The 60948-nt window shown below is 38.6% G+C and overlaps 1 protein-coding gene across 2 annotated transcripts; it reads left to right on the top strand.

Annotated features, from left to right (window-relative positions):
- Positions 1-7512: 7512 nt before the first annotated feature.
- On the top strand, positions 7513-28092 carry AMPD1 (adenosine monophosphate deaminase 1; the record flags this gene model as incomplete). 2 transcript variants are annotated; one of them, XM_079697234.1, is made up of 15 exons in its annotated part: positions 7513-7534; positions 12201-12381; positions 13708-13873; positions 17160-17325; positions 20089-20308; positions 20770-20899; positions 21929-22123; positions 22716-22847; positions 23608-23771; positions 25137-25263; positions 25447-25610; positions 26302-26422; positions 27085-27258; positions 27462-27572; positions 27934-28092. In XM_079697234.1, 15 exons carry the CDS (start codon positions 7513-7515, stop codon positions 28090-28092), a joined length of 2232 nt encoding a protein of 743 aa, XP_079553360.1. The 2 variants fall into 2 exon arrangements, with proteins under 2 accessions (XP_079553360.1, XP_079553359.1); XM_079697233.1 differs by having other exon boundaries at positions 7513-7540.
- Between the last annotated feature and the right edge of the window lie 32856 nt (positions 28093-60948).

Below are 60948 nucleotides of genomic sequence, written 5' to 3'. Positions count from 1 at the left end.
GGAAGCATCTGGGTAAGCTCCAACCAATGTAGTCCATAATTTGGATGAAATATTCACATTAACAATTTTTAAAAGACATAGAAAATAATGATTTTCTTTTGCTAAAAACTAAAGCAAAAATAGAATTAAATGAGACTAGTTTATATACCGATGCTTGAAGAAAAACCAAGTTTAATTACAGAAAAAGAATGAGTAGATAGACTTGTCCCATTTAAGGGAACTTCTGGACATTTTTCCTTTAGGGCTGTAGATGATAATAGGACCAGAATATGTTTTGTTTTGCTTTAAATTCAGTTTTTTAATGACAAAAATAATACTTGTTCATGGTAGAAAATGCAAATAAGACAAAAGAAAAAAGTAAAAAATTGCCATCATTCCACCGCCCAGACAGAACGCTGGTATAAGTTGTCCAGGCTGTTTTCAACGTCTATATTGATAGATAAATTAAATGCCTTTCTTTTTTTTTTTAATGAAAACAAGATTATACTATGTATACATCCTTGTAAAATGCTTTTTCACTTAATAAAAATCTTTGAATGTTTTCCAGGTTAATATATATTCATCTACTCATCATGTTAATGACTGAATGGTATTGTATATTATGGTTGTACTGTACTTTAATCAATCTTCTATTGCAGTTGTTCCTACTTTTTAAAAAATATTTATTTATTTATTTGGCTGCTTTGGGTCTTTGTTGCAGTGCGCGGGCTCTTCATTGTGGCACTCGGGCTTCTCTCTAGCTGTGGCGCGCAGGCTCCAGAGCTCGTGGGCTCAGTAGTTGCAGCGCTCAGGCTTAGTTGCCCCGCTACATGTGGGATCTTAGTTCCCCGACCAGGGATCAAACCCACGTCCCCTGCATTGGAAGGCGAATTCTTAACCACTGGACCACCAGGGAAGTCCCTGTTCCTACTTTTTGACTCATATAAGTTTGGCTACAATTAACGTTATTCAAACACATCTTTGAGCACTTGTATAATAATTTTCTTAAGATCAAGTCATAAATATTAAATTATTTTATCAATGGATAAGCATATTTTTAAAGGTTTTTGATAAATATATTGCCAAATTTCCTTCCAGAAAGGCTAAAATCTTACACTTTCACCAACCACATGAGTGTCTGTTTCCCCATATATTAAACATTGAGGATTATCAAGAGGCTGGTTCTTTTTTATAATCAAATTCACTTCAAATTGTGTAGGGAAACAAAAATAAACTGTAAATTTTTTAAAAAATGGAGTGTTACAATATATGCAGTTTTAGAAACTCTTCATAGTATAATCAATCATATTTTCTTACCTGCATCAGGTGGAATTCCCCAAAAGACAGCAGTTTCTTAAGATCTTTTCATTGTTAATTTGATGGTAAAGACTTGAAATTTGTCCTGCACTTTTCCCCACTACTTACACCTACCAACATTTGTCTGGACATTTCTACCTGCTAACAACTTTATAATCCTTAATTTACTTACTCGGTGAATCACGAATATTAAAAATTATACAGGCCTTGACTACCCCAAACACTACCCCCACATCTCAGAGTGTCTGTGTCTGCATTCTTCTCCCCTCCTCCACTCCAGAAGCGCCTCTCCTCTCTTCCAGGTTCTTCCTCCACCTGGGTGTTGCTTCCACCTCCTGGCATGTCCTCCAAGACTGGAAACTTGTTCTGACCTGTAGTTTCCACTCTCTTTATATGTTTACTTTCCTCCATCTACTTGTTTCTGCCCCTAGAATTCTATAAATCTGCTCTTTTTACCCTAGTTCCCTCTAGTTATCATTCTATTTTTTCTCCTTCCATTCTCTGCCAACATCATTAGGAAAGAAGAGTCTCCACCTTCCGCAGCTCCCATCCACTTTTCAACTCACAACCATCAAGCCTCCTCTACTCTCGTGGCTCCTCTAAAGCTTCTCAAACAGGGGCTTCCCTGGCAGTCCAGCGGTTAAGACTCCGTGCTTCCATTGCAGGGGGTGCGGGTTCAATCCCTGGTCAGGGAACTAAGATGCCACGTGGTGTGGCAAAAATAAATCAATAAATACAGAGGTGGGAGAAGAGGCCCTTGAACAGCTTCCAGTTTCCACACCTTTTCATCTGCAACCTTGAAACCATGCTCGGTACCCACCCTCACCATCCCACAGTCAGTGATTGACCATGATGAGGGTATAGAGTTGGACCAATTCTGCTCCGTCCTGAATTCCTATGATGGCAGTCTTTTGGGGGAGCTCCCTATTGGCCTGGCCAAGACTTTTTCAGACTACAATCTAAGGCTCTTCAGTCCCAACCATACTGAACTAATTGCAGTTCCACAGGTGGGTCATGAATTCTTGAAAAGAGTGCATTTATGAAAAAGGGTTTGGACTGTAAAATGGGTGGGTATATAAAAAATGTTTGAGGGGACATCAGTGGGATAAGACCATGAAGTAGCGAGGATGATCCCATAGGTTCGAGGAACTTTGTTTTCTTTTAGTGCTCCATAGTGATAGGGAAATTTATTCAAGAAGTTCGGCCATTTGTATGGATAAAGTCTTTCATGATCCAGTAGAGACTTGTGTGAGGTATCGAAATATCTATACTACTAATCTAAACAGTTCTGAGAAGTGATCTACTCCTGTCCTCCATTACAGGATTGGCTGAAAACCATCTCTCATCACTAGAAATAACCTTGTCTTGTTTTCTTCATAACACCCATTACTACCTGAAATTATTGTGTATTGCCCATTAGAATATAAGCAGAGGCCTTGTCTCTCTTGTTCACTAAATGGCATTGCTCAGGACAGTGTCTGGTTAGGTTTTCAAAAGTTGAGGCCACACAACTAGTAAGAGGAGGAAGCAGAATTAGAACCAAGGTCTAGTTCACCTTAACCACGTAAACTTGGTCTTCTTAAGTGCCCAAGAAATATTTGTTGAAACAATGAATGAAGAGTTAGTGAATGTTTTTGAACTGAGAATATAATGATCAAAGTTGTGTTTCAAGAAGATTTAGCCTGGCAGTATTTTGCAATATGGATTGGTGACAGGGAAAATAATTAGAATCTATTGCAATCATCTGAATTTGAAGTAACTCATGACTTATCAGTTAGAATTACATTGGTTGCTAGTAGCTAAAAAACCCAGACTAATCAGTGGATAAAACAAATTTATTTTCTCATATATTAAGAAGTCTGGAGGTGGGCAGTCCAGGGCTACTGCAGTGGCTTCAGGATACCATCAGGAACCCAGGCCCTTTCTTTCTGCTCAGGCATTCTTCACATGTGGCTTTTGTCCTGCTTGTCACTTGTGTTACAACAATTGTTGATTTGCACTCAACCTACCCAGATATTTTCTTATTCCAGGCAGGAATAAGAAGAAGGGTAAAAGGCAAAATATATGCCAGCTGAGTTGGCCTCTTTTAAAAGAGCTTTTCCAGACATCCCGCCCAGCAGTTCTGCTTCTATCCCATTGGCCAGACTGTGTCACGTGGCCACTCTCACTGCAAAGAGGTCTAGCAAATATAGTTTTTTTGGCTGAGCACATCAGTTAACATTTTTCAACATTAGTTAACTTTTGTTAATAAGAAAAAAGAGAAAATGATTTTTGAATAGACAACTAGGGTATCTGTCACACATAGAATGGGAAAACTGGAGGGTAACATATAAAGGTTAATAAGTCATTTGAAGGAGAAGCTGATTTGCGGGGGGAAATGTTTGGTTTGTATATATCAATTTGTAGATACCATTGGGAAATCCAGATGGAAATGTCACAAAAAAAGAGTTCAAAAGGAACAAAAAATATTTTGGTTGAGTAACAACTTTGTAATGTGTTCTAATATTGTTGATTGAAAGGAGAGGATGGCCATAAAGCTAAGCCGTAAAACGTTCTCTTTTTGCAGACAAAGAGGCTTGTCCCAACTTTCAGTAGAAAATAGTAGTTAAAAGATCGTTCAGTCCATGCCCACAGTTCTGTTCCAAATCTGAAGTTCCACACTGATGCTACTATCTTTAATATACGATTTTACAGTTCATAAATTCTGCTGAGTCTAGCTAAGTACTTTATTTACCTAACAGTAATTATCACAGACAGGTGTACCTTGGAGATATTGCAGGTTTGGTTCCAGACCACCACAAGATAGTATCACATAAAGCAAGTCACACAACCTTTTTTGTTTCCCAGTGCATATAAAAGTTATGTTTACATTATCCTGTGGTCTATTAAGTGTGCAGTAGCATTATATCTAAATAACAATGTACATATCTTAATTTTTAAATACTTTATTGTTAAAAAATGCTAACCATCATCTGAGCCTTCAGAGAGTCTTAATCTTCTTGCTGGTGGAAGGACTTGCCTCGATGTTGATGGCTGCTGACGGATCAGGGTGGTGGCTGCTGAAAGCTGGGATGGCTGTGGCAATTTCTTAAAATAAGACAACAGTGAAGTTTGCTGCATCAATTGACTCTTCTTTTCTTGAACGATTTCTCTGTAGCATGCACTGCTGTTTGATAGCATTTTACCCACAGTAGGACTTCTTTGAGAATTGGAGTCAATCCTCTCAAACCCTGCCACTGATTTATCAACTAATTTTATGTAATATTCTAAGTCCTTTGCTGTCATTTCAACAATCTTCACAAAATTTTCACCAGCAGTAGATTCCAGCTCAAGAAATCACCTTCTGGGAATTCCCTGGTGGTCCAGTGGTTAGGACTCAGCACTTTCACTGCCAGGGCCCAGGTTTGATCCCTGGTCGGGAAACTAAGATTCCGCAAGCTGTGTGGAGTGGCCAAAAAAAGAAAGAAAGAAAAAAAGAAACCACCTTCTTTGCTCATCCATAAGAAGAAACTCATCCATTCAAGTTTTATCCTGAGATTATTCAGTCACATCTTTAGGCTGCACTTCTAATTCTAGTTCTCTTGCTATTTCCACCACATCTGCAGTTACTTCCTCCACTGAAGTCTTGAACCCCTCAAAGTCATCCATGAGAGTTGGAATCAACTTCTTCCAACTCCTGTTAATGTTGATATTTTGACCTCTTCCCATGAATCATGAATGTTCTTAATGGCATCTAGAATGGTGAATACTTTCCAGAAGGTTTTCAATTTACTTCACCCAGATCCATCAGAGGAATCACTATCTATGGCAACTGTAGCCTTAAGAAATTTATTTCTTAAAGAATAAGACTTGAAAGTCAAAATTACTCCTTGATCCTTGGGCTGCAGAATGGATATTGTATTCGCAGGCATGAAAATGACATAAATCTTGTTGTACATCTCTATCAGACCTCTTGGGTGACCAGGTGCTTTGTCAATTGAGCAATAATATTTTGAAAAGAATTTTTTTTTCTGAGTGGTAGGTCTCAATAGAGGGTTTAAAATATTCAGTAAATCATGTTGAAACAGATGTGCTGTCATCCAGGCTTTGTTTTTCCATTTATAGAGCACAGGCAGAGTAGATTTAGCTTAATTCTTAAGGGCCTTAGGATTTTTAGAATGCTAAATGAGCATTGGCTTCAACTTCAAGTCACCAGCTGAATTAACCCCTAACAAGAGAGTCAGCCTGTCCTTTGAATCTTTAAAGCCAGGCATTGACTTCTCCTGTCTAGCTATGAAACTCCTAGATGGCACCTTCTTCCAATGTAAGGATGCTTCTTCTACCTTGAAAGTCCATTGTTTAGTGGAGCCACCTTCATTCATTACTTACATACATCGTCTGGATAACTTGCTGCAACTTCTTCATCAGCACTTGCTGCTTCACCTTGCACCTTTACATTATGGAGATGGCTTCTTTCCTTAACCCTCATGAACCAGCCTCTGCTAGCTTCAAACTTTTCTTCTGCAGCTTCCTCATCAATCTCAGCCTCTGTTGAATTGAAGAGAGTTAGGGCCTTGCTCTGGATTAGGCTTTGGCTTAAGGGAATGTTGTGGCTGGTTTGATCTTCTCTCCAAACCACTGAAACTTTCTCCATTGCATCAATGAAACTGATTTTCTTTCTTATCAATCATTCGTGTGTTCACTGGAGAAGCACCTTTAATTTCCTTCAAGAACTTTTCCTTTGTATTCACAGCTTGGCTGTTTGGTGCAAGAGGCCTGGCTTTTGGCCTGTCTTGGCTTTCAACATGCCTTCCTCATGATGCTTAATCATTTCTAGTTTTTGACTTAAAGTGAAAGACATGAGACTCTTCTTTTCACTTAGACACTTTGAGGCCATTGTAGGGTTATTCAATGGCCTAATTTCAATATAACTTGTGTCTCAGAGAATAGGGTGGCCCAAGGAGAAGCAGGGAGACAGGAACCAGTCAGTGGAGCAGTCAGAACACTTATACAACATTTATCGATTAAGTTCACTGTTTTATATGGGCATGGGTTCGTGGTGCCCCAAAACAATTATAATGGTAACATCAAAGATCACAGATCACAAATCACCATAACAAATATAATAATAATGAAAAAGTTTGAAATATTGTGAGAATTACCAAAATGTGACAGAGACACAGTGTAAGCAAATGCTCTTGGAAAAATGGTGACAGTAGACTTGCTCCTTGCAGAGTTGCCACGAACCTTCAATTTGTAAAAAACACAATATCTGCAAAGTGTGTTAAAGTTAAGCACAATAAAATTGAGGACTTCCTGTATTTTGCTGTAACCAGGACTCTGTGTTATTGTGGAAGGAGCATGAGATTTTGGTCCAGAGAGACTTGGCTTTGCGTTAACAATCAGAATGACTTTGGGCAAGGCACGTCACTCCCCAGAGCCCCAGTTTTCTAATTTGGGAAGCAAGGGTAAGCTACTCCTTGCCTTATAGCATTGTAAGCAGGATCAAATAGATAATATTTGGAAAGTGCTCTGTGTACTATAAAATGTTATGCATGAGAAATATATTCTTTTTGTAACAATATATAGAGTAAGGGTCCCTGAGCACTCTAGATGGCAGTTGTGCTTCCACAAGATTTGAAGTAAATTTATGACTTAATTCATTAAATAAATTCTGTCAGGTGAATTTCTGCCAAGTCAGGAATATTTCTTAAGGGGTGTGTGTGTGTGTGTGTGTGTGTGTGTGTGTGTGTGTGTGTGTGCTGAGAGTTTGATGAATGTACCAGCATATTCCCCTACCACAGAAAGCTGTTCTCAGGACTGAAATCCTGAGGACCTTGACTTTCCAGAAGCCTGGATGATTTCATTGTGTTTCGCTAGGGTGGAAAATAGTCATCAGTGGTCCAGTCATATAAGAAAACTACACGTGAAGAGAATCCAATCCATAGGAAGATTTAGAGCGTATTGAAATGCAATTTCTGGCCTACCACAGATATCTTGTCTAAAATCCCAGGGTAAACACTGAAGGCTTCACCTGTTTTTCACAGTCAATGCCTAAAGCTATAAATAGGTCTAAAGCTCATCTGTCTACTTTTAGCAGAGAAGGGTCAAATTACAGGGGCAAAGCAAAATAATAAAATGAATGTCAGCGTGTTTTATAGTGTCAGTCAGTCATCCCCACAGTCTCCTGTCTCTTGCTTTCTACTGTGCTATCCTGGAATCAAGGATCCCAGCACAATGCCTCTGTTGAAACTTCCAGGTAGGTGTGCAAAAGTGTTTGGAGAGTTCACTTCTTTTAATATGCAATCAATCCTTTAACTATCATGTCAGCTCGGGAATCCTTTATTTAAGGTTCATAGTATTTTTAACTAATACATTTCAGGAAAAGACAAGACAAGGTTTTCAAGGGGATTTTGGTTTTTAGTTTTAGGAGGGAGGTAATCTTCTAAAACTGTATCATGTAGTAGCATCCTTGATGATCCCAGTAGAAAACTGTGTAAGATATTTATTATCTACTCTGCTAGTCTAAACAAAACCTGTGCTGCCACACTTGGGAGAAGGGTCCTATACAATGTCTTTAGCTATACCATTAGCTGAAAATCATGAGAATAATGGCAATATTAATATTAATCTGTGTATTCTGATGGTTCACAATCCAGGTTTGTACACAGAGTAATTTTCAAAATAATAATTTTATAAGTCTTTTTCATTATAAAAGTAATACATTTCATGTGAAATAAAAAGAGAAATTTCACTGAAAAATAAGAGTAATAAACACTCATTTAGAGAAACTGAGAAATTTAGAAAAGTAGTTATAAAAAAAAAACCCACAATCCTCATCATCCAAAGATAACTTTTAACATGTTAGTGTTTTTCTTTCCAACTATTTTCTTTGAAAATTTAAAGAATTTTTTTTAAAAACCACAGTTGAGATTATATTATACATGTGACTTTGTATCCTGCCCTTTTTTTGGCTTCACATTATAACTTAATCAGTTACCATGGCACTCCAAACTCTTCCTAAACATCATTTTAAATGGCTGTATAATATTCCAATTTTTTTAACCAATCCCTTAAGTTCTTTATGATTTTTTTAAGTATAAATGTGCTCTGACAATAATATTTGTACCTAAAGCTTTTTCCATGTTTAAGGATTATTTCAGTAGAATAGATTCTTAGAAATGGCTGTTTGGTAGGTGTTAATTGTTTACCAAATAATCTGTTTTCATTTACCTGCAATCCGCATTGTATGAGAGTTTCCATCCCTCTTGATCAGGTTTTTAAATATCATATTTTATAAAGAGTACCTTTTTAAAATTATAAACATAAATTTAAAGAGACAAATTAGAAAGGAAAAGAAAACGAAGAGCTATACAATAACTATATTCCCAGGGTTTTCTATTGGCAGCAAATTGTAGAAAAATGGAAGAATGAGCTTTAATAACACATCCCACCACACCCCTTTCTTATATAAACCTACCTATTTCTATTCCAAAGCATTGATTAGTAGCCACAATGATTTTTGAAAGTTGTTCATGTATTTTATCTTGTTCTATTTTATTTCATACAGCTGAAGAAAAATGTGAGTATTTTGGGCTATTTTTTCCTGCCATTTGCCAAAGTATCAATTTCTAAAAGATACTATTCTTTAATTCAGAAGCATGTGTATTTTTCAGCAGTGTTTATTAATGATACCATTAAAAGCCAACAAAGATTTGTAATGATCATAGATCTCCCATAGCATAGCAAATGAACTCATGAATTTTCCTGCCTCCAAAAAAAAAAAAATCCCTTTTTTAAAGAGAACCTCAGAGGACATTCATTTGATATTCTGAAATAAAATAATCTTCTCCTTTAGACATTAGTTAAGGGGATCTACTGAGTCCTGCCGTAGTAAACCCTCCTCCAATGCAAAAAATTCCATGGTGAAATTTTGTGACCAGATAAAGTGAAACCCATTTTTGATAAAATTGTAAATTTTTATGTATGTTCCCCTCCATCTCAAATCAGACTTGTCCTTTGATGGACTGATAGTACTCATGGTGCCTCTGAGTTCCTCTATGAGATTCCATGTGGCAGATGAAAGATCTACAACCTGTCTTTCCTACACATTAATAAAGCACTGCTGAGAAATAAGCAGGTTTTTCTGGGTCTGTTGGGTGAAGAAGCAAGCATGATATTTCTATTCTCAAGAGTCTTGCACTTCCCATGTTAATAATAATAATCCCCAACTTCTGGATAGTACTGTGTAGTTTTTAAAGTATTTCTTGTTCAATCTTTACAACAATTCTCTGAAGTTGACATTATTATTATTAATATTCCTCTTTTATGATGATGAACACTGAGGCTTCTTGTGATTATATGGTTTTCCCAAGGCCACCCAGCTGTCACAGACACTTTTTCTCACTCCTAGTCCAGTGTTCTTTCTGCTTCACCACTCTGCTTGTTTCTATTCTCTTATCTATTCTCTGTCTAAATGTGGATGTCCTAACCTCAAGACATTGCCACTCAGATGCTCCATTATCTCAAACATGCTCGAAAAAGAACTCGGCAATTATCTATACAAACCTCAGGGAGTCATCTGTACTTTACTCCATGAATTAGGTTGTCACCAAATCTTATCTACTCACCTTTTGAAATGTCAGTTTCACTCTTTCCTCTCCCTAATCACCACCACTCCCTGAAGTATTTTTGAAAGGCAAAGCTCTTGAATTAGGAATCAAATTTCAGCTGTGGTTACATGAAGCCAAAACAACTGGTTGATTCAGTGGAAGGAAATATCAACCATATAATTTTTGGTGATAATGTAAGCTACTTCTTGAGAGTAGAGTTTCTACTTTTCAACTGTCTATAGTGACTTAGGGAGGTACAACCTAGTAAAAACAATGTTTAAAAACATGAAACAAATAGATATGTGCAGTCCCACATAATGGATGCTTGTTTTGGAAGAGCCAGATCTCAAGCAAGTAGGATTTGGTTCCTGGGACTCCATTTCCATACTTTCCTTCCTGAGACCTCCAACAGCATTGCCACAGACCCGTCATGACAAGCCAGTTGCATAGTCATCTTCCTTCTCCTCCTCCTCATCATCAGAGCCGACTGGCCTATTTCCATTTGCTCCCCATGGTACATGAAGCCTCTTCTAATTTCTGCTTGTCATTCATCCTTCAGGTGCATGTGCTTGCCTGTGATGCTCAGGGAGGAATGATACTATTTCTGGGGAACAGTTGGCTGTGGGGTGGGGAGGCATTCTCAGGTCATCAAATGTATCTACTTAGTGTTTTATTTGTTCCTTCATGGATCTTGGTGCTTGCCAAAAAACTAAGGATAGCATCCAAAGATGCTTGTCAGTTTCAGGAAGTGCTTGAGCTCAATGAGACAAATAGATGCATGAAGTTCAGCCAACATATTGGGCTTCTCTGTTACTCTGCTGTGACAAGCCAAGTTTGAAAACTGGCTGACATGACTGTTAGCGTTGGTGAAGTTATGAGTCAATTACTCTCATTTCCAATGTATGCTTCAGCCTATACTAAGCCATACCATTTATCATTTCCTTAATAACCCAAACCTAACCCCAAATACCAAATATCAGTCTGAGCAATGCTACCAAATTATGTCATTCAGTTTAATCTGGTGTTTTATTTTCCTTTAAAAAATTGCTCTAAAAAAGCATTTTCACATATATTATCTCACTTGATGTCACAACAGCCTTGTGAGTGAGGTTGGTAGGTATTAGTATTCCCACTTTATACATAAGGAAACTGAAACAGGAGAAGGTGAAGGAGTTGGTAAGTACAGAACAGTACTTGAATACAGTACACTTACCTAAATTGTAATTGAAAATGTGTCATTTTGGAGACTTGTATAGACATCGGAGGGGCAGGAGTGGGGGGATCTATCTTTCTGCATGCAGTTTGCTTTGTCATCACATGAAGAATGTTTCTGTCTTCTGCTGTTGCTCCAAATATCCAGCTGTTTGCCATTCTCATTATTTGCTACCTGCTCTTTTCTGGAAATACCAAGAGACTTTTAGAAGTATTGGAGGTTATAACTACTCAGATGGAAACAGCTGGGTGTCTGGAAAACACAATAGAACTTAACAGAAAAGCAGATACTTGATGGCCATCACCACCCTATATGATAAAACTGGTTGTCTTGTATCCTAAGGATCTTGGGGTTGTTCATTGCTAGGCTAAAGGTCATCCTTCCACCCATTTTAAGAATGGGAAAATTAAGGCAAGTAAAAGTAAAATGGGCTGTCCAAAGGTCACTCATTATGGGAGGCCACATATCCACAAGAAATGGGACTCCCAACACTAGGCAGTAAATATTAGAGATTCCCCTCCCCCGCCACACCAGCACATCACCAAGTCATCAGGATTTGAAAAAAATGAGGTTGTGATGTGTGACAGAAACACAATATCTGTCTTATAAGGAAGAAAGGCCCTAAAGTACACATTTATTTTTCAGAACTATTTAGATCACTTATTCTGTTCAGGAAGAAGAACGCCAAGGACCAACAACCCTATCCACATCTTTAAAACCGTCAGAAAAATTCCACCAACCTGATAGGAAGGACTATGCTGCATAGTTACTATGAAATCAAACTTAGCCCCGCCAGAAACAGGTGATCTTGGGTTAAGTGCTAGTCCTGCAAGAGCCCAATACCATCTTTAGGACCCTCCTAAAGTGTGCTGTAAGAATCTGACCCGTGATTCTGAGAATGGATGTCCAAGCTACCCACACAGAAACCCACTAAAGAGAGAATAGGCATGAAGCTCCATCATGTTTCTGGCACACTGGGCGGAGAGGAGGGGAGCCATGTACCCAGGGCAGTCCTTAGCACTGTGCCTTATGTGTAGCAGAAACTCTTGGATGACTCCTGAGAAAGTGCTTGAACACTAACACGTGAAAACCCCTTTTAGCTATTGATGATGCAACGCGGAGCTTTGCTGAAAAAGTGTTTGCCTCTGAAGTCAAAGATGAGGGAGGCCATCATGAGATCTCCCCTTTTGATGTGGATGAGGTCTGTCCAATTTTGCACCGTGAGACGCGCGAACACCTCTTCCAGCTGGAGGCTCTGTCCACCTCCACAGCAGGCAGGAGGTAAGTGGTGTAAGTAGAATGTTTTGTACGTTGGGACACAAGGAAGGGGCAATGTCAGGGCAGATGGTTCACTCTGAATGGGGATTCAACGTGGAGGAAAAACTCTGTCAGAGTTAAACCCACACCACCCCCCAAACACACACACTGAATACACTAGGGTGAAGCGACGAGGACCAAAAAAGAAGGAAACAGTGGCCTTCCTACCTTCATCCAATCTGCCTTTAGTTGAAGCATTCCTGTTCACCCAAGCAAGAGGACATGATCTACCACGTGATTGTTCCAAACCAAAGTGGTCTGATGGCTGCTGTGCACACACTCAATTTCCACACTATGTAGAAACTGGAACTCAAGAGCCTCATCTTTGGACTCTGTCCTTAGTCAACCTTAGTGTCGTGTTACCTGATAGGAATCCTGCCCTCCAGCCAGTCTGACCTCCTCCAGGCCTCAGGGATACAGCCCTCCGTTTCTGCCCTCAGGCACTGCCCATCCTATGCCTGTGATGCGTAACTACTGCCTTCCCTGAACAGATCCCTCTCCACAAAGTCTGTTTATTTTCCCTTCTTTGAACTACTCTAGTACTCACTACCTGTCACTATGTGCCACAGTTTAGTCCTCAAACCTGTTATTGACCACTTACTTGGACCCCCCTCCTCAAAACACTCCCCACCCCCCCCCCGCAACCAGCTTCATGGGGAGAAGGTCATTCTGCAGTCCTTCCCTTGGTTTTATTTCTTTAAGGAAATAACAACAATCTACCTTCTTTGGCATCCCCCATAGGACCTAACATAGGGCATGGGTCAGAGTAGAAACTGAATAAATACATGTTGATTTGAGGAAGTAATGTTGATTAAGCAACTTACAAGTTCCAGGTAGTGTGCTAAGCATTTTATAAACATTAAATCTCACAGAAATCCTGAATGGTAGACATTATTACACCACTTTTTTAGAGAGAGAGACAGAAGCTCACAGAATTTAAGGGACATGCACCAAATGACACAGGTACTAACTGACATAGCCTGTGCTTACTGCAGCACCCAGACCTCCTGTTCTGCTGGGAGTGGGCCTCCTGTGCAGGACAGTGTCATGCTGAGAGTCTTCTAGTACATTCCCTAAGGCCCACTGTTCCAAGGTATACGAGGACGAAGGGAACACTGTAACATGATACCCCTTTCCATAAGGTTGGATCCTGTTTCTGACACCCAGCCCACATTTAATTTTCGCTGTTTTTCCTCAAAATGAAATTGTATAGTGGAACATCAACTTATCACAATGAAACTTGCAATGAAGATAAAGTTAACTCTTTTTATTTTTCAATTTCAAACCGAGAAAAAAGCGTTTCTTTGGACAGAAGACCATTAGTTTGTCTGTTCCACAAAGTGAAACATCTTCCACCAAATTGTCCCCCATTGATGAATACATTTCTTCGTCTCCCACCTACCAGACCGTGCCTGATTTTCAGAGAGTGCAGATCACAGGCGATTATTCCTCTGGGGTGAGTTTCTTCTTGCCCCTCACATGTAGCTGCTAGAAAGATACTCAGCTTGATTGTTTCAGCTTCTTTCCTTCCTCCCCTTGCTTTTGAGGAAGGTGTTAGCTCACCTGTCCTTTGCTATACTTCATTATCACATTTCAATACCAATATGCTATGACTTTTTAAAAATTTTTATTGAAGTATGATTCATAAACAATGTTGTGTTAACTTCTACTGTACAGCAAAGTGATTCAGTTTTACATATATATATATATATATTCTTTTTTATATTTTCCATTATGGTTTATCACAGGATGCTGAATATAGTTCCCTGTGCTATACAGTAGGACCTTGTTGTTTACGATATGCTATGACATATTTCTGTTTTGCTTTTATCATCTTACATAATTTCTCCTCCTTTATCTCATTTGCTTGCACATGCGAATACGCAGTAGAATGTGATGTGTGTGTTACAGAATACAGCGGACAGATTTTGGCAAAAGAACCAAAGAGAGTAGCAGCTGAACTAGTCTCACTGAGGGCATCATAAAGCAGGAAAGGGAGCCTCAGGGAGGCCCGGGGGGCAGGGTGGGGAGGGGCTCTTGGGGAAAGATGGACCCAGAGCAGACCTAGAATGGAGAGAAGGGCTGCAGGTAGCATTAACCAGTCAAAGAAAACAGATCAGGAGAAAGAGAGAGAAAAGAGGAAAGAAGAGTGGAGGGACCAGAGAAAAGAAGACGCGAGAGGACTTCGCCGACAGTGCAGTGATTAAGAATCCGCCTGCCAATGCAGGGGACATGGGTTCGATCCCTGGTCCGGGAAGATCCCACATGCCGTGGAGCAACTAAGCCCGTGCGCCACAACTACTGAGCCTGCGCTCTAGAGCCTGCAAGCCACAACTACTGAGCCCATGTGCCACAACAACTGAAGCTCGCCTGCCTAGAGCCTGTGCTCTGCAACAAAGAGAAGCTACTGCAATGAGAAACCCGTGCACCGCAATGAAGAGTAGCCCCTGCTTGCCACAACTAGAGAAAGCCCACGTGTAGCAACGAAGACCCAACACAGCTAAAAATAAATAAATTTATTTTTTAAAAAAAGAAGAAGAAGAAGATGAGAGAGGTCAGAACATTCTAATGCAGCTATTGTTTTTCTACCAACTGTCCTGTCCAATTTCATCACAGATGCTTACACAGTAGATTATTGCTTGGAACAGATTCTGGTATGCCACAGGGATAGTAAACTCAGGTTGCAAACAACTTGACCTGCTTGTCCTATCCAGAACAGTTGGTCAATAAATAAATCTCTGCCACATGGACTTGCAAAATCAGCATCATATTGGTGAAATTGCTGTTTAGCCATTGGTCTATGCTCCAAATATAGTTTTAATGACCAGTCCTAAACCCTCTTCTCAAGTAACTGACCCACTTAGGGTCAGTCCCAAGATATTTAAAAATGACAGAGCAATGAAATGGACACTATTCTTGTTTATTCGTTTTCTGCATGATAACATGTGTGCTCTATAAATGGCAGGGATTTTAGATGCTAAATAACTGAAATGAAATGTTTAATAGCAACGTGGAAAACAAAGTTTGGAGAAGGCCAGAGTTCAAAAAAACCACAAATATTAAGAGACAAACTTGATCCCTATGTGCTTGGTGGAAATGAAAACAGGAATAAAAAGAAAGAAGATGAGAGGAACAAGGCTCACAGAAGTCAGGGATTAGCTTCTCCTCCTATAAAAGCTGGAGGGCACCTGAAATCTCGGCCTGGAGTCTTTTTTTTTTTTTTTTTTTTTGTGGTACGCGGGCCTCTCACTGTTGTGGTCTCTCCCGTTGCGGAGCACAGGCTCCGGACGGGCAGGCTCGATGGCCATGGCTCACAGGCCCAGCCGCTCCGCGGCATGTGGGATCTTCCCAGACCGGGGCACGAACCCATGTCCCCTGCATCGGCAGGCGGACTCTCAACCACTGCGCCACCAGGGAAGCCCTGGAGTCTTTTCTTTCTTTCTTTCTTTCTTTCTTTCTTTCTTTCTTTCTTTCTTTCTTTCTTTCTTTCTTTCTTTCTTTCTTTTTTCTTTTTTCTTTTTTTAACATCTTTATTGGAGTATAATTGCTCTGAAGAACCAAGTATGTGGCTACACCTGTTGGCTGGAGGTGGTTGAGCTGCTGAGCTACACTCCACCTAGTTGTAGCCTGTACCTGAATCAGTCTTTGCCTTTATAACTGAACAGAGAGGTAAAGGGGGAATTAGGGCGAAGTTCCCAAGGCCATTCATCCCAGAAAAACAACAAATTCATTGTAATCAGTCCTTATTGAGCACATACTCTGTGCCAGGCACTCTGTGCTAAGTGCTGAGGACAAGAAGGTGGATAGATCCAGCTCTTGTCCTCAAGGAGCTTTTAGATGTGTGGCCCATTAGGTAGCAAAGGAACAAGCATGCTATTGGAAGCAGACCCCCAGACCTAGCACCTGTGCCAGATTCTCTTGGCCAAGGTCAGCAAGTCATTAAAAAGAGTTCAACTGTTTAGGATTAATATCTGGACTTCAAACCATTGGGAACAAGCTTACATTGGTCCCAGAAAGTCTTTGCATTCTGATGATGAGCATGCAATGATTTAGAGTTATAACTGTTTGGGCATGTCAAGCCCAGCCAGGAGTTGGGGATGGGGCCAGGGAAATAGACCAGTTTTAGGAAATTTCCAGCAGTTCTAAGAAAATTTTACTCTAGAATCTCTGTTTTTAGTCCCAGATAAAATTCTGTTCAAAACCGTCCCAAAGAATGACTTCTCACAGGATGATGTTCTGATCCGTCTCTAGCTACAGAAGGCAGTGCATGGGTGACAGGATTTGAGGGAAGTGTGACACCTTATTCCTCCCCCAATTTTTCCCACACTGACCAGCAGGTGATCTGAGTTCTCAAATTACACCAACATTGTCTTTCAGTTGAGATATTGTCTTCAGAAGCCCATACTTAAAATGTTCTTTTGTTACCTGGAGAAAGTATTGTCCATGTTAGAATGGGTTCTTTTAATCGTGTTTGTTAGATAATCACTGCTATCTAGCAAAAACCAAAAACAAATACGGGACTGTAAGGAAAGACTCATAGGACAGACACGTTTTGGCAGAAATGGAAGAGCGATTAAAACTTCAGGGCCTGCTCCTTGAGGGAGACCCAGGGCCCAAGTTGAGTGAGAAGTAGGAGCGGCTCAGCAGGGGCTGTGACACCCAGGAGAGCTGGGAGGTGCCAATGACAAGCTTTACCCACTTCTCCAGTTTTCACGGGAGCTACTCTGAAATTTTCTTGGTAGGTTACGGTTGAAGATTTCGAAATGGTTTGCAAAGGTCTTTATCGGGCATTGTGTATACGGGAGAAGAATATGCAGAAGTCGTTTCAGAGGTTTCCAAAAACCCCTTCCCGGTACTTGAGGAACATTGAGGGTGAGGCTTGGGTAGCAAATGAGAGCTTCTATCCAGGTAAGTGATTTTCTTATATAATGTCTGGAATATAGCTTTAGGTTTAACTACTAACTGTTAAATGTGCCCCATGATTATAAGTAACCCAGTTTTAAGATATCATAGTCATCTTTGGCTCCGTTCTCTCTCCCGCCCAAGTGCCCAGTCACTTGATTCAGTCTGTACAATATCTCTCAGAACCTCCTCTCTTCACCATTCCTCAAGCCCTAAATTAGGTGCATATTTCTCTTTGTCCAGATCATTGCAATAGCTTCCTAACTACTCTGTTAAATTCTAATCTCACTTCCTTTCAGTTCATCCTCACTTTGGTACCAGTAATTATAAAACAGATCTGAGCACATCCTTCTCCTGACAAAAACCTTTAACTAGTCCCCCTACAAACTTAAGTCCAGTCTTGAGACTGACATTCAAGGCCTACTACCATCTAACTATGTTTTTTTTGTGGGTTTTTTTTTTTTTTTTTTTTTTTTTTTTGCGGTACGCAGGCCTCTCACTGTTGTGGCCTCTCCCGTTGCGGAGCACAGGCTCCGGACGCGCAGGCTCAGCGGCCATGGCTCATGGGCCCAGCCGCTCCGCGGCTTGTGGGATCTTCCCGGACTGGGGCATGAACCTGCGTCCCCTGCATCGGCAGGCGGACTCTCAACCACTGCGCCACCAGGGAAGCCCCTAACTGTGTTTTATTTACCTGTTATTTATTTATTTTTGGACTTGCACACTCAATCTATTTATAAACTTACCTCCTTTACTCCACCTTTGAACTCTTTGTCCTGGTTGGAAGCATACCCTGTTGTCCATTTAGTTCAGCACATTCCTGCCCCTGTACTGTTGCCATGCCATTCCCTGTGCTGCATTGCCCTTCCTTTCACTTTTTTACTATATGTCCAAATGTCCAGATCCGGTCTCATCCTTCAAGGTGCAGCCCAACCATTATCATTTCCTTCCTTCCTCTGACCTCTGGATAAAAGTAAACTACAGGTTTTGACTTTCCATAGCACTTTATTTACATATCTCATTTTTACTTTCTTTCTTATACAGTACATATTTTAAAACAATCAGATTTTAATAATTTCTATTGTATAACTGTATCATAATTTATTTAACCAATTCCTATATTTAGGCGTTTACATTTCTGACTTTTAAAAGTTTATTTCCAACAAGGTTACAATAAACATCTTTATTAAGACATCTTTGTACAATTGCTCTATATCTTTAGGGTTAGACTTCTAGAATTGAAATTCAGGGGAGACAGCTATTTAAGGTTTTTGAACTATCAAATTGTTATGTTGTTAAAGATTTCCAGTTCTACAGCTTCTTCTCTTTAATTCTTTTTAATATTAAAATCATATTAAACATGTTCCAGTTTGGTAACTCATAACATTGGTTTGTTCATCTTCTATAGTATTGACATTTAGGATGTCTTGCCTTTGTTTCTCCTAAATTATACTTTATCTCTCTAGTATATTTAAGAGTAGGGACTCGAAAGTTTATATTTGACATAGCAATGTACTGTCTCACTTCTTTCGTGTTCCTTATCTCAGTTTTGGATAGAAAATGTGCCAACTTTTTCTTTTTCTTTTCTTTTGATCATCAAAATTTATAGAGCAGGTTCTTTTTTTTTAATATATATATGTTTTTTAGTAAATTTATTTATTTATTTTTGGCTGCGTTGGGTCTTCGCTGCCGCACGTGGGCTTTCTCTAGTTGTGGTGAGCGGAGGCTCCTCTTCGTTGCGGTGCGCGGGCTTCTCACTGTGGTGGCTTCACTTTGTTGCAGAGCACGGGCTCTAGGCACACGGGCTTCAGTAGTTGTGGTACTCGGGCTCAGTAGTTGTGGCTCGCAGGCTCAGCAGTTGCAGCGCACGGGCTTAGTTGCTCCATGGCATGTGGGATCCTCCTGGACCAGGGCTCGAACCCGTGTCCCCTGCATTGGCAGGTAGATTCTTAACCACTGCGCACCAGGGAAACACGATACAGCAGGTTCTTATTAGTTATCCATTTAATACATATTAGTGTATATATGTCAATCCCAATCTCCCAATTCATCACACCACGCCCCTAAAACCTAAAACTGCTCCAAAAAATTAAGTCTATTAAAAAATAACCACTCTAGGGCTTCCCTGGTGGCACAGTGGTTGAGAGTCTGCCTGCCGATGCAGGGGACACGGGTTCGTGCCCCGGTCTGGGAGGATTCCACATGCCGCGGAGCGGCTGCGCCAGTGAGCCATGGCCGCTGAGCCTGCGCGTCCGGAGCCTGTGCTCCGCAACGAGAGAGGCCACAACAGTGAGAGGCCCGCATACCGCCAAAAAAAAAAAAAAAAAAAACAACACTCTAAATTAAGACTGATAGAGAAGCTTGGTTTAAATAAGGAAAAGGCCCAAACTCTACGTTTTAACGGTAGTTTTACTTTTATTTCTACACAGTCATCTCAAATGTTAATAAAATGCTCTTAACAAGAAGACTTTAACAACTTTAATAAATAACGAAAATGGTTTGTAAGTAGTATTGCAATTATATAAACAGCAATTCTGAAGAACTTGAAAATCATTCTTACACTAGATAAAATGTTATAGTTATTTTATACTACTAATTTAGTCACCTTTGGGAAATAATGTAAAAATAAACTTTAGCTTAGCTCTGAATAATTACAACTTATGACATACAGAATTCCATACAAATGAGATCTTACAGTATTTAACTTTGGTTATTTTTATGTGGTCATTCATCCTATGTGCTGATATACTATTGTGTGTTTTATTGAAAAAGTCTCTACCCCTCCTGTGAAGAAGAGAGAAGACCCCTTCCGAACAGATAACCTCCCAGAAAACCTCGGTTATCACCTCAAAATGAAGGACGGTGTGGTTTACATCTATCCTAATGAAGAAGCAGCCAGCAAAGAGGAGCCTAAGCCACTTCCTTACCCAAATCTGGACACCTTCTTAGATGATATGAATTTTTTACTTGCTTTAATTGCCCGAGGACCCGTGTAAGTGTTAAGACCTAAACTACTGCTGCTATTACTACTACTGACAGTAAGGCTATGTATTAATTAATTGCTTATAAGGTTCAAACACTATGTTAAAACCTTCATGTGCATTGTTTCTTTTTCTCCTCACAATCGTTCTATGAGGTGGGTATTTTTATAACTCCCGATTTACACGCTGAGACTTTGACGAGTTAAGTGATTTGTCCAAAGTCACACAGGTGGCTGAGACAGGCTTTGAGCCCCAATCCTCCCTCATTATTATTTATGTACTATTTTGATGAAAAGATTAAGTCCTTGGAGCCCAATACTTTTCAAGTTAGATTAATGAGGAGTAAGCCAGTTCCATTTGGAAACAAACATAATAGTTTTCTACAGGTTATAAGGGTCCTGATAGTTTTGAAATTGTGACTGTTTTCCTTAAATGTCTGGAATTTTTTACAATCATGATTTAATTTTCACAGTAAGACCTATACCCACCGGCGCCTGAAGTTCCTCTCCTCCAAGTTCCAGGTCCATCAGATGCTCAACGAGATGGACGAGTTGAAGGAGCTGAAGAGCAACCCCCACCGGGATTTTTACAACTGCAGGAAGGTAAACATATTTGGTGCTCAGGGGTCATTCCTGGACAAAAACATTAATCCACTTATTTCTTGAACAGGACAAGAAAGATACTGTTTTTCTGATTCATGTAAGATTTCTGCAGGTTCGGTAGAACTTCATGAAAGCAGATAGATGATGTCTAAAAGATTAAAATGCCTTTTCTACTGTTTTCTGCATAGAAAGGTTTATCACATATTGCCATAAAAAGTATAGTTATCATCAACAACAAAAATAATAAAAACGAATAGAACCTCAAAAACCGCTATTCTAGTATTTGAAAGGTCTTCATTCTAGTCCTCTTTCTTCTACTTCCTGACTGTAAGACATTGGGGGGGAAGTGATTAAATATTTCTGAGTTTCAGTTTCCTCATTTATAAAACTGGGAAATATATCTGCTCAGTCTAGTTCACAAGAGGATTGTGAACAATAAATGGAAAACTAATCAACTAGAAACACTTCCAAGATGTGTTCTGACCACTTAAATGATTGCAAGGAAGTGGGAGTAGGAAATATATGAGCAGAGCTTTGGGACCAAACCCTGGCTCAGCCACCTGTATAACCCTGTGCAAATTACTTAATCTATCAAAACTTCTGCTTATAAAACTGTACTCATAAAAATACCTAACTCATAAGTGCCATCGCTGTGCCATCGCTTCATCATTTCAACCTTTCTCCCCTTGGGGCTGAAAGCTGTAGCAGCTGCTTCACTTCCAGCTGTGTCTCATGGGTGGAGAATTGTCCCCAAGACTTTTGCGTGGATCAAATATAGGAAGTAAATTTGATGCACAGATATCCAAGAGAAGCAGGCAATATTATTATAATCCAGCCTAATCTTTCACATCCTCACAAGGGCACAAAAAGGTGCTATGGGTTCATTTTTTGCTCGGCCACCTCCACCAGCTGCCAGGTCACACCCCTATCATATACTCTTTTCTCCCATCACAGTGGGATTGGCAGGCACCACAGAGAAGCATAACTCAAGCTGATTGTTGGTTTTTCTTTGTCTGAATATACACACAGGTGGATACCCATATCCATGCAGCCGCTTGCATGAACCAGAAACATCTACTGCGCTTTATTCAGAAATCTTACCAAGTTGATGCTGACAGAGTGGTCTGTAGCAGCAAGGAGAAAAATCTGACCCTCAAGGAAATTTTTGCTAAATTAAAAATGCATCCCTACGATCTGACTGTTGATTCTCTGGATGTTCATGCTGTAGGTTGAAAAGATAATGTCAGTTTCATCTAATACTCAGAACCCCACATGCCTTTCTCCTACAAACTCTCCCTTCTCAGAGCCCACTAAACTACGTGGGCTTACCATGCTGACTGAAAGAACCCATGGACAATTTTGAGGTTCTCTCATTGTCAACTGTATTGGATTCCATTCTTGGAGCCCAAGCCCTTCTCCTGTTTTGTTTTGTTTTGTTTTGTTTTTTAAATAAATTTATTTTATTTATTTTATTTTTGGCTGTGTTGGGTCTTCGTTGCTGTGCACGGGCTTTCTCTAGCTGTGGTGAGCTAGGGCTACTCTTCATTGCGGTGCGCATGCTTCTCATTGTGGTGGCTTCTCTTGTTGTGGAGACGGGCTCTAGGCACGGGCTTTAGTAGTTGCAGCACACAGGCTCAGTAGTTGTGGCTCGTGGGCTCTAGAGCACAGGCTCAGTAGTTGTGGCACACTGGCTTAGTTGCTCCACCCCAAACCCTTCTCCTGTTACCAGACCCCTGTTCCTTGTGGCCATTCCCTAACTCTCTGTGTTCAGGCAGCTCTGATAAAGATACACTTGTGCTCCTGTTTCCTGATGCAGGGACGTCAGACTTTCCAGCGTTTTGATAAGTTCAATGACAAATACAATCCTGTAGGAGCAAGTGAGCTACGGGACATCTACCTGAAGACAGACAATTACATTAATGGGGAATATTTTGCCACTATCATCAAGGTGAGGAGAAATCAACCAGATCTATGGTACCTGGCCTGGTTCTTGAGGAGGGGGAAGAAGAGAGGGAGGGAAGGAAGGAGAAAAGAGGGAAGGAAGGAAGGAGGGAAGAAGAAAGGGAGGGAGGGAAGAAGGAGAGAGGGAAAAAAGGAAAGAGAAAAGAGGGAAGGAAGGAAGGAAAGAAGGGAGGGAGGGAGGAAGGGTGCTATCCCTGGGGTCAGGCAATACACAAATGAATGTGATGATTTCTTCTGAAACATTCACTGTAATGATTTTCAAAGACCTTGATTCCTAGGACAGAGACCCTAAGGGTGTGGATTTGGGATTAAGGACCCGGCTCTTCCAGGCTTTTGGAGTTGTAAGTTCAGGAAGAATTAGGATCAGAATCCATCCTGATCTTCATGACACCTGAACATTAGGAGGCGGGAATGACAGGTGCAGTTGGGAGATGTGTGTTTTGGGAGATAGGGAGCATATGAAAAGCTGAATTTCTTTTGCAGCAGTGCCTTGGGATTTCATCATCTTTAGTCTGACTCTTTTTCTCTCTAGACTCTATTACATCCTATCAGTCTCTTAGCCCGACTAGCTCCCCCCTCACCTCTCAGGCTCCTTACATCTTAAGCTTGATAGTTTTCCTCCGACTTCCTTTCATATTTCCTCTGTTCTTCTTAGTACCCGTCTCCTCTCCCTAGACCTCACAGGTTTAGACCCCTGAGGGACCCGTGGGAATTCCTGGCTTTGGACTCCTCTCTTGGCTTTGCAGGAGGTAGGTGCAGACCTGGTGGATGCCAAGTACCAGCACACTGAGCCCCGCCTGTCTATCTACGGCCGCAGTCCTGATGAGTGGAGCAAACTCTCCACCTGGTTCGTCCGAAACCGCATCTACTGCCCCAACATGACATGGATGATCCAGGTCCCCAGGATCTAGTATGTACCCACCCACTGGAAACCCTAAAGTCTGCCTTCATCCCACCTGCCTCACCTCCTCCACACCAACAAGGAATGTGCAGCACATCTGGACAGAAATAAGCTTCGTTAAACAGCACTCAGTACTGGGGCCCGGGTGCCTGGCTTTGTCCCCTCTGGGTTTAGCACTCTTGATGACAGACAGGAGTTAGGACGGTCATTTCAGTTCAGTTTTCTAACCAGCTTTTTAGTTTTGTTTTTTAAAACAGGGGATTTTATGCAGATCACAAAATAACTTATTGAGAATGATTAAGACTTGGATAAGAACTATATACATTTTACTATACATTTTCTTTCTCTTGGTCTTCCTCTCTGTGTCCGGTTCACTCTTTCCCATGCACATCTGTACTGGGGTGTACCTTTCTTGTATCAGAGCCTCTACCACTGTCTGCCGATTGTCTCATCTACAAGTGCTCAAGTTCTCCATAATTAATGAGTATTTATTAATGGTATTATCACCTGCTAATTACTCATTGCCCTCAGGGATGTTCATATCATTGATCTTTTATCTAAGTTAAGTGTTTATATATTGTCTGGCCACCTACCTCCATGCTGTGTGTGCCCTGTGACAACACAAGAGTTTTATCCTGTCTCTTTAGCCAAAAAAAAAAGTAGCTTTTTGACTGGAGTAAAACATCCTGTCTAATATCATTAAGGAAGAGATATTAAGGCATTAGAGTGTGGTGGTTAGAAGCATGGGCCCTGGCTCTGGACTGGCTATGCTTGAATCCTGGCTCTACCACTTACTAGCTGTGTGACCTTGGCAAGTTGCATGACCTCTCTGTGCCTTAGTTTCATCATCTTTAAAATGGGGTCATAATGGTACCTAATTTATTGTGTTTTATGAGGATTAAATTAGCTAATACTTCTGGCCACTTAAAAGAGTGGATGGCATATATTGAGTGCTATATAAGAATTTGTTAGAATGCCCCCTGGCCACAGCATATCAGAGGTGTTCATGATAACTGTTTCATGCCCACAATGCCACACACGTAAAAATCACTGAACCTTTCATGACAGAGTTCCCATACTCTTCATTTTCTATCTGGACTTAGCTGTGAACGTTTAGTTTTCTTACCACAGAGGATTTTTAGAAGATATAGGGGCATGTGTTCCAGCAGGAAATTTATACCTCCTATGCCAAACCCAAACTGAATCCTTCTTTATGGGTAACCAAGAAGAATGTACCAGAGTGGACCTAGGATGGAGACACTAGGTCTTCTCCTGAACATGGCGTTTAGTCCTTTGCTTGCCTTTGGTCCTTTGCTTTGAACTATCAGTTCAAAAAAGCTTTTCCTCCTAAATTCTCTTCATTCCTGCCTCTAGTGATGTGTTCCGATCTAAGAATTTCCTTCCACACTTCGGAAAGATGCTGGAGAATATTTTCATGCCAGTGTTTGAGGCCACCATCAATCCCCAGGCTCACCCAGACCTCAGTGTCTTCCTCAAGCATGTAAGCATGGTCCTGAAGGCTTTCCTACGACTGCACATGAACCAGCCCGCCTACCTAGCCATGATTAATTCTTGATGCTTATCTCTGACATTTGGTCCTTGCCTTTGGAAGCTGAAAGTTTGTCTGAGGGCTGGGACCCTGCGTTCAGACTGAACCCATTACGTGGCTCACTCTTCCTGACAGATTACTGGCTTCGACAGTGTGGATGATGAGTCCAAACACAGTGGCCACATGTTCTCCTCCAAGAGCCCTAAGCCCCAGGAGTGGACCATGGAAAAGAATCCATCTTACACTTACTATGCCTACTATATGTACGCAAACATCACGGTGCTCAACAGCCTGAGAAAGTAAGTAGATGAGAACTGGAGCTAGAAGGAGAATCTATTTAACACACCCCTTTCCTCATACATTGGCACCCTAGGTGGTTGAGGGCCTATACTGCTGGGATGCTGCCAGCTGGCCCAGAGCAGAAATTTCTTTCCCTTGTCTTTTTCTTCGGTTTCTTTATTTATTTAGGGGCAGGAATGGACAGTTTGGAGCCTTCAGTAACTTTCACAGTTCCTTTTCTTTGGAAGTTTAGGAATTTACACTAATCACTGTGCAATTTATTATAAAATTCCATACATTTTACCCTTCTTGATATATCTGGGTAAGGAATAAATAGAGGACTATCATAATGGGGTTTTCTGGAAATGTTTCCCCGCTAAAGTGTGAGTAGGAGAAACAACAACATGGTGATATTGGTAAACTTTGGGTGGAAACTGAAGATGTTTCTGTTCAGGTAATCAAAACTTTCCTCCATACCCTCATATCCTATGTTGTCTCCTTTTTCAAAAAGCCTGTGTTTGGGAAGAATTAAGTTTATGATTTGGAATTGTCAGTTTTGCTGAATACATTGGATACCCCACTCCCTTTCACTCCCTTTCAGAGTGTTCTGGTGTTTCCTACCAGATTTTCTTATAAATCACTCTATGCCCAGAATTGTTGCCAGGTCCCAGTCAGTCACCTGTGATTGCTATAGTAGCTCCGTTTCCCTAGGGAACGAGGCATGAATACGTTTCTGTTCCGACCTCATTGTGGGGAAGCTGGAGCTCTCACCCATCTCATGACAGCATTCATGACAGCAGATAATATCTCTCATGGCCTGAATTTAAAAAAGGTGAGTTGGAAGCTCTCTTCTCAATATTAACTTTTATATTGGAGCTAGAGGAGCAGCATTTTTCCCTTATCATTCTGTCACAAGTCATTATCAACACTGGAATCAAATTAAAGTAGAGCAAAAAAAGATTTTTGAGATTATTTAGTGCATCTCATTTTACAGAGGCCCGGAGAGGTAAAGGAACTTGCTCAAGATTACCTAGATAGTTGGTGGCAGGGAGGAGTTAATGCAGATCGCCTGACTTGCATTTTAGAACTCTGACAAGGGATAAATCAGAGGCAGCTTGGCTTACCTGAAACTGGTTTTCACCAGATTTCATGTTATAGCATGTTTTAAAATGCCTCTGTTGTGAGTCAGAACTTTCTTGTAGAGAAAAAAAATGTTTCAAGGTGAAGTCTTTTGCCTAAGATGGGCCATCTAACTTAGACAATTAAAACACAAACAATTGGATTTGACTCAATGCTTCTGAAAATTGATCCCAAATAAATTTCTTCTAAATAGTATTTACATTTAAAAACTATTATTGTTCTTTACAAGGGGATTTAAAGAATAGGTGATAATTTTGTTGAAAGGTAAAACTTGAGGTAACCAGGAGGTTTTAACTTTTCTAGTTTGTATCCCTTTTTCAACATTAAAAATTTTTTTTCACTCTTCCTTTACAGAGTCCTGTGTTACAGTATTTGTTTTTCTTAGCCCAGATTCCCATCGCTATGTCGCCATTAAGTAACAACAGCTTATTTCTAGAATATGCCAAAAATCCTTTTTTAGATTTCCTCCAGAAAGGGCTAATGATCTCACTGTCTACAGATGACCCGATGCAATTCCACTTCACCAAGGTACACATATGGAATTTTGAGCAATACAAGTATATTTTTGCTGAAATGTTGTTTACCACCCAGAATTTTAAAGTCGAATCAAGATATTTCATTATTCTTTTTGTGCAGGATGTGGGTTATTTCTTTTAATGCATTCCTCTTCTTTTCTTCTTCTTGTTCTTTTTTTTTTTTTTTTTTATCCTCATTTAAATAAATAACCCAAGGAGCCCCTAATGGAAGAATATGCCATTGCTGCACAAGTCTTCAAGCTGAGTACCTGTGATATGTGTGAAGTGGCAAGAAACAGTGTTCTGCAATGTGGAATTTCTCATGAGGTAGACCTGCCCTTGACTGGCTGTCCTTCTGAGTTTAGAATTTGGTAACTTGAATATTGAAAAATTAGTTGGGGAAACATGTTGAAAAATTATTTCACAAATCATGTGCAATTACTATGGACAGGGACTAGAAAAAATTATTCTGTCTCTCTGGCCATGCTTTTTGGGCAAGAGAAATAAAATATAATTAATTTCTCAGCAGACCGTGCACATTGAGGTACTGGATGAGTGCTTTAAATGGTTTATTGTTTTCCTTTTGCCCATAGCTAACATAAGGAAGGAATCTTTGTGGAGGATGTAATTATTGTCTATATCAGGGTAAAAAGAGACAACAATCATTCTGTTTCCTTTTCTCTTATAGGAGAAAGCAAAGTTTCTGGGCGACAATTACCTTGAAGAAGGCCCTACTGGAAATGATATCCGAAAGACAAATGTGGCCCAAATCCGCATGGCCTATCGCTACGAAACCTGGTGTTATGAACTTAATTTAATTGCTGAAGGCATTAAATCAGGAGAATAAAGCAAATAAACCAAATAATAATATGGGTGAGATTTTCATTGTAGAGTGTGAATAACAATAGTTACCAGTTATTGAATCCCTACTAAAGCCAAAGATTGTATTGGATATTGTTCCATTGACATTATTTCATTTAATGTTTTGCACAACTTTATAGGTATTATTACCTCCATTTTGGGGAAGATGAGTAAACTGAGGTTGGTGAAGTTAATAACCTGCACAATTGTACAACACAGGGAATATAGCCAACTTTTTATAATAACTGTAAATGGAATATAACCTTTAAAAATTATGAATCACAATGCTGTACACCTGTAACATATAGCAGTGTACATCAACTATACCTTAATTAAAAAAAGAAATGACCTTTGATTAAAAACAATAAGCTGCACAAGGATGCACCTATTGAAAAGTAGCAATGGGGACCTGGGTTTTTCTGACTCTTGAGTGTCCATGACTTCCAGGTAAAACAGTTATTAAGGCAGGGCAAAAATACAAGCAAATGATGGGACTTCCCTTGTGGTCCAGTGGTTAAGACTCTGCACTCCCAATGCAGGAGGCCTGGGTGCAATCCCTGGTCAAGGAACTAGCTCCTGCATGCCGCAACTAAAATATTCTGTTTGCCGCAACTAAGACCCGGTGCAGCCAAATAAATAAATAAATATTTTTTTAAAAAAGCAAATGATTTGATATAGGGAGAATGTAGGCTTTTGGTTTATAGAATGAAACTTGCTATAGGCACTTAGATTTCCGAAAAGTCCTTTTGACAGGATACATCTGAAGGGTGGCTTTCTTAGACAAAAACAGAACAGGTGTACCCCAAGATAGAAAATCTGTAATTATGAGTTATTATACTTACGGAGAATTTATCTTATGAAAGGATTCTTAGTTTTAAGGATATAATTGACAATAAAGTTATAGTCAGCTGTAGTGCTACGTTTGAAATGATTTCACTTACCAAAATAAGATACACGTGTAACTTTTTAGAAACATTCCTGTTACTCAAGGTCAGGTGGAATTCAATCCAATTAGCCAGACCATACTTCTATACATATACAGTTGTGTTGCCATCTAGTGGTTGGGCTGATACTTCATTCCACTTATTCAATAAACAATTACTGATCAAACATCTAAAGTACCAGGTACTAGGCAGCAAAGATATAAAGAATAAGATTTCACTTCTACTCTCAAGTTATTCACAGCAAGAAGTTATAACATGAGTGGATACAAATGTGAAAAAGAGCATTTTGTGAAACATCTCAGAAAATAATGACGTTTCAAATGGAAAAAAAAATTAAAAGCAAATTCCTGCATGCTTCCACATTCTGTACAGGTAGCCATAAGCATAGGCGTGATCCCAACAGCATGTTTGTACTAGCCTTGGTGTTAGAATGCTCTCCCTGGTTTCTGAAGTTGAAGTTCTGTTTGCTGAGTATTTGTAAGTCCCTTGGAAAACCTGATTTTATTTTACCTTGGCCTCTTTGTCATCAAAAGAATATAAATTGCTAAATTAAACTTTCTATTCTCAGATTTTAAAAGGCATGAACTACCATTATGTATATCTCCATCTTACCCATGAGAGGGCAGTAGAACACATACATGTTAATTCATTTATTACATCCATGCAGATTTGGTTTCCAAGTTGGTACTTGGAATTCGATCTGCTCATTTTGTCATATAATCTCCTGGAATTCAAAGTTTGAACTTTGAAGTAAATTTGAATTTTAAAATAAATTCCAAAGCCACACTATTCTAGCCCCAAATTTTATCTTAAACAATTGTTTGGGAAGTTTTCTAAATATATAAGGGTTTTTTTGGTGGTGAGCAGGAGGAGTCCATAAAGATCAGTGTTCAAAATTTACTACAAATTTATTTCCTCATTGAGACATGATTAAAAATATGTCTTGTCAAAAAAAAAAAAGTCTTGTCATTCCTCTTTCCCCCCCGCCCCCATCATAGAAGAGAATTCCTGTTTCATTGTCCACGGCTCATGGTTTCACAGTGGTTTGGGATATGCAGCTTTTATTGCTTTGGCTACGTTGGCTTGTGACAGTCATCTGTGGTGCGTAACCAAACACTGCTCTTTCTGGCCGTCTTCTATTTTGGTACCTCTATGCGAACAGATGTGGGGAGAGTTTGATCACCAAATCCAAGAGGTTCTGGTGGGGGTGGGGTGAGGTAGGGTGGAGTCGGGCGGGCAGAGGCAGGGTGGAGTGGTTAGCAAGTGCCTGGGAAAACAGGCTCAAATCATCCTTGACTCGCAGCCTTAGTGAAACTGGGCTGCTGTTCGCAGTAGGCGCTGCGCCATGCACATACCTGAGCATGAGTGTGTTGCAGGCGTAGCGCTTAAGCATGTGTGTCACAACAGGGCGTGGGAGCCGACCTCAGGCACTGGGAGTATCAAAGGCACTCCTGCTCTGGGATTTCAAGCCTCAGGTGTCCGGAGCGTCATTTGCATCTGTGTATGTTTCAAGTAGGCGCTGTACTGCAATTGCCGGAGAAATGTTTGTTTCCTCCTTGAGCTCAGCCCGAGAAATGGTGCTGCTCTTTCACTGGAGACACCAGGCCTACTGAGCCCGGTGGCAGGAGACAATTCTATGGTTTCTTAGAGTGAGGTGACATTTGGATTCCTTGATTAGGCTTTCTCTCGCGGGTGGTTGTGAGGAGTCAACCTTCGTGTAAAGTTCTGGTCCTTCGCCGTGGGGCCTGTCGGACGGCAGGCACGGCGACGGCGAAGGGGCTTTGGCAAGAGGCCCCCGGCTGGACGACAGTGGCGCCGGTAGCCTGCCTGCTGGGGCCGCACCCTTTCGGCGCCCAAGGTCCTGGGCAAGATTCTGGCCCCTACGCCGAACTCCAGAGGGGGCGGTTCCCCTCTGGACGGTCCCCGGGCGGTGCCGGGGGCGGGCCCGACCGTGAGGGGTGGGAACAGGAACCAATAAGAACAGGGCTTTGCCGGGGCGGGGCTTGCGGCCGGGCCTGTGGGGGCGGGACGGAGCCCACCCAGAGTGGGAGCGAGCCGACTGGGCGCTTCTACGCGGAGGACGAGAGCCTCGGAGCCCAGCCGCGGAGGCGGCGTCGAGGACGAGAGCAAGTAGGGGTAGGGCGACCCGGGCGGGGTGTGAGGCAGGGGCTTCGGACCCTCGGCGCGGAGGGTGTCGCACGCCGGGTGTCGGGAGCGGGGCCACGGAGCGTCGGGCGCCGTCCGGCCGCAGCGCGGGAGCGGGCTGGCGGAGGTGTCGGCGCCGGCCACGCTCTCTCGGCACCTCCTCGGCCTGGAGGGACGCCCGAGCGTGCAGCCCGGCGCCCAGCGGACGCCGCGCGTTGGGAACCCGCTCGTCGGCCTCGGCGGTTGGGGCGGAGCCTGGCTGAGGGTCTCCTCGCCGCTCCTCTCGGGGCGCGGGGACCGTCGTCCAGGTGGCGTTCGGGGACGCTCGACAGTCCTGGGGTAGAGGCAGGGAGCGCTCCGCATCCAGGAAGAAACGCGGGGCTCTCTCCAGGATTAGCCACGGCGCTTAAACGTCGACAGGCTGAGACGACGGACTTTACATTTTTGTTTTTTTGTGCTTTGATTCATAACAGAATCTGACGAGCACAGTAGTGAAAGTTGTCAAGTAGGATTTTGATTTAAAAATCTGGCATTGGAACATCTAAGAGCTTCTAACTAGTATGGCAGATGATGATCAGAATATGAGTCAGGGGCTGGAGCCTCGGCCAGGACCCACATACCCGATGTGATGCCTCGGTCACGTCGACTTTTCTGGGCCTTCGTTTCCTTAGCTGTAAAATCGAGATGCTCATGCATGCCTGGGGGTATTCTGAGGGTCAAATGAGATGCATGAGAGTATTCTATAAGTGTTAGGTATTGCATATTCTGTAAAACAGCTACTAAGTTCCAGGCACATAGTAGGCACGTTGTAAACCTTTACCCTAAAGCTAGTGATTCACCTACAGTGTTTTAGATAAAGTCCTACATCTCCGTTTACTGTGTAAATAAATTGCTTAAGCTCATTTTCCACAAATCACCATTGTTGGATGTGTGGTCCATTTTTAACTGATTAATGCATTTTTCTAGAATAGCATATATTATCGATACACTGTTACTGATCGTTTACCAAGAAGTTTGGTAGCAATCAATCTATGTCTTTGCTTTAGATAAATAGTTGTAGTTTAAGTTACCTGGTAAAGTAAACTGGGAGTATTGTTTCAAATCAGACTTGTATTTGCTTTTGTAAGATTTAAGTCCTCCAAAACAAAATTAATATATAGCCTCATTTTGGGGGTACAGCCTTTATTATAGACATGTGCATTATTTTCTGTGGGTATGTGTGTGAGGTGTTGCGGTGGGAGAGCAGAAATGAAAAAAGAGTAGTAGTTTGCAACCAGCAGACTTTGACTAGGGATACTTATAGGCGTGTTCTGAAGTTGTTTCCCAGGCAGAAACCAGGAAATGTAGTAATTGTGTCTCTTGGCTTTTCATTAGTCTTTTTGTGTTGAGTGTGGCAATAGATTTTTTTAAAAATGCAAATATAAAGGAAGAATATTAATTTTTCTGATGCGACAATAAGCACTTTTCTAAAGCTGAAAATTACGTTTTAAATGATCTGTAGTAAGTCTTACATTATAGACAAGAATTTTAGACCACTGGATACCAAGATCAAATTAAATGGAGGAGTAGAGAGAAAGTTTCTAGTGAATGTAATTTTTGTGTTGCTTTAACAGTTTTACATGTTTCAACAGTTCAGTGCAAGATGGATGCTTTGAAACACCAATTTCAAACATGTACTCCATATATAAATTTTGCTGTGATTTATAATTTATTGATCTTGGATGACTGAAGCCTTATATTCACGTTATTTATTGAGCACCTAATACATTCCAAGGCACAGTTTTAGCACTTATATTATATTCATGTATGGGCAGGATATAATTCCTTCCATCTAGGAGATTACACTTTACCAAGTGGGCTAACATAAGCTGTTTTTAAAACTGATGTTAACAGTAACATCAACCAGCATTTATTGGGACCTTCTTTGGGCCAGGCAGTGCTCTAAATTCTTTACATGCATTATCTTATTTAATCCTTACAACAGCATCTTGAGGGGTGTTATTATTATGATCTCCTCATTGAGAAACAAAAAATTTGAATAACTTTCCCATACCAAACAGCCTAGGTGCCAGAGCTAGGTAAGACTCAAACCAGACAGTTGGGCTCCAGAAATCCTGATCTTAACCTCTTCATTATACTGAGTGTAAAATTCTGTGAGTGAGATACAAATGAAATCCAACAAGCATTTAAAAGAAAGTTCTGTAAAGAACTTCTTCAAAAAGAAGGAAAGAAAGATAGAAAGAAACTGGTATTGCAAGGTGTAGATGAAGGCATATCCAAGCTACAATTTAATTATACTTTATATATAGGAGAATTTTTTTGTCCTGGTGAATGATGTGGGATTCTTTTTGTTTCTAAGCCCTCAGTCACTCAGTTACTACAATTATGGCATTATCTTAATACTATAAGAGGTGATTATTTTTTAATAAGAAGTTTAAAATGTTTGTTCTCAGACCATAAGTTAAAGCTAGATTCAAGAAAAGAAAATGTTTCCCTGCCTTCAAGATGCTTGTAACTGGACATGTAAATAAGTCCCTACAATTTCAGTGTGATAAGAGTTATAACAGAGATATAGAGTTAATGGGACCATTGATGAGGGAAGATAATTCTGTATATGGTAGGGAGGAGGATTAGTGAGAAGATACCATATTTGAATTTGGCTTTAAAGGATGAATAGGAGTTTGCTGAGTTGGGGAAGGGAACAGAAGATATGGATGAAAACCAGGAATATTATGTGAAAGTATATGGTATGTTTGAGGAATGTGTTGTAGTCCACATTGTCACTGAAAGTCAGAGTGTATAGAGATGAGGGGTTGGGCTAAAGAAGGTGGTGCCTGGAAACAAGATGAAAAAAGTAAAATTGCAGAGCTTGGTTGCCAATCACGTTAGGATAGCTGAAATTTCTAGAAATAAGGTAAGTGTGGGATTTCAGTGCCTATCATTTGAAATAATGAAGATTTGCCCAGTTTGGCATAATCTTTCACTTTAGAATATGGTGTTAAAGGTAGTTTTAATACTTTGAAGTACAGGATATACTATAAAACAACATACAGATTTATGCAAGTAAAAAGTTATGACTCAGAGAAAGAGAAAAAAGAAGTCTATGGTGCCATTTGGTGAAGAGCCTGTTTATCATGCTGAGGACTTCGGACTTGATTCTAAAGACAGTGGAGAGCCAGCGAAGGACTTTAAGTAATTAGGAAAGATAACATGGTGGTGGTATGGTATAGTGGCTGGATTGGATGGAGAGGCAAAAGGTAGAGAGATAGGTTAGAAGGCTGTTGCTATTGAAATAGCCCAGATAAGAGTGGATAAGGGCCTGGAGTAGGAAAATAGTAATAGAGATGAAGAGGAGAGGACAGATGATATTACAAGGCTTAAAAAGTGATTGGCATTGAAGGTGAACAGAAAAGTAAAAACTTAGTTTCTCAGCTTGGGAAACTGTGGATAGAGGAACTTGATTTAATTTTTAATGTGAGGGGAATTTTTAATTGTTTCAGTTTTGAACATGGTGAGTTGGAAGTGTCTATGGAGCATTCAGATAGAGGTGTCAAGAGAGGATCCAGAGCCCAGAAGAGAGGCTGAGATTGGGGATTCAGATTTCGGAGTTAGCCAGTAAGTGGAAATTGAAGCCATAAGAGCGGATGAAATTGTTTGGGGGGAAGACAAGGAATTAGAAGAGAAGAGGGCCAAGGATAAATTATTTGCTTTGTATGAATAGAAGGGATTCATTTATACTAATTTTCTTATTAATTGTGATTATAAAGAAATTAAATGCATTTTAATTGAAGATTAAACATCTTTACATCCAAATGAATCCTGTTCTTTTAAAATTTCACTGGGAGTCACTCATTTATTCCCAAAGTGTATTGCCCAAACTATTATTGGAGTACCTCTTTGTAAAAAAAAAAAAAAGTACTTTATAGCAAATTCACAGCCAATCAAGAAAGTAGATCTTCTGGCTTTATTATAGAATTCTTCTTCCTCCTCTGTACTTTCTAGTTCCATGCTTATAATAGATGGGCCCCAACTTAAGATGGTTCCGCTTCTGATTTTTCAACTTTACGATGGTGCAAAATTGGTATGTACTCAGTAGAAACGGTACTTTGAATTCTGAATTTTGATCTTTTCTTGAGCTAGCAGTATGCGGTGTGATGCTCTCTCCTAATGCTGGGCAGAGGCAAGGAGTCAACCTCCCAGTCAGCCACATGATATTGATACAAGGATAAACAGCCGATACACTTACAGCAATTCCGTACCCATAGGACCATTCTGTTTTTCACTTTCAGTACGGTATTCAATAAATTACATGAAATAGTCAACACTTTATTTTTAAATGGGCTTTTATCAGATCTTCCTCAACTTACCATGGGGTTACATTCTGAAAAACCCATAATAAGGTGAAAATATCATAAGTGGAAAATACATTTAGTACATCTGACCTACCAAACATTGTAGCTTAGCCTAGCCTATCTTAAATGTGCTCAGAACACTTATATTAGCCCACAGTTAGGCAAAATCATCTAACACAAAGCCTATTTTATAATACAGTGTATTATCTCATATAATTTATTGAATACTGTACTGTATATGGAAAACAGAATGGTTGTATGTACAGAATGGTTGTAAGTGTATCACATTTTCACGCTCATGATCCTGTGGCTTACTGGGAGCTGTGGCTCTCTGCCGCTGCCCAACATCGTGAGTATCATACTGCATATCACTAGCCCAGGAAAAGATGAAAATTCAAAATACAGTTTTTACTGAATGCATATTACTTTGGTACCATCGTAAAGTCAGAAAACTTTAACTGGAGCCATCATAAGTTGGGGACTGTCTGTAGAGCCTGTTTACCTTGAATCAAAGGTAAGAAAGCATACGACTCTCCCCTCACTTGGTTGTTAGCTCTTAGAAGTCAGAGATAGTGCTTAAAAAAAAAAAAGCCTCCCATATATTTAGATTATCAATAAATGGTTGATTCATCTTGATAACCAACTTATTCAATCTTGGCTCCAAATGGCTTAGCCATTTCCAAAATTCATTTTCATCTTCAAAGGGTGAAGATTTGTCACCACTGAGGAGATTCAAAAGAAAGTCTTACGGCTTTGAAGGCATTTTCAAACAAGCAGTTTCAAAAATATTTTCCTAATTTGCAGTACCATTAGAATAAGTGTATGATCTTCTAAGGCAGGGAGTGGAAAACTTTTTCTCTGAAGGGCTAGCTAGTAAATATTTTAGACTTTGTGAGCCATACAGTCTGTCATAACTACCCAATTCTGCCAAAAAAGAGCCATAGACAATACTTAAATGAATGAGTATGGACTGAGGTCCAGTTAAAGTTTATTTATGGACATTGAACTTTGGATTTCATAGCATTTTCACATGTCACAAAATGTAGTTATTTGATTATTTTTTCAACCATTTAAAAATGTAAAATTCTCAGAGGCCAAAAACAGATGTTGGGTCACATTTGACCCACAGGTAGGCCATAGTCTGCTGACCCTGTTCTAAGAGGTGTTCTTTGAAGTACTTGGATTTGTTAGTTTAGTTTTTATAAAATGGTTCTTCAAAGTTATACCTCCTGCTTCCAAATTCTAGTACATTTCTTGAAACATCTGAAAAATTTTCATTCATGCTCTATTTCTCATATAGAGTAATTAGAATACATTCCCTTCATTAGTTTGGAACCCGAGATACAGAGAAATAGATTAACTTGTACACTGTCAGAATCAAAAATATGTTTGAAAATATTTTTCAACATTCAGTATTCCTTATTGAACCAGTTAAGCAGCAATCTTTTTGCCTCAGCGAAAGTGGGGACATTGAAAGCTAGGTGGAATAAAAGACCAAAACTGGAAGGAGTGTCCTGACTGGTTCCCAGAGGGTTGGGCAGGATGGAGTCTTTTATCTTTTTCCTCTTTGAATTGCGTGAATAATTTTTATCCTAAGGAAAAGGAAACATGAAGTTTTTCTTCACTTCAGGGGCATTATAGCAGGTTATAAGATTGAAGGATTAAATAATGGTGAGATAAGAGGAAGAAATTTAAAGGACTTAACTTTTTCACATCCAGCCATCCCAGATGTTTCTCTTGCACCTTATATTTTTGAGGAGGAAATTTATGATATTTTTTTGCTTATAAATCTTAGATTCCTGGTTAGCAGCCTGAAAACATAATTTTAACATTCAGTTCAGGCAGTATTAATCCATTTATATTAGTTATAAGTAATATTTATGCTCTATTTCTTTATGTTAGATTTCTGACTTTCATGGTTTTCATAACAGAGATAAATATTTACAACAGGGGGCATGGAGGACAAATATTAGTTTTTCTTCGAAGTTTAAATTCATAGAAGTGGCATATTTGTGGATTTTTTTCTGTGTGGATGTTAAGATATAGGACAGATGGAGGTGTGTGTGAGATTTGTTCTTGGTGCTACTTAAAAGATGTGTGCTTTTTTCTTACTCTCTTTTTTTCCATTCGAGTTAAAAAAACAAAAAAACTCTAGCTGTCTAGGATATTTTTGAGTTGGTTACTTAACAATATGAAGCATAGTTTTGTATTTAAATATTTATCTGTATTCTTTGATACTCATTAAATAAGAGTCTGTTAAGGCTGATGATGTTAGGGCCTGCTGGGAGGAAACAACACAGCCTGCTTTACAACAGTATTTACTGCAAAATCACCTTTTCCCTGGTTCCTACTTAAACTGTAAGGGATAACATGGAACAAAAGAGCAGCATTATGTGAATTAGAGTGATGGTCAGTTTGGTGATGACTGTAATGCAATGGTTATTGCACAGTTAATTTATATTAACATAATTCAAGGTTGAGCAGAATGGTTGGTAAAAATGGTGAGACGCTATCTAACTAGGTTTTATTTTTTAACTTTAAATGCATTCTTCAAGTGTGATGTTTTTAAGAGTTCAATGATAATTGTTATTTAAAAAGAAACTAGATCAATATACCCTTTAAATGTACTGTTTAATTATTAGCAGAAGAAAGCATGTAGTAAAAAAAATACAGAGGCATGTTCAATAGCTGCATCTAGAAGTACAAAAATGTTGAGGAAATGGTGACTTGAGAAAAAGTGTAAGACTTTAATGAAGATTATTTTAAAAATGGGTTTATCAAATGTGTAAAACCTGACTAAAGTGACATATATTTGTATTAATGTTGCAAATGAAAGTTAAAATCTTTAAAATTGAAAAGCTTCTTGGAAACAGCATACTTGATTTTTCAGTAAGCCTTTTAAAATATTTTCAAAGAGGACTTCCCTGGTGGTGCAGTGATTAAGAATCCGCCTGCCAGTGCAGGGGATACGGGTTCAATCTCTGGTCTGGGAAGGTCCCACATGCCGCGGAACAACTAAGCCCGTGCGCCACAACTACTGAGCCTGTGCTCAAGAGCCCGCGAGCCGCAACTACTGAAGCCCGTGCGCCTAGAGCCCAGGCTCTGCAACACGAGAAGCCACTGCAATGAGAAGCCCGCGCACCGCAACGAAGAGTAGCCCCCGCTCGCCGCAACTAGAGAAAGCCCGCATGCAGCAACGAAGACCCAACGCAGCCAAAAATAAATAAAATTTTAAAATATGTATTTTTTTCAAAGAAAGAAAAGAATATAAAATTATCTCAATTTCCCTTTTATTTAAGGACCATTCCTGAGAAAGATGCATTATTGTTTTATTTTGTTGCATATCAGTGGCATAAGAGAAAAATGGCTACATATTTCTTGAAAAAAGTATTTGTCTAGAAAGCATGGGTGTTATGTTTATGATGTTCGGTGATTAGTCAGTGGAAAATTGAAAATTGTGCCTCTTCGTGTTGACATACCTCTATTCTGTATCATTATGGGACATTTCAACAATGCTTATAAGGTGGCTACTGTTTGATGCAGACTTTACAGTGCAAATTGTTGGGATCACTGATTTAAGTTTCACTATGCTTTTAGTTTGTCACAAATGGTAGCAAGATAATTAATAAGGAAGATTTTCTTGTGTTGTTTAAATTTAGCTCCAACTGTATCGGCATATTTATAGAAAAGGAGTTGTTGATCCTCGTAAGTTAAACTGGGAAAAATTTTTGAAGTAATTGTAAGTAGTGGAATAGCAAATATGATTAGAAAACATAGAGGAGTTATTTTAAACATTGTTTGAAGCTACTGATAACAGTGCTTTTTCCCCCCCCCAAAGGTCCACACTTATGTTTTATTGAGTATTTCCTCAAAGCATCCTTCCAACACTCAAGCAGAGGGAGGGAGGGAGGGAGAGTGACAGAGACAGAGAGAGACACAGACAGAGACAGAGAGACAGACAGAGACAGAGATGGACATACAGACAGTAGTCAAAACAGCACAACTTACAGTGCAGGCATCCTCCTTCTTTCTTCTGAATGTCCAGGGCAGCTGGACTACTGGTCTCCTTGAAGCTTTCCCTCCAGCAGAAGCAGTAGGCTGGGCATGAATGAGCACACTGCCCAGCAGGTCATTGCTGGGCTCTCTTTCTGTCCCATTTGTTCTAAGGGCTTAGAGTGCTCTTTGGAATCACTGTTTTACGTATACAAAGCTTTGGTATGTGCTGAAAACCCTCTGAATCTCTTGGGTGTATTGAAAAATATTGAAAGTTATTAATTATTATAAAGGAGACTTGCTAAAGCCAAGTTTTAAAAATGTTTTATTCAGAGCTAATTATACCCATTTACTGTGTCACAGCAGAGTTTGATAATTGTTAAGAGGTAAGGAGCTAAGCAGATTGTGCGAATCTAGAATTTTTCTGGTTGAAAAACATTCTCGTTTGGCAGGTGTTTTCCAGTATTTTTGAATAGCAAAATTTGCATATTTAACTGATATTTTTGGCAACCTAGTGAACTAAATTTGAAGCTATATGTCTAAGGGTTCCAAAACATTGTTATGGCAAGTAATACTTGTACTCTTTTACTCTTTCAAACATGTTGCTACATCTGGAAGAGAGCATTATCATTAAAGAAAATTTGCACAAAATAAAATATAGAGATATTGTAAAATCTCATTTCTCTGTCTCCAAACTTTTAATTATTATTTTCCTGAGGGGAAGTTTAAAACATTAAAGAAAAACATTTAGCTAAAAGATCCATTTGCCCTGCTTCAATAACTGAGTTCAATATGGATTCCAAGAAGAAAATGAATTCTTACAGCTTAGTTCTTAATTTACTCTGAAGTGATTATGAATGATACTGCTAACCATCATTTTGTATTAAGACCAAAGAATTTCCATTACTAAGTAGAATGAGTACGGTACTATTTTTACCATTCACAACAACTTACTGTTTCATCTAGGGTTTTCAACCCTGACCCAATATAAAGCAAAAGAGTGCAAGACTCTATAGTGAACCTAATAAGTACGTAACATTGTCCTTGTGTGTTCCAGGCTGGAATTAATTTATGAACCCGAAAAGTCACTCATTGCATTACATTGACTCTTCTCTAATTTTAATATTTATATTATGTATTAATTTTAGAATTTTTAATGTATTTAAATAATGTCCAAATATTTGATGTTAACTTTATGTTTTACTTTATCATATGTAGTAAGGTTAATTATTGTTTTGTGAAACTTCTGTTTCAGTTGTGTGTGTGTGTGTGTGTACTGTGAATCAAATGTATTTCTTACCATGGGTTTTGGTCAGAAGGGTTTAGGAAGCATTGGCCTACAGTACAACAGAAAGAGGATTTGATTCGATAGGCGAATCTTTTCTCCCACTAAGCAGGCTCAAGACCCTCAGGGATTGTGTGTGTGGGGGTGTGTGTGTGTGTATTCTAAAAAACCATACCAACCCATACTACTGCTGTTACTGCTCTTAAATGATCCCTCTTTGATTTTCCATTCCTCCTGCAAACAATTATGATTGCTCACTCTGTCTCCTTCCCTATTAACATTATGTGTGCCTACTTTCCTTGTGTTTATTGCTTCCCTCGAACCCAGTTTCTCCCCACAAACATGCCTTTCCTTTACCCAGTGCCCTAGACTTCAGTTTTGCTCTCCTCATATCACTAGGTTCCTTTGCTCCACTGATCTCTGTTGTGCACAAGAAGCAAGGCATTCCCCCTGCTAGAGATAATTACTAGTTTTCCTATCTTTGGCTCCAGTTTACTTTGTTCACTCTGTGCCCAGCTTTAGGAGACAGATGAAGAATCACGTAGGTAGGCCAGACCCTCTATGAATCATGTTTCCAACTTCAATTGAGTGTACTTCCATTAATCTATTCATCACCCAGCTCATTGTTGAGCAGCTCTTAAAAATTTTATCCTCAAGTAGATGGGCTTTTTCTCTAAATCTTAATATGGCTATTGTAATTTTCAAAGATTAAAGTTACATGGTATGAGCAAGCTTAACTGATTTGGTCTGGGTCTTAAGCATACACAAATCTTCTCATCTTTTTTCCAGTTCCATAAGAACTGTCATACTTCTCAGACTCCTGACACCTCTTTCTTCCATGTGACCTAACTTTCCCCTCCCTCTTCCACGTATTTATTATATCCTTCATTATTTTTTTGCTGCAGTTTTAAAATATATATAGGTTTTTTTCCCAACCTTAAAGCATTGTATTTAAAATTGATTCCCCTTTTTGATCTTCTTCTTATTATTGACTTTAAAATAAATGTATTCATACTTGATCCATTTTCTCACTAATTTTCTCCCTAAGCTTTAGCTGTTATCTGCCCTCACTGTCCTTTTTTTTAAAATTATTATTATTTTTTTTTTGGCCGCGCCTTGCGGCACGTGGGATCTTAGTTCCCCGACCAGGGATTGAACCCATACCCCCTGCAATGGAAGCGAGGAGTCCTGCCTAACCATTGGACCACCAGGGAAGTCCCTGTCCTCACTGTCTTTTGACACTATTTATTTAATGCCCTGTTACCAAATACAAGGACCCTTTCTCGGTCCTTATTCTCCTTACCTCTTTCTTTTCTTCTTAGGACATTTTCCTTCCATGATTATTTGTGATCCACATTACCCTGGTTCTGTTTCCTCTCACTAGTCTTTTTTCCACTCTATCTGATTCTCCCTTTGTGTTCCATCTATAGTTCCTAATCATGATTAATGTTCTCAAAGGTTTAATCCCTAATTCTTTGCCTTTTAAAAACTCTCTGCTTATGTATGAGTATGTATGTAACTATGTATTCTTGCTTTTTTCTCCGTGATGTCTCTTTAAACCTTTACTCCCCTTAAACCTTTGGCTTTTCTCTCACTTTACTCTCAGCAAATAATTGCATATATTATTTCAAAGAGAAAATAGAAGCCATTAGAGGGCAAGTTAATCAACATACAGACCCCAAACCTACAAATGTACCTGCGTCTGTGTCTTTCTTTCCTCATTACCTTCTGTTCCAGTGGAAGAGCTGTCCCTCTTTCTGTCAAGTGCTAATCCCTCCAGTTCCATTTGAAGGCCATGCCTTCTCTCCCGCGTGGCGTTTGCTCTCTACCGTTGTTTCTTCTCTCTCCTCTACTGACTCTTTTCTACCAGTGTTTAAAACAAGCTTAGTTCTTTTCTATCTTAAAGAAGAAAAAAGAAAAAAGCTTTCCTGGGCCACACGTTACCATCCAGCTACTACTCTGATGTCCACTTGCCTACCTGGATAAATAAACTCCTTGAAAGTGTTGTCTGCATTTGCTGTTTCCATTTGTTCTTTCCCATCCACTTCTCAATTCACTATGCTCTTCCTTCCTTCCACTGAATCTGCTCTTGCCCAGGTCCTAATGACCAATAGACACTCAAGTCTTTACTTTATTTGACTTTTGACAGTGCACTGTTGACCATTCTTTTCTGTTTGAAAGGTTCTCTTCCATTGGCTCCCATGATTCCACATACTCCTGGTATTTTCTCCTTTCTTTTAACTACTTTTATGGCTTAAATGACCATCTATGATAGAAGAAAACTGACCCAGAATGTCCTAGAACTGACCTGTTTTGGATTAGTGATGTTTTTGGAGTTTACAAAGCTTATCTCTGACAGAGCATGGTGATCTATAAAAGTCAATTTAAAAATGAAATATGTTTATTTAGTAATACTGTAAAGGATTTGTGATATGGTATGGTAAGAAATAAATTTTATTTTAAAAAACGTAACTACTGTTCTTTCTGTTTTAATTCCCACAATATGTTATATGAAGTGGGTGCTTAGAAGGTATTGGATGAATCCTTTAAAAAGTCAGTTATATTTTATGAAAAAGTGCTATAAAAGTAATTTATGTTTATTTTTTAAAATTAGATAAGCCAAAAGAAAACAGCCATAGTTCTAATACCCAGAGATAAGATAATCACTGTTAACATTTTGGTGTTATATATATATTCACTTTTTTATACATATAGTGTTTTTTGTTTTTTTTTTTTGGCTTTGCTGTGTGGCTTGCAGAATCTTAGTTCCCCAACCAGGGATTGAACCCGCACCTGCGGCAGTGAAAGCGTGGAGTCTAACCACTGGACCACCAAGGAATTCCCTGATAGATTTTAAAATTAACTTATAGTATACAGTGCTTTATAACATTCTTCTTTTACTATGAACATGTATGACTTCATAATGTTCCACTGTATGGATTTACCATAATACGTTTAAGTCCCCTATTGGAAATTTAAGTTATTTTAAATTTTACAGTATTCTAAATCTACTCTTGTGTGTATGTATGTGTGTGTGTGTCTGTGTGTATCTTTGTGAATTTGTTCAATTATTTCCTTAGGATAAATTATTGGAAGTGATGTTTCTGCATCATCATATGTGTTTTTTAAAAAGCATTTATTAGGGCCTTATTTAATATAGAAAGATATGAAGAATGCAATTTATTTTTTTAACATCTTTATCTTAACATCTTTAACATCTTTATAATTGCTTTACGATGGTGTGTTAGTTTCTGCTGTATAACAAAGTGAATCAGCTATACATAAACATATATTCCCATATCTCCTCCCTCTTGCGTCTCCCTACCACCCTCCCTATCCCACCCCTCTAGGTGGACACAAAGCACTGAGCTGATCTCCCTGTGCTAGGTGGCTGCTTCCCACTAGCTATTTCACATTTGATAAGAGTATATATGTCCATACCACTCTCTCACTTTGTCCCAGCTTCCCCTTCCCCGTGTCCTCAAGTCCATTCTCTACGTCTGCGTCTTTATTCCTGTCTTGTCCCTACGTTCTTCAGAACCTTTTTTTTTTTTTTTTAGTTTCCATATATATGTGTTAGCATACAGTATTTGTTTTTCTCTATCTGACTTACTTCACTCTGTATGACAGTCGCTAGATCCATCCACCTCACTACAAATAACTCAATTTCGTTTCTTTTTATGGCTGAGTAATATTCCATTGTATATATGTGCCACATCTTCTTTATCCATTCATCTGTTGATGGACACTTATGTTGCTTCCATGTCCTGGCTATTGTAAATAGAGCTGCAATGAACATTGTAGTACATGACTCTTTTTGAATTATGGTTTTCTCAGGGTATACGCCCAGTAGTGGGATTGGTGGGTTGTATGGTAGTTCTATTTTTAGTTTTTTAAGGAACCTCCATACTGTTCTCCATAGTGGCTGTATCAATTTACATTCCTACCAGCAGTGCAAGAGTGTTCCCTTTTCTCTACACCCTCTCCAGCATTTATTGTTTCTAGATTTTTTCATGATGGCCATTCTGACTGGTGTGAGGTGATATCTCATTGTAGTTTTGATTTGCATTTCTCTAATGATTAGTGATGTTGATCATCCTTTCATGTGTTTGTTGGCCATCTGTATATCTTCTTTGGAGAAATGTCTATTTAGGTCTTCTGCCCACTTTTGGATTGGGTTGTTTGTTTTTTTTGATATTGAGCTGCATGAGCTGCCTGTATATTTTGGAGATTAATCCTTTGTCAGTTGCTTCGTTTGCAAATACTTTCTCCCATGAAGATTGCAATTTAAAAGACCCATTATTTGACTGTTCAGATAGATCCTGTTTTAACATTAACAACAACAACAACAAATACATAAGGTCAAGCATTGTAAGAAGTTATAAAATGAAGAGTAAAAAACTTGCTCCCCTACTCCCAAGTCCTTCTCACTGGTCACACTGTAGGCAATTTCTTGCATATCCACCATAATTCAGTAAGCAGGGCTTATAAGATTCAGTCTTGTAATAACAAAAAGTATGGTCTGATTGTATAAAAAGTACCAAAGTGAAGATAATGAAACTTTTATTGACACAACTGACCATATACTGAACTGAGAATGTCCAAATGATCATAAGACGATCACTTCCTAACCACCTTCTTTCTCCGCTTTGAGGAAGACAAGAGATCTATCCCACCCACCCCCATTTCAGAAAAGGGGACTACAGAGGGTAGGAGTCAGTTGTGTAATATCCAAACTCACATTATTGCAAGGTATGTGTGTGGGTGGGTGTGTGGAGATATACGTGTATCCTTTTTTAAAAGTCTATAGAAAAGGAACCATAATTGAGAAATATTTTTCCCACTTTTATTTTGGACATCTTTCCAAATCTGCACACAAGTCTCTACCTTATTCTTTTAATACATGCATAGTATTCAATCAGGATGTCCTATGTAATTGAGCAGTTTATGTATTACACATAGACATCCAGGTGAGGGGCTGAAATTCAGCCCATGGTCCACTTGTCAATACTCTGTGCCTGTCTGCCCCTTTCCACAAGGATCCTCTTCTCACCCTGCTCTGCCTCTGACAACCCACACCAGGCCACCCATCAGGCTGTCTGCGCCCTCATCCTGCTCCAACACTAACATCTCACAGAGGCTGCCCCTCTGTGGAGTTGCCCTCTTTACCCTGTGTGGGTCCTGACGGTCCACAGTTGCAGCCCTCCTACACAGATGCTTTCCTTACTCCTCCTGCTCTGGTGCTTTGATAACCTGCCCTGCTGTTGTGGCTCCTTAGCATCAGGAATGGATGCCTACCTCACTCTGTTCCACCCAATGGCTTTCAGCTGAATTGTTCAGGAAGCGAGGGGAAGAGCTGGTAATAATTTTTTATCTTAGTAATAACTTTGTGTCTGTATGATACTGTTGGGTCTGAGGGTTAGTATATTGCAGAACTAATACTTTTATGTGCTTTAAATGTTAATTTGAGGGATAGGAGATACGTTTAATATCTGTGTGAATGCAGTTTTACTTTTTGTTGCTTTTATATTGTAAAGTGAGATAAGATACCCAGTGGATGTATAATTTTGGGATGTGATTTGAAAACTTGAGAAATCTGTCTTCTGGCTTTTTAAAAAGCTTTAGTATAAAATGGGAAGTTACATTGTACAATGGATATGAATGTATGTTTTTAGGAGAGCCTGTTATGTCTCAGTTTTAAACCTTGAAAAGTACATCTTCTTATACAGCATTAAAAAGAAAAGCAGGATACAATTACATATACACTATAATTGCAACTATATAAAAATATCTTATGGGAGACTTCCCTGGTGCACAGGGATTAAGAATCCGCCTGCCAGTGCAGGGGACATGGGTTCAAGCCCTGGTCTGGGAAGATCCCACGTACCACGGAGCAACTAAGCCCGTGTGCCACAACTACTGAGCCTGCGCTCTAGAGCCCGCGAGCCGCAACTACTGAAGCCCGCGTGCCTAGAGCCCGTGCTCTGCAAAAGCCACTGCAGTGAGAAGCCCGCGCACCGCAACAAAGAGTAGCCCCTGCTTGCTGCAACTAGAGAAAGCCCGAGCACAACAAAGAAGACCCAATGCAGCCAAAAATAAATACATAAAATAAATAAATTAAAAAATATTTATATCTTATGAAATAAACAGGAAGGAAGTATACCAAAATATACTGGTGATTATGCTGGATGTGGTAGGCTTATAGATATTTTCCCCCTGTTTTCTATATTTTCAAAATTTCTAAAAAGTAGCAGTATTACTGTATGACTTTTAAAGTCCCTTTTTGAAAAATTGCTTCTTTTTAGTTTCTTTTTAGTCTTTGGAGATTTGTTTCAACCTTTGTACACTCAAGGAAGTAAGAATTTTGCTGCTTTTATTTTCCAGTGTCTTGCTAAGAACTTAGCCAAGCTTGAGTTTGTGATTTAAAAACTAGGTTATTTTAAGGTTATTTGAAGTATTTACAAAGCTGAAAAGTTCTAATTTGGGACAGTTATTTCTTATATTAGAGCGTTTTTTTTAAAGCATAAATAGATCAAAAAGATTAAGATAAAACTTCATTTAGAAGATATACAGATGGCCAACAAGCCTACGAAAAGATTCTTAATATCACTAATCATCAGGGAAATGCAGATCAAAACCACAATAAGATATCACCTCGTATCTGTTAGCATGGCTGTTATCAAAAAGATAAGAAATAACAAGTGTTGGCGAAGATGTGGAAAAAAGGGAAGCCTTGTGCACTGTTAGTAATAATGTAAATTGGTGCAGCCACTATGGAAAATAGTATGGAGGTTCCTCAAAAAATTAAAAATAGGGGGCTTCCCTGGTGGCGCAGTGGTTGAGAGTCCGCCTGCCGATGCAGGGGACACAGGTTCGTGCCCCAGTCTGGGAAGATCCCACATGCTGCGGAGCGGCTGGGCCAGTGAGCCATGGCCACTGAGCCTGCGCGTCCGGAGCCTGTGCTCTGCAACAGGAGAGGCCACAACAGTGAGAGGCCCGTGCATCGCAAAAAAAAAAAAAAAAAATTAAAATAAATAAATAAATAAATAAATAAATAAAAATAAACCCACCATAGGATGTAGCAATTCCACTTCTGGGTATTACCTGAAGAAAATGAAAACACTAATTCGAAAAGATATCTTCACCCACATGTTCATTGCAGCATTGTTTGCAATAGCCAATATATGGAAACAACCAAAGTATTCATTGATAGATGAATGGATGAAGAAGATATGGTATATATATACAATGGAATATTAGTCATAAAAAAAGAATGAAATTCTGCCATTTGCAACATGGATAGACCTTGAGGCATTGTGCTAAGTGAAATAAGTCAGACAGAGAAAGACAAATAGTACATGATCTCACTTATATGTGGAAACTAACAAACAAATAAGCAAAACCCAAGTTCATAGATACAGAGAACAGATTGGTGGTTACGAGAGGGGGACAGTGGGGATGGTGGGCAAAATGGGTGAAGGGGTCAAAAGGTACATACAAACTTCCAGGTATAAAACAAATAAGCGATGGGGAGGTAATGTACAGCATGGCAACTATAGTTAATAATACTGTATTGCATATTTGAAAGTTGCTGAGAGAGTAGATCTGAAAAGTCCTCATCACAAGAAAAAAAATTTTTAATTTTGTAACTGTGTATGTTGATGAATGTTAACTAGACTTATTGTGGTGATCTTTTCACACTGATAGAAATGCAAATCATTGTGTTGTGCATCTGAAACTAATGCAATGTTACATGTCAATTATACCTCAGTAAAAAAAGATAAACCTCATTTAATTATGCAGATAGTTATTAACATTGCATTAATGTAGTGAAATTCTAAAGTTTCATGTTATTAAAGTTATTTTTATATGTGATTTTCCACATTGTTTCATTTTGTAAAACTTCCTTTTCTACTGAAACATTTATTTGACTGTGGTACCTAAGCAGTCTTTAAAATTTAGCTCTGAGCCAGCTCTTTTTTCACCCCAGTCAGGAGTTGGTACTAGTCCCCTCTCCCTCCTAATTCAGGATACATGTTAAAGCACTCTGAGTGGTTATCTTGTGGTTATAGTCCCTTGGCTTGAGGTGGGCAGGAAGTATCTCCCCCTTTTCCCTTAGGAGGCAGAGAAACATAGACCACCTAGTTTCTTTAAGGAAATCCTTTCTGTTGTCCCTTGTAATCCTTACAATTAAAGATTTGAAATTCTTCTCATATCGTCTTGACAAGGGTAGTGAACCAGGTTTTGGCCACCCCACTTTATAAGCCTTGTTCTTCTCTTTAGAGTAGGGAAGTGTTTGACTCCTTTTGTTTCGATTTTGGCCTTTGAGCCCCCTGCAGAAACTCAGAGAAGACAGGAAAAGTTGCATTTGACATCCTGTTATATTAGCTGATGTTATTGTTATGTCTACCCACAAAAACAAGTAATTTATAGCGGTTAAATGCACAAGCTTTGGAGTAAAGCGGAACTAAGTTTGTGTTACCTTGGGTAACCTACGTAACCAGTTCAGTCTCAGCATCCTCATCCACAAAATGGAGGTAATACTATCAGAGCTGTGAAAATTAAATGTAATAATCTAGGTAGGTACTAAACACAGTGGTTGGCACATGTAAGCACTTAATAAATTAATAATTATTGACATTTAAAATATCACATTTCTATACAAACATATCTCTTCTGTACCTCCTGGATTTTTCATTTACATTTTACTTGCTGAAAATATTCAAATAGTGGTAATTAGGTTCTACTCTCAGTTCAGAAATACGTAAGAACTGAATTAGACTGAGAGGACTGCCTTGAACATCAGCCATGCAATTAGATAACATTAAATACTTACCTGTTAAATTATAGCCTTATTTATGGGAGAGGAACAGGGGTGTGGATAATGAACCATATCATTAGATTATTCAGAAAATATTTTTTAAGCTTTGAGCTTATATATTTTCCAGTTTTTCAAAGTATCTTTATAAATTTATTTTTCTTGGGTAAATTTAGTTGAATATCATTAAAACACTGGTATTGGTAAAACCTTATAGGCTAACTGCATTATGCTAGTCTTTTATTCCATTTAATTGTTATTTTTCAGTTCAAGGATGTGATTTAATCCATGTACTAATTAGCATATATGTTATAACAGTGGTTCTACTACAAGAAAATACATTTTTCTATGAATCCTGATATAGTCTTGGCTAACTTCGTGGTATAAGAAGCTGGTTTGGGAGGTTATTTTCCAACCTTATTTAAGGCCTATTTCCTCAGTGGCCCTTGCAACCTTTTAGGACCCAGTACATTTCTGGATATGGCATAATTTGCAGTAACCATACCTAGGTTGTCTCTAAACTAGATTACTAACTGGAACACTAGATTAAGGTCCAGCTGCAACAGAAGTATAGTTACTGTTGTGATTTCTAGCCTCCTTGATATTTAGACTGAGGAAGTTTTCCCAAATCACATTCTTCTTTTCTTCTGCCTGTAGTGCATATCTCCCCTTCTGTAGGCTTCCTTTCCTTTTCCCTGTCATTCAGGAAAGCCTAAGGACCATCCAGATGTAAATGACCTCTGTGGGAATGTACTTTTACACTTTTCAAAAAATATCAGTAAAAAATATCAGTTCTTGGTGACTGTAGTTAATAGTTAACAATGTTGTTGTAGGAGAGTAGATCTTAAATGTTCTCACTAAAAAAAAAAAAAAAAGTAGTTGTGTGAGGTGACAAATATATTAACCAACCTTACTGTGCTGATCATTTCACAGGGTGTGTGTGTGTATAAATATATTAATATATGTATGTATCAAATCATCATGTTGTATACCTTAAACTTACACAGTGTTATATGTCAATTATATCTCAACAAAGCTGAGGGGGAAATAGTTATTGCTTCTTCTGACTAGTTCTCTTAAGTCTCAAAGGGAAGAGTTGTTTACATTTTCTATTCATAGGATTTTGGGCCACCTGGTTTTTTTAGCAGACCCCTGAATATCCTCAGGTTCCTTTGTAAAATGGTGAACATTAAAGTTAATGCATGTCTAAGTTGGAATATCTTACTCTATACTCATGGTCTGCTGGGGGTGCACAAGACCATTTATTAGGATGTGGAAAGAGCATTAGAGTTATTTATATTTGTTTTCACCTCAAAAAGTAATAAGTTAAAAAAAAGAAAAAAGGTAATAAGTTAGGCTTTGTCAAATATTTAATATACAGATTGACACTGGTGCCTCCACTCTTACCAGATTTCATCTAAGGCATTAATCCCAAGGGGAAGGTGTTCATTCCCCAACAAAAAAGAGTTGGCAGTGACATCCTCACTGGTCTTTTAGCTATTGTTCTCTTTTAGTTATTGCAACACATAACAGTCATATGTGTCCAGTTTATATATGTCCAAGTAGGTGGATTTAGAAATTATGTTTTAAATGATAGAATCATTACAGTCCTTGAAAATAAGATGAGCATTGGCATGAAAATATTTTGTATCTCCAGGAGTTCTCTAGTTTGTTACGGAGAAGTAGTTTTAAAAGTTGCCAATCTTAAAATGTCACACAGTTTTCCTTTACTGTAAGAAACGTTCCAAAATTGTTGGTTTTCTGTGATGACAAGTGGTTATTGGCAAAAAAAAAATTAAATATAATTAAATATAATTGTTCCTTAAAGGTAAAAGTTAATAATGAGAGAGAAATCAATTGTTTTTCTAAAGAAACTCATGATTTGGAGAGGGAATTTGATAGTGGGAATGTTTCCATTGCTATTTGTTATTGCCCAAAACAAAGTATGCATGTCATCTATAAAACTCTCCTATCTGCACACTTAGCACTCTTGGAAACAATTTTCTAGTCTGTTTTAAGATCTTTCAGAGTAGTTTCAGGGGATTTTTAATCAGTTTGTTAAAAATGTAAATAATGTAATACTGTCCAATTAGTTTGCAAGTATAGTTGACAGACATTGGAGAAGATGGAGGTATACTAATCAAATTTCAACAAAAACTCTTGCTTAATTGGTGAATGGAATTTACCAGTGAGTATTTTGATTCAGTCAATGAAGCTCTTCTTTCATTGGCTCTATGTATTGTGGTAAGTTATCTTTTTCAGTTACTATGGCCCTTTATGTTAGTCAGCTCAGGCTGCCATAACAAAGTACCACAGACTGAGCAGCTTAAACAACAGAAATTTACTTTCTCACACTTTTGGAGGCTAGAGGTCTGAGATTAAGGTTTAGCACGGTTGGTTTCTTCTGAGGCCTCTCTCCTTGGCTTTATAGGTGGCTTTCTTCTCCCTATGTCTTCACACAGTCTTCCCTCTTATCTGTCTGTGTCCACATTTCCTTTACTTATAAAGACAACAGTCATATTGGATTAAGGCCCACCCTAGTGACTTCATTTTAACCTAATTACCTTTTTAAAGACTCCTTCTCCAAATAGTCGTATTCTGAGGTACTAGGGGTTAGGATGTCAGCATATGAATTTGGACATAATTCAGCTGATAGCATCCTTAGAACCAAGTATTGAAATAAACTGAATTTAGAACTAGATCTTTGAATTACTGTTTCAAGGAAAAAACATCCTGTTTAATCACATTGCTTTTACTTAAAATATTTGTAATTAATCATATTTTAGTGAGAGTGAAATGGTCATTTCACCTTCCTCTTACATATTTAATTTTTAAGAAAATTAATAAAATGATTTTTAAAATATCTCTTACATTTTTTATTTTTGCGTGCTTTATAATATGCATGATGTTACTATAGTTGCGTATGTTTATAACTTATATACATAAATCATTCTTTTATGTTCAGAAGAGTTTAGAACCAAAATTTGAAGACCCCTGACTTAGATATTGCCCCCTTTTAAAATGTCTTTCTATCATGAAGGTAATATGTTACGTGATATTAATTATAACGGGTTTTAGAGTTCAAATTATACTTTCCCCACTTATGATAACATATATGACCTTAAAAAGTTATCTAATCTTGCTAAGCCTCAGTTTCCTCTTCTAGAGAATGAAGATGTCTTCCTCTAAGGATTGTTGTAAAGGTTAAATGAGATTATGCATGTAGTGCCTGGCAAATAAGAAATGTACAAAAAAGTCATTATTGTGGTGCTTATAATTATTTAAGTAAGTTGTTTGGGTATTACTCATTTATCTTTAAAGTATTCTAAGATGTTTTCCTATTCTACAAATGGAGCAACTTCACATCATTAGAGGCCCTTAAAGTAATAGGCATTGCTAATTTTCATAAACCTTTCCTTATTATGTATTCTTATAGTCAGGATTTAGTCATTCATTTAACGAGTATTTACTGAAGGGTTACTATCTGGTGCATAGTCTTCTAGGTGCTGGTGATACAGTAGTGAAAAAGCTTACGTTCCAATAGGGGAGACAAACAATAAGTAAACAAATAAATAATAGAATTTCAGGTAAACGATAAGCCCTATGGAGAAAATATAGCATGGTGAAGGCATAGAGAAATATGTGGGGAAAGAAGCCTTATTTGAGATAAGATGAACAGGGAAGGTGAAAACTGAGTACAAATCGAAAAATGAGAGAGGGAGAAATGATGGTGTCATGGATTAATGCGGTAGCAGTGAAGATGGTAAATGGTTGGAGTTAGAGATATGTTTGAAAGTGGAGCCAATAAGAATTACCATTTGTCCTAGTAAGTTTGGGCTACTATAACAAAAATACCATAGAGTGAGTGGCTTGAACAACAAAAGTTTAATTCTCACAATTCTGGAGTTTGGGAAATACAAGATCAAGGTGCTGTCCAATCCAGTTCCTGGTGAGGGTCCTCTTCCTGGTTTTTAGATGGCCGTCTTCTCATTGTAACCTCCCAGAATGGAGAGAGAAATCATCTTTATCGTATCTCTTTTTATAAGGGCACTAATTTTATTCATGAGGGCTTCACCCTCATAACCTAATTACCTCCCAAAGTCTCACCTTCAGATACCGTCACATTGGCAGTTAGGGCCTTCAACATATGAATTTCGGGGGAACATAAACATTCAGTCCATAACACCATTGGGTTAGTTATAAGGATAACTCATAAGGTCACACAGCTGTGGCAAATAAAACCTCCAGTAGTACCCAGTAGAATCAGTGGGCAGCAAGGAAGAGGACTTGTAGTCATTTGGAAGTTTTTTTGAACAATGTGGGTAACCAATTGTATAATACAATCACAAAGTTAGTATTATTCTAAGTCTTTGGCTTGTGCCTCAAAATTCTGAATATAATCTGCATTAAATCAACTATCATTTTTTATTCTTTCACTTTAGAAAAACTTCAAAAATTTCTGTGATGGATGTCTCAACAGAGTTGGTAGAATTGTTAAAATTCAATTTTTTTTTTGAAGAATTGTCTTTCTTTGCAATTAGGCACAATAACTTCTTGAGATGTTTATGTTGTCTATTATTAGTAATATTAGGGTTTAAGTTTCTTTGCTATTTTGGGAATCATTTTTAGTTACCTATAAGGCTGTTTCCTCTGATAGGAGTGAGATAAAAGGCTGATATCCTGTATGTGCTTGCTTTGAAGATTTGTTATTCAAGGAACAGTCAGCAAAATGGTAAAAGTTTTGAAAGGCAGAAGCCAGTCTGACATTTACTTTTTTTCCCTCTGCTTCTTTTTTCCTTTATCATTTGCTTTAAAATAGTTTTAGCTAAATTTAATGATGTGTTTTAGGCAAGATTTCTTCCAGTGGCTTTTATTAAAAATTTATCTCAAGGCTTTACAAATGAAATGCTATATTAATATTTTAATTAAATATACTTAATAGAAATTTCAAAAAGCAAATACCATGAGCAGTTCAAATTCCTACCCATCTTCCTGAGTAGATTTTATTATGTTCAATTTTTCTCTGATGCATGTCTTAGCATCTTCTGCTGTAACAAGTACAGGAGTGACATTCTGAGATTTAGGTTCACTTTAGGTCTTTTAAGACAGCATTGCAGAAGCATTTACTCCTCTTGGCTGTTAATGCTATCTCTCTTTTCATTTTCATCCCTGAGTTTCCTTATACCCAGCAAGAATGACTCCAGAATATTAAGATTCTTAAGGTCATGGAACGGTATAAAGAAGTATTTGTTGTAATGAGAATTCAAAATTGGGGAACAATTACAGAACAGTATTAAATGTAATGGGAGCACACAGAAAGAGTGATTAACTCTGGGTAAAGGGCTAAGGAAGATCTCACAGAAAAACTTTGAACTGGTCTTGAAAGTACATTGTATGTTCATGAAGCAATTAATAGTAGCTATCATTTATTGAGCAGTTACTGAAAGCCAGGAACTGTCTTAAACATTTTATTTATATCATCTCATTTAATCCCCATAACAACCTTACAGAATAAATAAATACCTGTGTCTTTTGGGGCAGAGAGTGCTAAGACATATATGGGTTACTTAACCTCTTTGAGCCTTGTTTCCTCATCTGCAAAATGAGGCTAACAATACTATTTACCTCATGAATTGTCACAAGAGTTAGATGAGTTAATATTGGTAAAGTGAGTAGAACTATGCCTGGCTCATAGTAAGTGCTCAATATGTATTATCTATAATCATCATGATCATTCTATAGATAAGGAAGTAGGCTTAGATGGATTAGGTAATTTGACTAAGGATACACGGCCAGGAAACAAGTCTGGTGGTATTTGAACTCTGTGTAACTCGTAATTTTCTAGCTTTAAACCACTAGTAGATGCAAAGTATTCAATGTTGTTAGCATGTAGCATGTGAGCAAAGGCAAGTGTCAGGAGTCAAAGCTGGAATCAAAGGGTGAAAGACCTCATATGTCATGTTAAGGAGTTTGGACTTTATCTTGTCACTGGTAGTACACCATGAAATATTGACAGGATTAACTTTATTATTTAAACCAGAAAGTATTTTAGAGCAAAACCATGTTCACTTTTATGCATTATAAAAACACAGATGTGTGTGTACCTATGACATTTTTTTAAAGCTTTAAAACTCTTCATGATTTCCTTGTTCCAATTTTTTCATTAATATTTGTTGGCCATATATTTATTTGTTTTGCCATTTTGTTAGTATTTAATATCACCACAAATAGCAGCAAGGGTCAAATGTTTAAGATATATTTGTAGAGAAAAAAACCTTAATATTGAGGAAATTATGCCCACTAATTTAACTTATTTCTGCAAAGTAGTGTTGGTCGGGGGAGATATTATTCAATTTTGATAGCAGAACCTTGCTCTGTTCTTGAAAGTGCATGGTTCTTTGAGGGTATGTTTTGCTAATCACCTTGGTAGATTATGGAATACCAGTAAAAGATTTTAACTGGTTTGTTGCTTGATCATATCTAAGTTTCAAAAATAGCACTCTGGCAACAATATTGGAGGCGGGTTGATACTGGAGGAAGGTAGGCCATAGAGGAGGCTACATTATAGTAGATCTAGGAGAAGTATGATATGGCATAAATTAAGGTTTTTGTAATGGTAATAGAAATGAAGAGAGACATTCAGGAGGTTAGATTGGTGAGAATATGTACTGATACCCATACATAAACAATATTTAAATAAGTTGTGGCAGTAATGTCATAGGCATTATTGGGCACTTTGTACAAGACACTTTATATATTATTTCATTTGATCCTTCCAATAACTCTGCTGGTGAATCTTATTCCCTTGTTATAGATTAAGGCTGGATTGATTAAGAGTACGAGGCTACACCACACAGTAAGTTGTATAGAATTTAAATTTAAATCCATGTGTCTGCCTCCAAAAGCCTGCCTTCTTTGTACCATGTGCCGTGATGCCTCCCTTATAAATTAAATATTGTAGCCTCCACCTACGTTTTATTACATACCTATTTCTGTGGTTTGTTTCATTGATTGCTGAGTTAAAAATTGTTTATTCTGTTCACCTAGGAATAACTTTCCTACATTGAGAGAATATTCTTGGCTCTTTGCCTCACTTTTTTTTTTTTAAACATCTTTATTGGAGTATAACTCCCTCACTCTTAAAAAGAGATTTTGAAAAGGTTTTTTTAAGGAAGGAAAATGTAAAAGGAGCATATTTTCTCTCCAGGATATTTCTTTGCACACTTAATCTCATAATAGTAATCACTAACAACAAATTGAATTATAGTACATAGGTCCAGAAACTGGCTTTAATAAAAAATCAAAGGCTGTCTGTTATTAAAATATCTGGATGTGTTTTATTCTTCTCTGACAGCAGTTGCCTATTGTGATAATTTATGGTTTTGTATATTTTTACAGTGACTTACTTTGTTCTGTGTTGATACCTAAAAGCCTTTGGGTTTCTGAAAAGTTTCAGAGCATGAAGGTGATCTAGCAGTAGACTGTTCTCTTTACAAATTGGTATCCTAATATCCTTTCTCTAAACTTGTGCTTTATACTGAAGTGGACTTTAATGTCTCTAGAGCAGAGACTTTACAAAAATTTTTGACCACACCCCACCATAATAAATACATTTGCAGTCTATCTATTACACATCTGAAATAAACATCTCTGAAGCAATACTTTCCCTTATTTACATACAGTGTATTCTGACTTTTTCTATTTCACACTATTCTATTTCGTTAAAAACATTTTATGACTTCCTCTTCTAGTTAGGGTTAGAAAGACTTGAAAAACATTTGCTCCCATAGTAGCAAGAAAATCCTGGACAAAATAAAGATCATATATTTCTCTGGGGCTTGTGCATAGCAGTGGACAGAAGGAAACTTTGATGAACTGAATTCCAAAATGAATGTGTTTATAAGTGAGTGGAAAGCCACAGCAACTTTCATACCTGGAGACAAGCACATGGTCTGGATACAAGTAGCCCTGACATAGATGGTGAGGCTTTATAGAGGCAAGGGGAAATCTGCCAAGCCTTAGTTAACAGTATGGACTCTTGGAATTGAAATGTGGATTGGAATTTGGAAGAATCCCAAATGTAAAAACAAATGAGTTGGCCCAACAATTATCTGCTGTGTCCCCCATCTTCAGATTTCTACTAAGAAAGCAGCATTGCAGGAGGGTGTGGGAAGAGCAAAGAAATAGTGCAGTCTCATGTATTTGTGCAGTGATGCTCTGCCAGAGTTGAGTTGAGTCCAAAGGTGAACCAAAAATACCTGAAACTGGACTTCCCTGGTGGCGCAGTGGTTGAGAATCTGCCTGCCAATGCAGGGGACACGGGTTCGAGCCCTGGTCTGGGAAGATCCCACATGCCACGGTGCAAGTAAGCCCGTGCGCCACAGCTACTGAGCCTGCGCGTCTGGAGCCTGTGCTCTGCAACAAGAGAAGGCCACGACAGTGAGAGGCCCGGCACTGCGATGAAGAGTGGCCCCCGCTCGCCGCAACTAGAGAAAGCCCACGCACAGAAACGAAGACCCAACACAGCCATAAATAAATAAATAAATAAATAAATAAATAAATAAATAAATTAATAAATTTATTTTTAAAAAAAGAAAAAAAAATACCTGAAACTATAGCTGGGGGTAATTTTGATAGAAAACACCAATTAAAGATCTAAGAAGCTCTACAGACTTCAAGTAAGATAAATATAACTAAAACCACACTTAGGCTTATTGTAGTCAAATTGCTGAAAAGTGAAGATAAAGAGTAAATCCTAAAAGCAGCTAGAGAAAAAAAGCTACATTACGTACAGGGGAACTAACATAAGAATGGCTGCAAACTTCTCATTCTATAGAAACAATGCAAACTGCAAGTCAGAAGAATCATAACCTTAAACTAATTAAAGAAGAATACTATCAACCTAGAATTCTATATCCAGCAGAATTATCCTTCAAAAATGAAGGTGAGGGACTTCCTCTGTGGTCCAGTAGTAAAGAATCTGCCTTCCAATGCAGGGGATGTGGGTTGGATCCCTGGTCAGGGAACTAAGATCCCACATGCCGTGGGGCAACTAAGCCTACACGGCACAACTACTGAGCCTGCACGCTTCAACTAAGGAGCTCGTGTGCCACAAGCTACAAAGCTTATGTGCTCTGGGGCCCACGTGCCACAACTAGAGAGAAGCCTGCATGCTGCAGTGAGAGATCCCGCATGCGGCAACTAAGACCTGACGCAGCCAATAAATAAATAAATAAAATTTTTAGAAATGAAGGTGAAATAAAGTTATTTTAAATTAATGAAAGAGGAGAAAATTTGTTTGCTACAGATCTGCACTACAAGAAATATTAAAGGATGTACACAGAGATCAGTGAATAGTCAGAATTTATAGATGAGGAAACTGAAACCCAGAAAGGTAAAGTGACTTCCTGAGGTCACACAGCTAATAAATTGCAGGGTTAGGACTGAACTCCATTTCTTCTGATTTCAATAAACTCTTTGTTTGGGTTACAGTATAACATATTTAGTGGGAAAAGCAAATGACATTGGAGTAATCACATTCAGGTCTGAATCTCAACTCCTCCAGCTGTTGGAACCTTGGACTATTGAGAAAATCTCTCATCTCCATTTTTCAGGTAAAGAATATGCACAGAAAGATTATATCTACTTCATACAGTTGAGAGGAGGATTATAATGTTTGTTACAGGACCTTGTACACTGACGGCATAAAATGAATCTTAATTCTCTTCCCCTCTTTCTACTACGATGCCTTTTTGAAAAATCAGTAAAGGGTGTTTTTTTTTTTTTTTGAGGGGGAGTCATCTTTTCCAGAGATTTTATCTTTAGTCTTATCTCTTTCCTGAAATAAATCACCCTTATGACACCAATAGTGATTCTTTTTCCACTTGGCTGTGTTCCTTCTAGTATCTGAGTAGTTGGAATCCTTTTGGCACCCATTTTCTTCAGATAGCAACAGTCATTCTGACACTACACCTGAAACTGGCATTTTAAAAAATAGGAATCTATGCCCAAGCCTCCTCTTTTCCTAGGACAAAGGAATAGCTAGGAGCTTAAGGTAAATCTGCAGTGAATAGTACAGTATTCTTGAGGGCTAAGTGCATTTATGCGGAAGAAATATCAGGTTATTTAGATGTTCCAGGATACGGTTGTATGACAACTTGTTTTACATTTCCTGATCAAAATCTGCTGTTCAGAGAAAGGTAATACTGGTCCTACAGAATTTAGGCTTGAATACAAAGAGTGATTTTTGTTTAGAATAATTAACGTATCTTAGCCTACATTCACTGTTTCCAAAAGGTCTGAAATTCATTACAAATATATCGGTCTGAAATTCATGACAAATGTGGACCCTTGTTAAGTCCAAAGCTTCCTTTGCATTTAAGCAGTAAGCCTTATGTGAAAATTGAATAGAAGACTATTTTAGTGAAAGTTAGTCATATTGTCCCCAGAGTGAAATTCACTGTTTGGATTTTGTTTAATAACAAGTTTATTAACACTATTTAATTAAATGATTGTCACTTCATTATTAAGGATACAGAAGACCAGTAACACCTGCTTTGAAGGGCACTACAACAAAGGAGACCTTTTGTTTTTAAATTTGACATTGGCAGTGTTTTCCCTTAAAGCATTCAGATTCAGGAAATTAAATCCTGATGGCTTTTTCTTTTTCTGGCATGGCAAACAATTAGAGAGCTCAGTATCTCTGGCTCTGGCAGAGGAAGAACAGGTTGACATGAACTGAACTGTCAAGTTTTTAATAGTAGCTATGATATAGAAGAAAACCTTGGGCTTTGGTAATTCATTTATCTTCTCTGAGCATAAGTATCCTCACCTATAAAAATATATATGATAATATAATAATCAAGGTTGTTATGAGGAGGAAAGGAGATAGATTAACTGAAACTGCTTTGTAACTAGAAATACTATGCAAATTAATATTGAAGTAAATGACATGTTTTAAACTTGTTTTAAAAGGATGATTTTCTCATTCAAATTAAGAGCAAAAATGCATAGGATTTTCAGAGTGTACTAGATATTTTACCTTTCATCTTTTTTTCACATTTAAAAATAACTTCACTGAGATATAATTTCAAACAGTAAAATGCAGCCATTTTAAGTGATGGTCCATTAGTTTTAACAAATGTATACACCTATGTAACTACCATCCCAATCAAGATATATAAAATTTTCTTCATTCCATAAAGTTCCCTTATACTTCTCTGTGGTTAGTTCTTACCTTCCTGGCCCTAGGCGACCACTGATCTGCTTTCTTTCATAATAGATTAGTTTTGCCTGTTCTTGAATT

Source organism: Hyperoodon ampullatus (assembly GCF_949752795.1).
Source record: "Hyperoodon ampullatus genome assembly, chromosome: 2".
NCBI classification, from domain to species: Eukaryota; Metazoa; Chordata; class Mammalia; order Artiodactyla; family Ziphiidae; genus Hyperoodon; species Hyperoodon ampullatus.
This window is presented reverse-complemented; position numbering and strand designations above follow the sequence as displayed.